Below are 72,089 nucleotides of genomic sequence, written 5' to 3' on the forward strand. Positions count from 1 at the left end.
ATTCAAACCTCAAAAGAGAAAACTTATATAACAAAAAGTATTATAGTAATTGTTCTAGTCCATTTGGACTACTATAACAAAATATCAGAAGACTGTGTCTCATACATACAAAGAAATGTATCTCACACGGTTCTGGAGCATGAAAAACTGAGATCATAGTGTCAGTGTGGGCAGATAAAGGCCTTCTTCCAGCTTGGTGTTTTCTCATTGTATGCTTACATGGTGGAAGGAGGAGGAGGACAGAATTCTCTGAGGTCCATTCTATAAGAGCACTAATCCTATTGGTGGGCTTCACCCCCATGATCTAACCCCCTCTAAGTCCTGTCTCCTAATACCATCAACTTTGGGAGTTAGAATTTCAAAATATGAATTTTGGGGTATATATTAAGACCATAGCATGGGGAGTCTGGGTGGCTCAGTGGGTTAAAGCCTCTGCCTTCAGCTCAGGTCATGCTCCCAGAGTCCTGGAATCGAGCCCCGCATCAGGCTCTCTGCTCAGCAGGGAGCCTGCTTCCCCTCTCTCTCTGCCTGACTCTCTGCCTACTTGTGATCTCTGTCTGTCAAATAAATAAAATCTTAAAAAAAAAAAAGACCATAACAATAATCACCAACTTACATTGACAAAAGCCTGGGGGAATATATGTGAGAATAGATTCTAAGGGTGATATACCAGAAAGAAAGTAAATATAATTCTATATCAGGGTGAATTTATTGATATATTTTTAATGACTTTGGGTTTTTTGGTTTGTTTGGTTTTGGCTCTAAATTAGGCTTTTACTTTTAGAAAGCTAGTTTACCAGCATATCATAGATCAGGGTGAGGACTGAGTAGTGATTGTGGATTTAATGGAAGGGTTCAAACTTCTGATGATGGCTATAATTTTTTGTTCAATTAGATAACTATTTGAATTTGTGAATGACTTATCCTGATTAAAGCTGAAATATTAGAGAAATAAGTCCAAAGATGTAGAATGACAGCAATATGGAACATTTTTTAATGCATAGGAGGGTATTAACAACATTGAAAGGTATTGTAATTGCTGGTCTGAAGTGAAAGTGGGGGATAATTTCATTATAGTGAGTTTCCCCATTTCACCAGAAATGATGGGACCATGGGAAGGCAGAGGTCATGTAATAGCACTTAGCTGACATTGGCAAGATGGGTACAGTTACTTATTAGTTGGTACAGTTAGACTGGATATCAAAATTGTGTGATATGCTTTTGTTCGAAAAAGACATCATGTTGCTCTTTAGGCTAAAATAAGTAGACAATCCATTAAGTTCCTATCTGATCTATATAATTGAAAGAACTCTAGTTTGGGTGAAAGGGAGGATGATATAGCCATCGAATGGTGTTAGACTCTTTATCCAAATAAAGACTTTTGTGAGTTCATAAAGCCAGAACCCATGAAGGAAGTTATCCTTGGGGAAGAGTCATACATTGATATTAATATCTTAATCTCCTTCCAGTTTTCCTGAAAAGATATAAATTCTTTTGTCAGGAAAACTATCCACTGAAGAGGGTAAAATCTGGAACTTTCTGGGATTGTTTCACCTCATCTCTGAGCTAATCTTAATTATAATGATGATAGAATGTTAGGGTACACACTTAGTAGAGTGGAGAATAATGGGGTGGAGAAAGTTTTATTGATAAGTGGTAGTCATGTGTTAGTCTCATTTACATTGATTCTACTGCATGTGAAAAATCATCCTGATATATTGTTAAAACAGATATGCTCAGGACCAAGTAGAAAGCCATGAAGTTCACCTTCATAAACAAATAATAAATCAAAGCATCTTTTGCTGGCAAAACTGCAGTACTTGGTACTACCATCAAATACTTTAAAAAATGATGCAGGAATGGTAATCCATTTCACATATCCATTTAATTCACATATTTGCCTGCCCTACCCCAGGCAAATTTTAGAAGGTAACAGTAGATCCCTATGCTGAATTAGGTGGTCACACCAAATGCAACTGTGTTTTAATTTACGGCCATTTCTTAGACATGAACAGACACTTCTCCAATGAAGACATACAAATGGCTATCAGACACATGAAAAAATATTCATCATCACTAGCCACCAGGGAGATTCAAATTAAAACCACATGGAGATACCACCTTTACACCAGTTAGTATGGCCAAAATTAGTATGACAGGAAACAACGTGTGTTGGAGAGGATGTGGAGAAAGGGGAACCCTCTTAAACTGTTGGTGGGAATGTAAGTTGATGCAGCCACTTTGGAGAACAGTGTGGAGATTCCTTAAGAAATTAAAAACAGAGCTTCCCTATGACCCTGCAATTGTACTACTGGGTATTTACCCCAAAGATACAGATGTAGTGAAAAGAAGGGCCATCTGTACCCCAATGTTTATAGCAGCAATGGCCACAGTCACCAAAGTGTGGAAAGAACCCAGATGCCCTTCAACAGACGAATGGATAAGGAAGATGTGGTCCATATACACTATGGAGTATTATGCCTCCATCAGAAAGGATGAATACCCAACTTTTGTAGCAACATGGACGGGACTGGAAGAGATGATGCTGAGTGAAATAAGTCAAACAGAGAGATTCAATTATCATATGGTTTCACTTATTTGTGGAGCATAAGAAATAACATGGAGGGCATGGGGAGATGGAGAGGAGAAGGGAGTTGAGAGAAATTGGAAGGGGAGATGAACCATGAGAGACTATGGACTCTGAAAAACAATCTGAGGGTTTTGAAGGGGTGGTGAGTGGGAGGTTGGGGAAGCCAGGTGGTGGGTATTAGGGAGGGCACGTATTGCATGGAGCACTGGGTGTGGTACGTAAATAATGAATTCTGTTATGCTGAAAAGAAATAAAAAAAAAACAATATTGGCACTAAATACTAAGTTATTTAACTTTAGATGTGTTTTCGGATTAATAGAATGTAACAGATAGCTTGCATCACCTTGAAATAGTAAAACAGATAAGAAATCAGACCTTCATCCTTGCTTTAGGGGCATCTCTAGCCTTTTGCTATTATTTAGACCATGGGCAAGCAAACCAAAATCTGCAGTACAAGCCCACAGGCTGTTTTTGTACAGCCTTCCATCTAAGAATGATTTTTTCATTTGAAAGTTCAGAAGAGGAAGGAGGAGAAGGTTGAAAGAGTATGGAGGATAGGAGAATGAAGGAAGCATATAATGGTATGTTAAGATATATTTTAAAAAAATGTATCATGGACTCAGAACTTCTCAGGCAAAGTATTTTTTAAAATACACATTAGGAGTAATATACGATTTTATTTACAAGTAGACATATTCCAGTTTTCTCTTGTATATGATAACAAATACCCATCAATCGTATATGCTTTCATGAAGATATTTCTCTACCATTCTGTTCCAAAATACAGGGTATTTTATTTACTTTTTAAATTTAAATTCAATTAGCCAATATATGTACATCATCAGTTTCTGATGTAGTGTTCAATGACTGCATAGAACACCCATAGAACATCATGTGCCATCCTTAATGCATGGTATCTTAACAGTATGTGAAAAAGTAACCAGTTTTCAAAAGAGAGTTAAAATAAGCAAAAGAAATTTAGAAATTGATTGTTCAAAATTATTTCCACAGTTGTTGTTAATGAAGATTATATAAGCTCAATAATTACAAAAATGCTCATCCACCCATTTGGATAACTTAGAATTATTATCATCTCTATTAAAATATTCCAAATAAAAGCTTTCTGTGCACTTTAAAAATGTTTATATAAAAATAAAATTTTAGGCAGCAGATTAACATTAAAGCAGACAGAATTGTAGTAATTCAATATCAAAAACAAATTCAAATAGGACACAAGAATATTGTCACTTTCATTCCTTTTGATGTGAGCAACATGCATTGTGAAGCATTAGTTTTGAACTATGAAGACCCTTCTAAGTACCAAGTTCAGAGAGGCTTAGGATAGACTTTCATATAACTTATCACATAATAAACTGATATTTGCAAATATAATAATATATGTTTTATGAAATTGCATCTTATAGTGGTACCATTAACATAAAAATTAATTTATATTATACAGTAGTGTTATAAAATACATTGATTCTTTTGCCTAATGTCCTTGCTTAATTTCTATTTTTCTATTAACATGTTTATATATTCTGTACTATAGTGAATATATAATTTATAAACAAATATACATTTACTGTGAAATTGGTTTTGTTTGTGGTTTTTTTTTTACTGGTAGAGTATATGATAAAGAATAATAATAATAAGCAAAAAAATTTACAAATTAATTATCTGAAATGACTGCCATGACCTCGATTTCCAGAAACAAAAAAATTCTATATTATTTAAGGATATAGTGGTTAGTGATTCAATATCTCTAAGAGTTATAGGTCAATTCCCATTTTTTATTTTGCCTTGAGTCAGTGACAATTTGAGGGTTTCTAGAAATATGTGTTTTTTTTAGCTAAGTTTTACAAATTTAGGTGGTGCATTAACTCTATATAGAATATGTGTAAAATTGAATCTCTGAATTCCAGAACAGTGGAAAAAAACATGCAAAAATTAAAGTCTAATTTTGTCTTCCTCTTAGAGAACTTTTAGAAGAAATAGATAAAAGCACCAAATAAAAAGGCAAATTATTTTGGCCTAAATAAGGGACAGATAAAGAGAGAGAATTAGGGTTTGGAGATTAGTCAGGCCACCATGAAAATTATAGCAAGAAAACTAGTTATTATTATTTCAAATATAAGCATTGAAGAGTTCTATGAAGCACTCTACACTTTTGCTTTATTTTACTCATAATATCACTAAAGTATCACTCAGTAATATCACTAAAAAGATTCACTTCACTGAGAAAATCTCAATCTTTTTGATCATGTGCTTAAAAGCATCTTGCACTTGTTTGTTTCTCAGTGTATAAATGAAGGGATTCAACATGGGGGTAACAGAGGTACTGAGCAGGGCTATCCCTTTATTTAAAGATACTCTGTCCTTTGCAGAGGGTTTCACATACATGAAAATGCAGCTGCCATATGAAATGGACACAACTACCATGTGAGAAGAACATGTAGAAAAGGCTTTCTTTCTCTGTTGAGAAGAAGGTATCTTCAGTATAGTCCTGATGATGTTTGCGTAGGAGAGAATCACTAATATCAGTGTAACCAGGAGGGTCAAAATGGCTGAGAGAAATGCCATTAAATCTATTACGTTTGTGTCTGTGCAAGAGAGCTGTAATATAGGAGAAAAATCACAGAAGAAATGATCTATAGCGTTGTCTGCACAGAAATCTAGCTGGAGACCCACAAGGAGTGGTGGAACAATTACTATAAAACCAGCCAACCATGAAACAAAGACCAACAAGTTGCAGACTCTGTCACTCATGATGGTGGTGTAATGCAGGGGTTTGCAGATGGCCACATAGCGGTCATAAGACATGGCAGCCAGAAGAAAAAATTCAATTGCACCCAAGACAATAGTAAAAAACAGCTGTGTTGCACAACTATTGTAAGAAATGGACTGTTGCCATACTGGCGAGAAATCTGGGGATGCAGACAGTTGTGAATGAAATTTCTAAAAATGAGAAACTTCGGAGGAAGAAATACATGGGTGTCTTTAGATGAGAGTCCAGTAGGGTGAGGGTGATTATGGTTAGATTCCCACTGACACTCAACACGTAGGTGAAAAGAAGGAGAAGAAAAATGACCACTTGTAATTGTGGATTATCAGTCAGTCCAAGAAGAATAAAAGTTGTTACTGTGCTGTGGTTTTTCATTGCTGACTTCCAAAAAAAATAATTTTAAAAAATAAGAAAAAATGAGAAATAAAGGGTATAATCATGCATGAGATACCTATTTGCTTGAGATTGTCCGTACATGTGTTATTCCTGCCACCCAACCTCCTTCAGTGTTTTGCTAGTCAGCAGCAACAGCCTCTAAAAACTTGCTCATATAATTTGTACTCAAAATTTCACTGAGTGCAACTCTAGGATTTCATTTCTCAAGTGTCATAAATTCAGGCATTCCAAAGGATAATATATGGTATATGAAAGTCATATAAAAATAGAAACAAAGAAAAATCCAGAAAAATTGTCATAATACTTTAACTTGTGTCATCTGTAGTTGCAATTTTTTTTCCAATCTATTTAGTTCAGATTAAGTATTTTACACCATCAGGTAACTCATTCCTCTTTGCTAAACTTATCTCTTTCTCTGTTTATTGCTCCTTATGATAGTATTCTGTAAATTAGATTTCAACTGAGGACTCCCTGCCTTTTAAAAATCATAAACTTGACCTAAATACCTGAGTGGGGATTCAGTACTTTCACCAAACTTCTGTAAACTCTTCAAGATTGAAATCCTCATGACCACTTTAGGTCTGTTTTCCCCTTTTTCCTGAAGACTTGGGTGTACTTTTGTCTCACACACCCTGGTTATTCTCGTTTCTCTGATATGGACCCAAGTAGATAGGAAGTATATCCTCATGCATGATGACTGTGTTGTTTATGTAGCATTCTTTATTTACTTTTGCAGTAACAGAGGAGAGTTCTAGAAAACAAGCCATTTTAGAAAGATGTTATCTACTCATGCCTGGTAGTTTGTTTTAGTTTGTTTTAGTGTCATTGCTCTGCATGGCTCCCCCTGTTACCATGGTAGCCTCTTCTGTCTTACTCATGTCCTTCTCCTTCTCTTCTCTTATCCTCTTGTTTTATGGTTAGCACCTTAAAATTCAGAATTTTATTAGCCTTTTCATTTTTTTCTTACTTTCCATCTTTTTCCAGACCATGCCTACATCCTCATGTTTATCATCTCAAAAGCGTATCACCAAATTTTTCTAAAGCATGACCATATTTTCCTTAAGAAGAATGTCATGTCATACGTTATTTAAACTTTTATATGCATTTTAAAGCTATTACATTTCACACAATCCAGTTCAGGTGTTAAAAAATGTAGAGATATTTCCAATGGCTATAATAATTACAATATGACTAAGATTTTTTTCTTCTTTTACTTCATTCCTTTCTTACATGTTTTCCTTTCTTTTCCCAGACTCCCCAATGTATAATTTTTCTAAAATTGTCTACATTCTGGCTATTTAAGCACAATTTATACTCAGTGATTAAATTTTTGAAATCCAAGTTTGGTCTACTTTCTTTTTTTAAGGTCTGTCTATTTTTTAAGGTCCAAAGCATAAGAAAATGTCAGTCAACAAAGGATGAATTATATAGGGTACCAATTATAAAGTTAGAAGTGAATTCATACATGCATACTCCCAAGCTAAATTTAAATTACAAAACTGCAAAAAAAAAAAATTCCACACACAAAAACTAAAAAACTATTGTAAACTACTTGACATCATTATCTTCTTTTAACTCCAAATCAAATACTTGGCGAATGGCAATAAAATAGTCACTGTTTCTGACCATTTTATACAGGGACTTCTGTAACTACTTCCTCAATTTATCAGTAAGGGAGAAGAGATTCCTTTGGGATATGAAACTGGATATTTTATGAAATGTTTAAATGCTATTGAATTCAATAAGAGGAAATTTCTCCAGTTTAGTACTAATTCATTTTTCCAATGTCATATTTTGCAATATTCATAATGATCCTGTATACCAAAAACATAATGTAATTATAATTATCTGAGGAAAACAACATATTCATTTAATAAAATACATTTCTGAGATTCTTTTGAATGTTAAGAAGGATATCTATTAAAAGCTTGATTCCTATGAAATGAAGGTTCAAAGATTCCTTATTAGGACAAGTCAACTGAGTTGTAAAAAAAAAATAGTTTTAACATCATGGCATATATTTTAATGGCTTACAAATGAATCAACTTTTATGTCCAGGTTCATGCAATTAATATGACTAAAATTTAAAAAAAAATTCCCCAACCTTACTGTCTTTAGTAGCAATTTCATTCCCAACTGGCTTCTTTTGATTGGAGTCCCAGAACAGAGGAAATTTCTGAATGTTGCATATCCATCATATTTTTATATTACTTTAAACTACTTTTAACTTGCATTCTTATCCAAAATACATTAACCCCAACATCTCACACTCAACTGTGTGAGCTCAAAGATTTTATCAGGACAAGAAATTTATCTAATTTCATTTCTTCTTTAAAGAGCCGTATCTCTAATTTATATTAAATTTAGAGAACATTTTCTGTATTATGTATAATATAAATATATTTCTTAAAACAAAAACTTAGAATAGAGTGGTAAAAAAAGATTTCAGTCTCCTTGTTTACTTTGAGATGTTTCTAGCCTACATGAGAAGCACAATTGCTTCTTTTGTAATTTTAGGATTTAATCATTTTTGTGTACTCTGCCATTGATCTCAAGAGGATTAAACGACAAAACAATTTTTAAAAGATAGAAGCATTTCCCAGGATACCATTGTACAATTATGTTAAAAACATGTGAATTATTTATTAAGTGAAGAAAACTCTATAATCCATAACTCAAATGTAAAAACAAGATAAAATCTTTGAGGCAGCTATATGTTGTAAGCCATAAGGAGTTTTTCGAACTTACATCTTACATATCCATAACAAATATAGATTCCACACTAGAAAAAATGAAACTCCACAATTCATATTGTGAAAAGACTTTAAGGGGATTGTTACCAAAAGCTTCAATCCTGATTCAGTAACGGGCTTATATTATACTTACCTAAGTTAAATAGCACAAGGCCTTCTTCTTGAGTGGCAGTTTTAAAGACTTAGTTTTTTTTTTTTAATTTTTTTTAAATTTTTTATTTCTTTTCAGCATAACAGTATTCATTGTTTCTGCACCACACCCATTGCTCCATGCAATCCGTGCCCTCTCTAATACCCACCACCTGGTTCCCCCAACCTCCCACACCCCGCCCCTTCAAAACCCTCAGATTGTTTTTCAAAGCCAAGATATTTCATCATTGACAAAAGAAATATTAAGTATGTGACATTACCATGGCAGCATCAAAATCATAGAGATCTAGATTGAAGGGAAATGATTTCTCAAGACAGATAATAGGAGTCCAAAGTTTACACCTGCTATCTAAGTGTCTACATCCAATCAGCAGAAAATGTGGTTGATTCTACACAAAATTTAATTTCAATTCATTTTACCTATTGTTATCTCTATTGCTAAGTACTTAAACTAATACTGTCTTCTATAAAAGATAAACTTTAAAATTATTGCAATTTTACATATTAGATATTTAAAGATATTTCAATGAAGTAAAAATATATGTACAGAATGTACAATTATCATACTATATAACTTGGTTACTTTTTTTTAAAGATTTTATTTATTTATTTGACAGACAGAGATCACAAGTAGGCAGAGGGGCATACAGAGAGAAAGGAGGAAGCAGGCTTCCCGCAGAGCAGAGAGCCCGATGCGGTGCTCGATCCCAGGACCCCGGGATCATGACCCGAGCTGAAGGCAGAGGCTTCAACCCACTGAGCCACCCAGGTGCCCCATAACTTGATTACTTTTCACAAACTCAACATACCTACATAAGCAGCGCTCAGATAAAGAAATAGAATGTTACCAGTACTAGCGAATCCTCCCTTTTTTTTACTTCTGGTCATTAAAGCTTAGCCACTGTTCTTATTTCCAATGCATCAGATCATTTTTTTTTGCCACATTTAACACAATTTAAATTTATTTCCTGAACATTTCAATCAAACGTGCAGCACAGATGGCAGAAATTTTTTTTTATAATTTTTTTTATTTTTTATAAACATATATTTTTATCCCCAGGGGTACAGGTCTGCGAATCGCCAGGTTTACACACTTCACAACACTCACCATAGCACATACCCTCCCCGATATCCATAACCCCACCTCCCTCTCCCAACCCCCTCCCCCCATCAACCCTCAGTTTGTTTTGTGAGATTAAGAGTCACTTATGGTTTGTCTCCCTCCCAATCCCATCTTGTTTCATTTACTCTTCTCCTACCCCCTCAACCCCCCATGTTGCATCTCCTCTCCCTCATATCAGGGAGATCATATGATAGTTGTCTTTCTCCGATTGACTTATTTCGCTAAGCATGATACCCTCTAGTTCCATCCACGTTGTCGCAAATGGCAAGATTTCATTTCTTTTGATGGCTGCATAGTATTCCATTGTGTATATATACCACATCTTCTTTATCCATTCGTCTACAGAGATTGATTTTTAAGGCTCTGCTCTCTTCAAAATATATCTACAGTCAGCCAGCTGATGGAGGAAGAGAGATTGGTGAATCACCTGGGAGATTTTTATTGCTAATCCTGGAGGTCATTTTCATAATTTCCATTAAGTTTCCATTTATAAGAACCCAGTTATATAGACAAGCCAAAATGCAAAATCTCTAGGATATCTAGTCTCAAATTGTGTCCATCAAGAAATGTTTTGTGATTAGACACAGTGTCTGCTACAGGTGCTAACATTCTAATCCAGTCTACTATTGTCTTCCACCTGGTCTAAATAGTAGCCTCTAATAACCTTCAAAATAATCTTTGCTTCCTTCCCTCATCCAATCTATTTTCTGTAGAGAAGAAAAAAGTATGTTCTCTATCATTTAACTCAGGTTATGCTACTTCTTTACTGAAATTATGTCCTAAAACCTATTGAATTGCAGACAATGAGTGGCCAGGAAGAATCCTTGGGATAGCTCCTCACCACCCATCTTCATCCTCTTCCACTCTTAACCTTCTTTGCTCTTATCAGTTGTAACACTGACTCTCTTTTAATTCCTCAAGCTCTTTTTCACCTCTATCCCTACCTCTGCTCTCACTCTACCTCCAAATTCCAGGCCTCTAATTAAATGTCATTTCCAGAAAAAAGTCATTTTCAAAAAAGACCATATATGAAGAAGTCCTTCCCTTCTTTAGTCTTTATTTCAGTATTTTATTCTTTACAACACTGTCGATACTAATTTTTACATATCTTCCTCCTCTCTCTCACTTTCCCTTTTACTTTCTGTTCTTCTAGATAATCCTCATTTCAGAGAAGGGAGTTGTCTGTTATCTTATTTCATCCCTATATGCTTAGGATCTGGGGGTATCTGGGGTATCCCTCAAACTAACTAGAAATTGAATGTGTTGAATAATGTAAAAATTGAATTTTTTGGATATGCGATTGATTCATGGTTATACTGAAATTTTGTGCATGATGAAATAAGAAATAGATGATGTCATTAAGTAAGTTAATAAGAGAAAGCCTGGGAAATTACAATGGCAGAAATTTGGAGAAAAGAGAGAATAATGATAAGCTATTTTTTTAAATATTAAATTCAGGGTGTCATCTATATAAAAATATTCTGATATAGTTCTTCCCAATTTTTAGGTAAAATAATCTACACTGAAAACTAATAATTCAAACTTATTCAACTCTGGAAACATTTGAAAATAACTTTAAGATAAAATATTTTAGAATGAGAAAAATATCTGTTAAAAGGCAATGAGTTCATAGCAACAATGGCCACGGTCGCCAAACTGTGGAAAGAACCAAGATGCCTTTCAACAGATGAATGGATAAGGAAGATGTGGTCCATATACACTATGGAGTATTACGCCTCCATCAGAAAGGATGAATACGAACTTTTGTATCAACATGGACAGGACTGGAAGAGATTATGCTGAGTGAAATAAGTCAAGCAGAGAGAATCAATTATCATATGGCTTCACTTAAACTTGTGGAGCATAAGATAGCACACGGAGGACATGGGGAGATGGAGAGGAGAAGGGAGTTGAGGGGAATTGGAGGGGGAGATGAACCATGAAAGACTATGGACTCTGAAAAACAATCTGAGGTTTTGAAGGGGCGGGGGTGGGAGGTTGGGGGACCCTGGTGGTGGGTATTATGGAGGGCACGTATTGCATGGAGCACTGGGTGTGGTGCATAAACAATGAATTCTGTTACACTGCAAAGAAATTAAACAACAAAAAAAATCTTTTTCATAAAAAAAGGCAACAAGTTATCAAGCTATGAAAAGACATGAGGGAAATCGTAAATATATATTACTAAGTGAAAGAAGACAGTCTGAAAAGGTACATACTATATGATTCCATCTATACAATATTCTGGGATGGGCAAAATAATGGAAATAGTAAAAAGACCGTGGTTGCCATGGGTTGGGGTAAGGGGTTAGGGATGAATAGATGCAGACAGGATTTGTAGGGCAATGAAAATTCTCTTTGTGATACCATAATGATGGATACACCTCATGCATTTTTCCAAACCCAAAGAGTGTACACACCAGGAGAGAACTGTAATTTAAACTATGGACTCGGTGATTATGATGAGTCAGTGTAAGTTCATGAGTTGTAACGAATGGATCACTCTGGTGGGGATTGTTGATCCTGGAGGAGACTATGCGCGTGTGGGTGGAAATGTTACGGGAAATCCCTACACTTCCCTCTTGATTTTGCTGTGAACCTAAACCTGCTCTAAAATAACAATAATAATAATAGTAAAAGTCTTAACTAAAAGAAAGAAATATGAGAGAAAAAAATCTAAGTTTCATATCACAAAACATAAATAATAATAAATAATAATAAAAATAATAAAATGATCTCCAATTCCTCTTTAGTTCCTAGCCTTGTCTTAAAGAAAGCAATACAAATTATCCCCAAAACTGCTTATTATGACCCTAAGGAATTGTGTGTGTACTAAATGACCTCATTATTGTGTTATTCTTCCTCAGAATATTAACTCAGTAAATTTATTATTTTTTATTAAAGGTATACATATTTGGGATGCCCGGGTGGCTCAGTCAGTTAAATGTCTACCTTCAGGTCAGGTCATGATCCCAGGGTCCTGGGATGGAGTCCATCCCAGGTTCCTGCTCGGAGAGGAACCTGCTTCCCCCTCAGCTTGCCTCTCTCTCTCTTTCTCTCCCTCTCTCTGGCAAATAGATAAATAAAAATTTAAAAAAAAGATATACATATTCGAAATTCAAAAGTCAAGAATCTTAGAATTCTATTAATGAAAATTAGTAGCCTCCTGCCCTCAGGAGGCTTTCATGCACCTTAACTCTTATTCTCCACAGCCCTCAGCTATTAACAGGTTTGTATCCTCTATTTTATACATAACTACTTCTTAATATTTTGAGTTAGAAATTATTTAAATATTTACTGGCTTAAATATGGAAGGTGGGCACTTGAAACTCATACATTTCCCATCCTTCGTACCCACATCCCTTTTTAATATTTAATATAATTTTGAACATAATTTTATTGTAATGACCAGTTGGATTGTTATACTAATTTACATTATTTTGACAGTGTAAAATTTTCTTCCATCTGAGCCAAATCTTGGCCTATATTCTGTTTCTTTATTTAACAATGTTCTGTTTCCACTGGGCTTCATTTTCTCATTAAAATAATTACACAGCAGATGGTAACTACACTTATTGTGGTAAGCATCTGGTAATGCATCTCAGTGTCAAATTACTATGTTGGGCACCTAAAATTAATATAATATTGTACATCAACTATACCTCAATTATTAAAAAATTGCATAACTGTTTTTGTACTCTTCAATATTCTCTGTTCAGGTAGCTTCCTGAAGTGCAGCTATACCCTCAGTAGACTCAAATACATTTAGCAAACTCTATCTTTATTTATTTCTTTTTTTCTCAGTTCTAAGAGTCTCTGAACTCTTTTTTCTTCCAGCATCATCAGAACTCATTGCTTTCAAGGCCTAATGCACAACTATTGTATGAAGATGCTTGTTTCCAATATGACAACATGGAGATTCATTTTACCTTTCTCCTACTCCCAAGTGTGGATAGAGTGCGAGGATATTTAAGTTTCCTTCACATTGCAGTGCCCTCTTTTAAGAAAACAACCCCCAAATTATGAATGCACACTTAATAAATACAGGATTAGGAACAAACATGAGATTTATTTAGGATGAAAACAGTGACAACCAGTCACACATTTAACTAAGCTATTAAAATCATAAAGTCCAGAAAATAACACAATTTGCATTATATGATATAGTTCTGTAATACCCTTTTTCCTTAACATGTTTATTGTATTTTTTATGATATTGCCATAAATGTTTTTAATTGCTCATCTTAAAGTGTACAGTTTAGGGTCATTTAGTCCATTCATACTGTTTTGCAGCCACCACCCAGAGTAAGTTCCAAACATTGCTCACCCAAAAGAAAACTCTGTAGCCATTTAGCAGTCATTACCCATCCCTTCTTTCACAATCCCCTGGCAAATACTAATCTGTTTTCTTTCTCTGTGGATGTCCAATTTTGGATATTTCACATAAGTCGAATCATACCATTTGTGACCTCTTATGTCTGGCTTCTTTCACTTAGGATCATGATATCGAGGTATATCCACATTGAAGCATGTATTAATACTTCACTTTTTTCTCTTTGGATAATATCCCATTATACATATATATCACATTTTCTTCATCCATTCATCTGTCAATGGACATTTCAGTTGTTTCTACCTTTTTACTACTGTGAATAGGGCTGCTATGAACAATAGCATACTTATAAGCATTTATGAGCAAGTTATTTGGGTCAATACCTAGGAATGGTGTTATTGAATCATATGACAATTTTATGTTTAACTTTTTTTAATGGAACCCCGAACTTTCTACAGAGGGTATGTCATTTTACATTCCCACTAACAATGCACTGGGCTTCCAATTTCTTCATATTCACAACTTTTTTTTTTTTGAAATAATGGCCATCCAGCAGTTCCCCAACCCCTGCCCCAGACGGCCATAATTGAAGTATAATTCACCATAGTTTTCATATGCATTTTTTATAATGACTAATGATGTGTAGCATCATTGCATGTCCTTGTTGGCCATTTGGAGAAATGTTTGTTCAAATACTTTGCATATTTTAAAATTGGATTAGTTGGGATTCTTTTTGTGTTTTTATTGTGGCTGACTTATAATAGTTCTTTATATAGTCTGGATACTAGAACCTTATCAGGTAAATGATCTGAAAATATTTTTTCCAGGTTTTTTTTAATACTTCCATGGCAATGTCCTCTGATGCACAAAAACTTTTAATTAATTAAATAGTTTAAAATATTTTCTGATATTTACCCCATATTTAAAATTTTTGATATTTCTAATTCCTCCCTGAAATACCAGTTTTCCAGCTGGATTCAGTTTTCTTCAGCTGAAGAACTTCCTGCAGCATTTCTTGTAGTGCAGATGTGTTACTGAAAAATGCTCATGGTTTTATTTTATCTGAAAATGTCTTCATTTCCCTTTCATGTTGAAGGATAGTTTTACTGTATACAATTCTAAATTGACAATTTTTTTTTTCTCTCTCAGCACTCTAAAGATTCTTCTCTGGTTTCTGGCCTCCCTAGCTTATGAAGAGAAGTCAGAAATTGTTCAAGCCATTGTCCTCCAACATTCATGGTATGTAATGCATTCTTCTTCTCCAGCTACACTTTTTTCTCATTGTCTTTGTTATTTAACAGTTTGATTATAATGTGCGTAGGCATTTTATCATGCTTGGAGCTCGCTTGGTTTCTTGATTTGTAAATTTATGTCACCTTTCAAAGTTATGGACTTTGAAAATTTTGATTCTTCTAAGTGATCATGTGTCCAAGTTGGCAAAATGGAAGGCATTCTATAAATTCTGTAACCCTGACTGTCAATCTTGTCCAATAAAGTTTCCTCTTAAAACTGTCTGTTGATTAAAGCAAGAAAGGAAGCAATAATAAAGAAGGGGAAAGGAAAGTCAGAAAGGATATGATGGAAATAAAGAAGAAAATAGGGAATGAAGAAAGAAGGTGGCCAGAGATAATCTAATTTGGGCCTCAGAATATTGCCATTTATTAAAGACAGAAGCATACTCATAACAATGGATTTGTAATTAATTTTAATAAATGGCAATTAATAGACAGTTGGTTCTACTCAGAAAGAGTTACTTTAGTGGAAAATCCAGTTGAATGTATTTATTCCTTTATTCCTTCTTCAACACTCTTATTTTCTTGATGAAGGTCAGATTTCTGACCTATATCATTTGTGTTTTCCCTAAGAACTTTGTTTAACATTTCTTATGGGACAAGTCTGTTGGCAATGATTTCTGCTTTTATTTCTGTCTTAGTCTATCTAGACTGCTCTCACAAAATACCATAACTCAGTGCCTTGAACAACAGACATTTATTTCTCAGTTTTAGAAGCTAGAAAGTCTAAGATCTGGGTGCCAACAGATTTGGTGTCTAGTAAGAGCTGGCTTCACAGGTTTCATAGACTTGTCTCCAGTCCTCACATGGCAGAAGTGAGTAGGGGAGCTGTCAGGACGTACAGGAGTGCTCGATACATTTCAAGCACACAATAAATAGGTATTTTAGGAAAGAATAAATGAACTAATAAATTAATGAAGATAAAGGGGGTGCCCAGTATGTTAATATAGTATATTTTGTACAGAATCTCCTAAGAACATAGTTGAAGGAGATAGAAAGGAGTCTATATTTTGGTATCTCTTATATAGTAAACAAACCAAAGATCCTCGGAGAAATATTGCCTTTGGAGTTGAATTCCTTGGAGAGATATGCACACAGCTTAGGGCATTCCCTGAAATAAACCGTAATCATCTGATAGGATAACAGTTGTTTAATTTTAGTGCTTGTTGTATTAACTTAAAAGCATTGACTATGAAGAATAAAGGAGATACTTTGTTGTTTAAATTGTTGATTTGAGCTAGAAATAGCTAATCATGAAATGTCCACAAGTATTAAAACTTATTTTAAGAATTACGTATTTCAGTGTGCTGCCTGAGAAGAAGAAAAAAAAAGTAAGCCTAAGTGCTTTATCCTGCAATAGGAATATAAAAAACATGAACATCAACAAACAAAATCCTTTGTCTGTATAATTGTTTTTACACCTTTAAGAATAACAGTTTCTGGGCACTTGCGTGGGTCAGTGGATTAACCCTCTGCCTTCCACTCAGGTCATGGTCTCAGGGTCCTGGGATCGAGCCTCACATCAGGCTCTCTGTTCAACAGGGAGCCTGCCTCCCCCTCTTCCTTTGCTTGCCTCTCTGTCTACTTGTGATGTCTCTCTCTGTCAAATAAATAAATAAATAAATAAATATTTTTAAAAAATAACAGTTTGTAAGTTTTTGTGCTTTGCAGATTGATTTATAACCCATATACTGAAAATAAACATCTCTAAAAATTTGAGTAATTTATTTATATGAATAGATTTAAGTTATTCTGATTTTATCTTAATTATAGAGGATCTTAACTTATTAAATGACATCATTTTTGAATAAAAATGTGTTCTTGATTTCAAAGGTAGGGAAAATTTTCTTGCAACTTTTAACATAAATAAATAAATAAATAAAAGTAATAGGCTTGTTAAACATGTTATAATACACTGTTCCAGTGCATATCTAGGGAATTGGGGAGCAGGAGAAAAACTAGGTCTGATTTGATAAAATTTTTACTTGTGGGGGTGATAGATCTGTTTTTGACCCAAACTACTATAGCCATTATAGTACAACTAGTTGCCTCAGGAATTGTCCCTTAGGTTTGGGAGAACGTGTGTAAGTACTAAGAAGGTATCATTACACTTTTGTACTAATAGCCAGAATCTCTAGAACCTTAAGTATTTCGTGGAGAAAACTGTATTGTATTCTCTCTGATAAATTTTTAGTAATTCATGAGTTTTCATTCGTGTGTACCTTTTTCCCACTGTTTATCTTACCTAAAATACCTTACTCTACTTCCTAATCTATCTCTAGAGCTTAGCTTTGAATCCATCTTTTTTTTTAAGCATCCATTCTTAATCTCTCCCCATAGCAAGAATGAGTTTTATTTACTATTAAGTTTATGGCACATGGTATATTGCTATATTCATGCACAAATTCTGTCTCCTCGATATATTGGGAAACTGCAATAGTTAGAGACATTGACTTATACTTCTTTGATTCCTCAGTATATAATAATGATTCTCCATGGATCTATAAACATTGTTTACATTGTATTTACTATGTAATTTACTATTTACTATGTAAACAATGTTTATAGGTTCATGGAGGATGCAAACTTGTACAGCCACTCTGGAAAACAGTATGGAGGTGCCTCAAAAAGTTAAGAATGGAACTACCCCAACCCGGCAACTGCACTACTAGGTATTTATCCAAAGGATACAAACATAGTGACTCAAATGGGCACAGGCACCCCAATGTTTATAGCAGTAAATATGGAAAGAACCCAAATGTCCATTAATGGATGAACTGTTAAAGAAGATATGAGATACATTGGGGCGCCTGGGTGGCTCAGTGGGTTAAGCCACTGCCTTTGGCTCAGGTCATGATCTCAGGGTCCTGGGATCGAGTCCCACATTGGGCTCTTTGCTCAGTGGGGAGCCTGCTTCCCCCCTCTCTCTCTGCCTTCCTCTCTGCCTACGTGTGATCTGTCTCTGTCAAATAAGTAAATAAAATCTCTTTAAAAAAAAAAAGAAGATATAAAGAAGATATGAGATACACACACACACACACACACACACACACACACACCAGAATATTACTCAGCCAACCATCAAAAAGAATGAAGTTTTGCCATTTGCAATTATGTGGATGGAACTAGAGGGTATGATGTTAAGCAAAATAAGTCAAAGACAAATACCGTATGATTTCATTCATACATGGAGTTTAAGAAACAAAATAGGTGAACATAGAGGAAAGGAAGAAAAAAATAAAATAAGATAAAAACAGAGAGGGAGGCAAACCATAAAAGACACTAACTATAAGGAGCAAACAGTGTTGTTGGAGGCAAGGTGGGCATAGGATAAGGGTAACTAGGTGATGAGCATTAAGGAGGGCAATTGATATAATGAACACTGCGTGTTACATGGAAGTGATTATCACTAAATTCTACTCCTGAAAATAAAAAAAAATTGTTTAATAAGTGTTTCATATTCATAATGAAGTCCATAAAGAAGCATAACTAATAATGAAGTCATCAAACAAGAAATTTGCGCCCAAGGAATGAAATGCTTATACCCAGGAGTTTTCATGACATTTAGTCTAATGAAAGCTTATATAATTTTCAACCATAAAATCAACTCAGGGATAAATCAATAGGCAGGGACATTGAATTGCTTTGGCTTTTGAATTGGCTTGGCTTTTGGCTTCCCATATTATTTGGGGTCAGTCAGTATTACCTGCAAGTGTCTGAACACTTGCCAAGTGACTGATCATCACAGTAAAATTTGCTAGAATTTTTTTTTTTTCTGTTTTCCTCTTCAGCTTTGCTGTAACCCATTTCTACACATCAGGTAAAAAGCCAAGAGCTAAATACCAGTCCCTGTCTCATCTGAAGAAGACTCTAATCTTAATGGTAAGTTTCTCTTTATGGTCTTCCCCTACGGTGCCACCTCTTTTCTACTTCTTTCGTCTTCCTTCTCTTCCTTCCCTATTTCATTTCCCCCTCTCTAAATGCTTATTCACTTTATTTTGCATTTTACTGTGTTACTCTCTTCCTGTTTTGAGAACTATAACCAGAAGAAACACTGAATTTGTTTAATCCTTTTCAAGTTAGTTTTACTATGCAATCAGATAAATTTAATATTGGCATAGGAGATGATAAAAGTGAAGAAATGAAGAGATGGAACGGAGACAAAACCCACCACACTGATTTGTAGGAATAAAAAGTCAGATAGGACCAAGAAAGTGTGTTCTTTAGCTGAGTAGATGTGGCACAGGCCAAACCTGGGAAGAGCTACAGGTGTTATACTGAATTGCTTCCAGGATGATTTTATATCCAAAGCTGGATTTCTATTTCAACCATCTTAAACATTTGTACATCATTTTGTTTCTCTGTTGCACACATGATCAGTTCCTTGAGGCAATGATATTTATATACTCATCGGGCTGAGTAGAAGTACGATGACATTTTAGTCCTTACATACTGAGCAAAGAGGAAATAATTTTTTTCACATGTCTGTTCATTTCTTTACCTTATTACCATAAATGCAAGCCACGCTATAAAGATGATTTATAAGATGGTTTTTTTATTTCATCAGATTTGTAGAAAATATTTGTCTTTCTTCAAAAGCAATGTAACAGCTTTTGTTAGAGTTTATCTTACATTACCAAAAGCAATTACTAATATTTTGACAATGTTATCTTCATATTTTATCTTTGGTACCTGTACATATTTTTTTCTCAATATTTTTACCAGAGCAAAAGTATATCAGGAGGTCAAGATGGAAAACTGTACAACTGTGACAGTATTTATCTTAGCAGGATTGACACAGGTCAATTTGAAGATTGTATTATTTATCTTCCTGCTCCTCACCTACTTGTTAAGCATCTCAGGAAACTTAGTTATCATTACTCTCACTTTGCTGGATTCTCATCTCAAGACCCCTATGTATTTCTTTCTTTGAAATTTTTCTTTCTTAGAAATTTCTTATACAACAGTGTGCATCTCCAAATTGCTTGTGAGCATGGCAACTGGTGACAAGACGATTTCCTATAACTGTTGCACAACTCAGTTGTTTTTTGCTTTCCTTCTCGGTGCATCTGAATTTTATCTCCTGGCTGTCCTGTCCTATAATCATTCTGTTGCCATCTAAAGCCCTTGCATTATACGACCATTATGAACAGCAAAATCTATATCCAGTTAGTCCTTAGCTCTTGGATCACTGGTTTCCTTCCTCCATCTTTCCAGGACTCATTTTAGGCTTAAGCCTGGACTTCTGTGACTCCAATATCATTGATCATTTCTACTGTGACACTGCTCCCCTCTTGCAAATCCCTGCACTGATACGCGTGGGTGGAAATGATGAGTTTCGTCTTAGCTTTGGTGACTCTGCTGGTCACTTCGGCATTAGTGATTCTATCATACACATGCATTGCCTTGACAATTTTAAAAATTCCTTCTGCCACCTAGAGAAAAAAGGCTTTCTCCACATATTCTTCTCACATGATTGTCATCTCCCTCTCATATGGCAGCTGCATCTTCATGTACATTAAACCCTCAGTCAAACAGAGGATATCCTTAATGAAGGTAGCGGCAATGCTCAATACTTGATTGCTCCACTTTTAAACCCCTTCATTTATACTCTAAGGAACCAGCAGGTAAAGCAAGGATTTAAGAACTTGCTACAAAGATTTCTGTTTTTATTCAAATAGAATCATAATGAGATCTATATAAGGAAAGTTAATGAGGAAAATTGCAAAAGAAGTGCTTAGATTGGGTCCCAATTTTACCATTGCACCATCCAAGATATAGTCATATCTGTCCTTTCACTTCTTTCTGAAGTGTCATGATGTTTATATTAGCTCTTGTTTCTCAATAACACCTTCCCTTTAAAAATACTAAAAATATTTTTCTGTTCCACTGTACGAGTTCTCAAATTTGACTTCTTTTTCTTCTTCCATTTAAATGTAGCAAGTATTTGAACGATTATTTTAATCAACTTTATGTATTAGTTCATGGAGACTTAATTATTTCCATATCTGTGTAGTATATTTTGTTTTTATATTTGATTTTCGGTAAAATCTTGATCAGTTCAAAACAATTTTATGATGTCTTCTTTGGGGTTTTACCTTTGCTTGTCTTTTTATGTCCTGATACACATTCTCTATTGTTTTTAAAAAAGGTATTTAAAAGTGAAAAGTTGCAATTAAAATATCACTGTCATTCTTTGTCTTGATATTTAAAAAACCACTATGCACGTATAATAAAAAATTATATGGTGTTATTTTTATTTTATATTTTATGCTGTAAAAGTAAATATGTAAATGTTGATACATGTGTGTCCCAAATCACATAACTTTTTAAAAACAGATTTGTTTATTTATTTGAGAGAGAGAGGGAGAGAGCATGAGTAGGGGGAGAGGCTGAGAGAGAGAAGCAGACTCCATACTGAGAACAGAGCCTGACTCAGGGTTGATCTCTTGTACAACCCTTAGATCATGACCTGAGCCAAAATCAAGAGTCAGAGACTTAACAGACTGAGCAACCCAGGTGCCCATCACATAACGTTGATTAAGAATAAAATGCAGCAAAATTTAGGGAAGATGGTGGGAGAGTAGGGGACCTAGTTTCATCTGGTCTCTTGAATTTAGCATGATACCTATCAAGTGATTCTGAACACACACGCATTTAAGCTAAGATGTAAGAAGATTTATCTGGATCTCTACAAGCAGAAAAATGACTACTTTATGAAAGGTAAGAGGTGTGGAACTTTGAGTCTTTGAGGGAAATATCAGAAAATAAATGGAATGGGGAGGGAGCCTCCATAAGCCAGCCACTGGAAAGTGATCTAACACCGGAGCACAAAATCAGGACCCTTAGAAATCTGCTGCAGTGACAGACATCCCTCTCTGAAAAAGGTACAGAGGGTGAATAGGGTAGAATTCTAGATGGATCATTGTGGTCTCAGGATTCTAAGAAACTCAGAAATTATGGGGGGAGCCTGAACTGATAGAGCACCCAAACAGTGGAGCAGGGAAACAAGTTATGGTCAGTGAGCCCAGAGGGGTTTGGTCATCCTAAAACTTAAGCCAGGTCTGTAGGGAGATGACTCTCTGCCTGAACACCACAAAAAGGTCTAGAAGGTGTGGGGTGATTAACATCCAGGGGAGATACAAAACGGCTTGCACCCATGACAGGGCAATAGCTCTCAGGGCACTGTGACCCCTGAAAGGACAATGGGGCTGCCCCCAGCCTTGACCTGGTTGCTGAGGAAGAGGGCGCACATATAAGCCCATAGCTGCTAGTAATTGCAAAGTCACAAAGTGCAGAGATGCTCACAGATCCCCCCAGGAGAGTTACAGCAGGCACGAATAGTGAGAGTCTGTGGAGTTTGGTACACACAGAAGTGGAGATAGTTAAGCCTCAAGGATTTATTGAAGAAGGGGGACTACATACTTGTGGCTCTGAGCCAGAAATTCCCCCACCGCCATATTTGCTCTGACCCTCTAAAGACAAGTGGAAAAACACCAGGGAACAAAAGCCAAACAGAAAGATGACCAGCTCACATTAAGCCCATCCCCCTGACAAGGGGTAGGGCAACTACACCCAGGCAAAGATGCCTGAGAATCTGAGCTGCAGTCTCCCTCCCCAGAATACAGATTGGAAGAACAAGTGAATCATAAGCTTATTTCCACAGAACTGTAAATATTTTTTGTAATATTTGTAAATATATTTGTAATATTTGTAAATATTTTCCAGGGGAAAATAATATAGAGAGCTCCAGATGTTCTCTCATGACTGGTTTATACTTCAGGCTAAAATTTTACATTTCTTTTTGTTTCTTTTCTTTTTTACCATGTTCCTGTATCAAGAATAGTCATTTCCCAAGTTATGTTTTTAAGTCATTTTAACTTTAATTTTGGTCGTGTGTACACTTTATAGATTTATGCCCCATACTAGCACATTTTTCACTCTATTCAATTTTATCTTGAGATATATATATTCTTCTTTTTAAGGATTTAGATTTTTTAATTTTTTAAATTTTTTATTTTTAAAATTACTTTTCAGTGTACTAGAATTCATTGTTTATGCACCACACCCAGTGCTCTATGCAATATGTGCCCTCCACAATACCCACCACCAGGCTGACCCACCTTCCCACCCCCCACCACTTCAAAACCCTCAGATTGTTTTTCAGAGTCCATAGTCTCTCATGGTTCGCCTCCCCTTCCAATTTCTCTCATCTCCCTTCTCCTCTCCATCTCCCCATGTCTTCCATATTATTTGTTATGCTCCACAAATAAGTGAAACCATATGATAATTGACTCTCTCTGCTTGACTTATTTCACTCGGCATAATCTCTTCTAGTCCCATCCATGTTGCTACAAAAGTTGGGTATTCATCCTTTCTGATGGAGGCATAATACTCCATAGTGTATATGGACCACATCTTCCTTATCCATTTGTCCATTGAAGGGCATCTTGGTTCTATCCACAGTTTGGCGACCGTGGCCATTGCTGCTATAAACATTGGGGTACAGATGGCCCTTCTTTTTGCTACATCTGTATCTTTGGAGTAAATACCCAGTAGTGCAATTGCAGGGTCATAGGGACGCTCTATTTTTAATTTCTTAAGGAATCTCCACACTGTTCTCCAAAGTGGCTGCACCAACTTGCATTCCCACCAACAGTAGAAGAGGGTTCCCCTTTCTCCACATCCTCTCCAACACACGTTGTTTTCTGTCTTGTTAATTTTGGCCAACCTAACTGGTGTAAAGGTGGTATCTCAATGTGGTTTTAAATTCAATCTCCCTGATGGCTAGTGATGATGAATATTATTTCATGTGTCTGATAGCCATTTGTATGTCTTCATTGGAGAAGTGTCTGTTCATGTCTTCTGCCCATTTTTGGACATGATTATCTGTTTTTTGTGTGTTGAGTTTGAGAAGTTCTGTACAGATCCTGGATATCAGCCTTTTGTCTGTACTGTCATTTGCAAATATCTTCTCCCATTCCGTGGGTTGCCTCTTTGTTTTGTTGACTGTTTCCTTTGCTATTCAGAAGCTTTTGGTCTTGATGAAGTCCCAAAATTTCATTTTCACTTTTGTTTCCTTTGCCTTTGGAGACATATCTTGAAAGAAGTCGCTGTGGCTGATTTCGAAGAAGTTACTGCCTATGTTTTCCTCTATGATTCTGATGGATTCCTGTCTCATATTGAGGTCTTTTATCCATTTCGAGTTTATCTTTGTGTATGGTGTAAGAGAATGGTCGAGTTTCATACTTCTACATATAGCTGTCCAATGTATATATAGATATTCTTATTTCTTTGCAAGTTTTAGATGTAGTGTCTTTTAACACACAGAACAAAAATCAAGCAGAAACAGGTAGATCACCCTGCTTTGTCCACCCCAAGAAATTATAATCTCTCCCCACCACACACACTTTTTAATTTTCTTGGATCATCTTGGCTTTGTTTGCATATCTGTGGTAGCTTATCACCACGTCAGATTTCTTCTAAGGTGCATTTTACTTGTGTCATGGTTGATATTTTGGATTCTGTTCATTTGTTCAAACATCCCTTGGCAGAATGACTAGGAGGAGGAACCTTCAACAAAGAAAAGGACCAGAGACATTGTCCTCTGACATAGAACTAATTGATATGGATATAAGCAAGGTGTCAGAGATAGAATTTAGGATAGCAATCATGAAGTCAATAGTTAGGCTTGAAAAAATCATTAGTGACAATATAGAATCTCTGTAGGCAGAAATGAGATTTAATCAGGCCAAACTTAAAATTGCCATGAATGAGATGCACTCTAAACTGGATACTCTAACAGCCAGGGTAAATGAGGCAGAAGATCAAATCAATGATCTATAAGATAAACTGATGGGGGAAAACTGAGCACTTTTCCCCTAAGGTCAAGAAGACAACAAGGATGCCCACTCTCACCACCTTTGTTCAACATAGTACTAGAAGTCCTAGCCTCAGCAATTAAACGATGAAATGAAATAAAAGGCATTCAAATTAGCAAAGAAGAAGTGAAACTCTCTCTCTTCGCAGATGACATGATACTTTATGTGGAAAACCCAAAGGACTCCACCCCCAAATTACTAGAACTCATACAGCAATTCAGCAACGTGGCAGGATACAAAACAATGCACAGAAATCTTTTCTTTTGCTTTTCCATATACTAACAATGTAACTGTAGAAAGAGAAATTAGGGAACCAATTCCATTTACAATAGCAATAGAAACCATGAGATACCAAGGAATAAATCTAACCAAAGAGGTAAAGGATCTGTATTCTAGAAATTACAAAACCCTTATGAAAGAAACTGAGGAAGACACAGAAGGGTGGATAACTATTCCATGCTCATGGATTGGAAGAATAAACATTGTTAAAAAGTCTGTGCTGCCCAGAGCAATCTACATTTTCAGTGCAATCTCTGATATCAAAATACCATCGATGTTTTTAACAGAGCTGGAACAAATAATCTTAAAATTTGTGTGGAATGAGAAAAGATCCTGAGTTGCCAGGGGAATGCTGAAAAAGAAAATCAAAGCTGGGGACATCACAATGCCTGACTTCAGACTATATTACAAAGCTGGGATCATCAAGGCAGCTGGGATCATGACCTGAGCCGAAGGTAGAGGCTTTAACCCACTGAGCCACCCAGGCGCCCCTTTCTCTCTATGTTTCAATAATTTTCTATTCTTTTCCTTTTTTTTTTTCCTTTGGTAAAATGATTTCCATAAATCGTATGTGAGTCCATAAACCACGATTAGCCAATTACTCCATTCTCCAAATACCCCAAATAATCTCTCTAGTGGCCCACTGTAACAGGAAACAAACTGGAAAGGGAAATCCTAGAAGAATAACTTAGCCTGGCCGAGTTGAAACATTAAAAGTCTCCAGAGATTTATTGCCAGAATGCATAAAGAAACTTTTGAAGTTCACTATTTCGATTTTGGTATTGGTTTCAGAGGTGTGTACATGTATCAAATCTCAAGTTATAAACTTTATTGGATGCACTTTATTGTGCATTAAGTTGCATAAAATTGTAAAAATAAATAAAGAAACAAGACAAAGAAAAACAAAACAAAACAGCAACAAAACCTGTAACCCAGCCTGAACTCAACTCAGATTCTAATTAATTTAAGAGACTCAATTATTAGTCCCTCTTATTCCTTTGGATGTCATGATTCCTCTACCTGATTAACTTTTTTTTTCCCTATCTTCTGCAGATTTTCATCTACTTCAGCATAATATTCCTAGATTTTTGGTTGGTTGGTGTGTTGATTTACTTTTGTATTTTAATTAAATCAGGGATTAATGGAATATTATCTGTTTTAAAAATAATTACCTCTGGCAAATAATGTTCAGCTACATATTATTGTTTGATTTTCTTTTGAAATTGAACAACCACCATAATGTGACTTAATGTTTTGGGGACTATGATTGATGTACTACTGATGATGTAGAAAACAAATAATCAAGGGAACTAATGAATCAGTTACCCGTCAATCTAAAAAACTAAAAAAGTATCAAACTTACTCACTTGTTAACATCAGCTATGTGCCTGGCATTTAGGTGTTTTTTCTGATGAAATTATGGCAAGGTGTATATGATTTAACAAGTTCTACATTTTCAATCATCTTTCTCCTCCATGGTTTCCCAGGGCTCTCTTTTAGTATCTCTGCAACTTAGTAGATTTTGCATTACTAGTTGGATGAGTAAAGACTTCAAGAGTACAAACTTAACTATATGCTTTAATGAAAGTTTGTTAATATCTCTAGGACTCAATTTTCTTCATCTACATTGAAGAGATTAAAGTAGAAACATCTGTAGCTTCTTTATTTTTTTTGGCTTCTTTAAATTTTAAAATTCCCCATACTATGAGTCTGGCCCATGCTTCCCGAAAAATTGATATAGACAAGAAATGTTCAGAAAATATCAGCTTGTGATGGACATTCTGCCTGAGGATATTAAATTATCAAAATTTAAAGTTTAGTATGAAATTTAGATAGAATATGATTTAAGCTTACAAAACTATTAACACCGTAGATACCATTAGAATAGCTTTATTCCATATGCTTCTAAAGGAGAACCAGAACAATGACTAGACACAACACTAAATTTGTATGAATTTGCTATAATGGTATAGTGCTAATTAACCTAAATTATAATCATTCCTTTACCTCTTTCCTAGATTTCCTCAAGTTAAAGTGTGTATAATCATTATTAATCATTTTCCTATCAGTTAGAAAACAAACATATATTGATTTTCCCTTCTTCAGAATTTTCTTTATCTCAAACATTGAGTAGCCTAAGTTCTCAGTAACTGATTATTGTGGAAACACTAAATTTAAATCTGAATAATATAACTTGGAAATTAACTTTATGTTAATTCACTAATATATTATTTAAGCTGTTATTAGCAAAGTCAAGTAGATTTCCTCTGGGTGTATATTTGATTATTCAATTACCAAATACAGAGATTGAACACTATATGGCAGTGGATAAGATAAGAAAAGCTCTGTTGTAAAAAACACACTATTAGAAGTCATATTCACAATTTTCCCAAATCTTTTCTTTAAAACTAAGGTACGAATAAAGAAAAGTAGCACAAAAGTGTTAGAGGACACACACACACATATACCTTCTTACAGGCCTGTAAAATTTTAAGAAATAAAGTGATGACACAACAGGTTTCATTAAATAAATAGTTTTACTGTTTTGGTGTTCAGTGAACAGTATTGATAATATATAACAACAAACACTTTAATGTTATAATAATGCACATCTACAGTCTTTCAAACCTTTATTTATTATTTATTATTGTTATGAACCTCAGTTAGTTTCACCTTCTTGAAAACAGTGTTATCTTGCTGACCATATCTTTGAAGGCTATTTTCACTTGCTTGTTCCTTAGGGTATAGATGAAAGGGTTCAACAGAGGGGCAACTGAGGTATTTAAGACAGCCACTCCCTTATTAAAAGTTTCTGCATCCTCAGCAGAAGGATTTATGTACATAAAGATACAACTTCCATAAGAAAGTGAGACCACAATCATGTGAGAGAAACACGTAGAAAAAGCTTTTTTTCTTTGTTGAACAGAAGGCATTCTCAGAATTGTCCTGATTATGTACATGTAGGAAAGAATCACTAATACCAAGGTGAAGAGGAGGGTAATTCCACCAGAGATAAACTCTATCATTTCTATGAAATGTGTGTCTGAACAGGACAGATGCAACAGCACAGTATAGTCACAGCAATAATGATTAATGACATTGGATGCACAGAAAGGCAGCTGGAGAGTCATTATATGTGGCACAATGACAACCAAAAAACCAGAGAACCAGGAACACAGGACAAGTTGAACGCAGAGTCTCCTGCTCATTATAGTTGTATAACGTAGGGGTTTACAAATGGCAACGTAGCGATCATAGGACATGGCAGCTAAAAGATAAAATTCAGTTGCTCCCAGAAGAATAGCAAAAAAGTACTGAGTGAAACAACCAGCAAAGGAGATAGTCTTATCTCCAGTTCCAATATTGACTAGCATTTTTGGGACAAAGACAGAGGTAAAAGATATTTCCAAAACAGAAAAATTCCGGAGGAAGAAATACATAGGAGTCCGGAGTCGATAATCCAGCAGGGTCAGAACGATGATGGTCAAGTTTCCCATGATGCTTAAGACATAAGTTAGCAGCAGAAAAAGGAAAAGCACAGCTTGAAGTTCAGCATCATTTGTCAGTCCAAGGAGAATGAATTCTACCACTGATGTCTGGTTTCTCATCAGTAACTTCAGACAAATTAAGACAGAAAATAATAATGACATGAAGTGATTAACACATTTTCTTATTTTACTTTATAATTAACAAAGGCCTTGCTTCTTAGGAACATTTTCAATTGCTCTCACCATTTTTTCATTAATTTATCTTTTCCTTCCTAATCTTTCTATTTTGTTTTTCCTCAAGTTATTATGAATACATGTGTATACTCTGTATATGTGTATATATATTATGTGTCATATGCATATAGACAAATCTAAAACAAATTTCGAGGGTAGATTTTATTTGACTAAATAGATTTCTCAAATCAGCCTTTTAACTCTCAGTTTATTAGCAAATAAAGTAAATATAAATTAAGGTATGAACTACAGAATTAAAATTGAACTTGGTTGTTTTCTTCTTTTTGTTGTTTTATATTTTTTCTTCTTTCAACTTTTTCATTTAGAATAATAATTCTGTGCACCTACAGAAGCTCTAAGCTTAGAATGATTTCTCTCTTTTTTTGTGATTCTAAAATCTATCTTAGCAATTTTGTGCAGTTGCTACCTTATTGCACTACAATATATGTTATTTAAAGGACACTGACAAGGGGCACCATCTGGTGTTAACTTTAACCGCAGCTTCCTTCTTCTCCCCGCAAGGACCTTAGTCAAGACTTCTCCATCGTGAAGACTGAAACGGTCTGGTGACACTCTGGCAGCAGCCCCATTATTCCATGGAGGTAGTGGAAGGAGCTTAGGCTGCCTTCGATTCTCCCACACTATGCAAACTGCAAATGGTTCTGAAATTAGAACATGTACTGCTATACTAAAAAACTTAGGGACATGGAGAGTCAGCTAGAATAGAGGAAAGGAAAGTCCTAGGTGGATAGGGAAGTAGGGCGGCCCATTGAAGAGCCAAGCTGCTTTGTCCAATACCTGTGTGCTTTAATTAAACAAACTCAGGCTGCCCACACAGTAGACCTGCTCAATTCACCTTCCAAATCAGAACAGGGCTAACAAGCTCAGGCTTGCGTTTTCTACTATGCACAGTAGATGAGCTTCTGCTGGTGAGGAGAAGCTCACAAGCAGGATCTCTACTCCTGCACAATATGATGCAGGCACACAACATGCCCAGCAGCTGAACAGCTGCAAATGCCAGGGCTGCCCAGATAATAGGCATCATGACTTCTAGTAACCTCTTCACAACTAGAGCCCCACATCCCTTAGCATAGAGGTCAGAGGGGTGGGCCAGACTGTCATTACAGCTGCTGGGGGTCTCTCCGCTGCAGCTAAGAGGGACACTCTGGTTTTTGGTCTCTTTGAACCAGTCTGTATTTTCCCAGCCTGACTAGTTGTGAATTCCACAACAGTGCAGCTGTCTCTGTACATAATCAAGAGCCCGGCTAGCAGCATCAGGTTCGGTTCCATTGTAGGTCTTACACACTTTCTGAATGCTGCGATCAGCCTCACCTTCCACCTTTGCTCTGTAAGCACATCCCAAAACCACCACAACAACTTCTGTGACAAAAACCAGGCATAGGATGATGACAAACACGGCAAGTCCACAGTGGCTTTGTCAGATTGTGGCACAGCAGCCAATTAGGTCAATAATGAAAAGCAGGGCTCCTATAGCTATGATCACTACCACAGGGAAGAGAGTATACACATTTTCAAAGAAATGGTCACAGTCATCATAAGTGATAAAGACATAGGCTCCCACATAGCATAAAATGCCACCTGCCCCCCAGAAGATAAGGTTGAGAAACACCAGCACAGTCTTGGAGGAGTGATGCTGCACTGGCCCATGGTGCTGAGGCTGCTGGGGCCCTGCTCTGCCAGAGGGCTGTGCTCACCTAGTGAGGTGGCAATGGCTGGCCCAGGCACCTCCCTGCCCCCAGTACCCTCCTTGCAGTAGCAGAGCCCTGGCTCCAGGCCTGATGATTTTTTCCTTAACTCTTCTTCTTCTTCATCTTTTTTAAAAAAAGATTTTATTTATTTATTTGAGAGTGACAGAGTGAGCAAGTGAGAGAAAGAAAGTAGGAGCAAGAGGAGAGGGAGAAGCAGACTCTCTGCTAAGCAGGGAGCCTGAGGCAGGACTCCATCCCCAGACCCTGGGGTCACCACCTGAGCCGAAGTGAAACGCTTAACCAACTCAGCCACCCAGGCACCCCTTTTCCTTAATTCTTAATGAAGTGTTAGGAATTCACTGGCAAGGCTATGTGCTGTGGTGAGTGCGGTGAATTGTGTAAGACCGATGAAACACAGGCCTGTACCCCTGAAACATTATATGTTAATTAAAAAAATCTAAAAGACAAAAAAAGTGTTAGGAATTCATATTACTTATAGTTCTTTGATCATGGCAAGGGCTCAATAAATGCTATCACCATTTAATGTAGATATGTGGATTAGTACTTGGCAAAACATTAAATCAAAATAATCTCACTGATTGTGCTTTTTTGCTGTATGCAAGAACGGCCCATCCGCAAATTACAGTTCCTTAAATGTCAGCTCAAGCTCAGCTCCGCATACAATTGTATCTAACAATCGGAACCGACCATAATTGGTTCTCCTCTTCTTTCTTATAATTTACCACAACATAACACTTGGTCATAAAGTCAAATTATTTTCCAGTTATATCAAGCATATACACTTTATCTGTCCAGCTTTAACATCAATAAGTTACCCATAAGAATAAGGTACATCTTTTATACAGAGTCCAGAAAATTGTACAGATTTTAACGTAAAATATTTTTTGACTTTTTTTAGAGGCATAGCCCTACTTTATTTAAGGCTATGGTTTCTATGCAAACAAAAGTTCCAATTAAGCTTATCCATACAGCTCTTCAGAATATTCTCTTAATATTTTCCATCATCAGACACAAAGAAATACTACTAAGAATGCTTTTTCTACTCAAAAAATAAAATTCTTTTCATTTTAACTACTATTTTACTACATATGTTAACATATTTTCATATTATACTATGTAATAAGTTAGTAATAGTCATGCATAATATTTTCTTATCAAGGTGAAAGCTCCAGAAGTAATAAGTTAATAATAGCCACACATCATATATTCTTATCAAGGTGAAAACTCCAGAAGTACTTAATACAACAAAAGAGCAGTTTTGCCAACTTAAGAAGACTGATTGTCCAGAATTATATCCAGAAAATTTCAGAGTTCCCTACATAACTTCAATTTGTGCTTTTGTAGATAATTTTTTCTTTTGTTAAATACCTCTATATAAATATATTTTAAAAGCAAAATATGCTATGCACTTATCAGTGTTATTAAAAATTCTGTTCTGTTAATGACAATTAGATTAATGTATTAAGAATGTAAATTTAAGTATTAGCTCAAATAATGGCTAGTTATGTCTGAAAGTATTATCTTGACTACTTCATACTGAGTACAGATAAATAAATGTAGGAAATAAAAAATTATGCACAAATTATGAGCTTTACAATATTTTATATGCAGAAAAATCTTAGGGCATACCTTTCCACTATGACGTAACAGTTCACTAAGTTGAAATATTGCCAAAAGTTGGAATAAATTTGGGGATTTGAATAATTGAGGAATTATGAATAATTGATAATGATATTCTGTTTCTACATGAAAATAGCTAGTGTCAGATAATTTGGAGATATTGTTGTTAGTCTTCCAGTTTGAGATCCTAGGTATTAAGACTGAAAATTGTAACTTAGAAAGTACTCAAGCAATTGCATTCACTAAAGACCATTAAAACCCTGAAATTTCCATTGTTTAAACAATAATTTTTTTTGATAAAATGAAGACTTTGTAAATGATTCCCACATAGTAGAAATATTTATTGTTTAATAAACAAGTCCAAAATGAGATAAAAAACATTTATGTATTAGTAAGTGACATCATCTTCTACTAAATAAAAGATGAACAAAATGAGAACTTTTATGGAAGAAGGAGAATTTATATCAACCAAATGTCTTTCAGCAAAATAAAAAATGATAACCTTTTATAATAAAGATAAGTGCTATTCCCAGAAAAATAATATATATACCATATGTGATCAAATAATAAATGCTTGACCCAAACAGGATATATTTACTCAAAAGATTTACTGCTAGGGAACTGTTTCTTTTCTTAAAAAAAAAAAAAAAAAGGTTTATTTGTACCCAAAAGCTTGTGGAAAACCTTTCCCAATTTTCCCTGGATATCAATACCTTCTCCTAAAGTAAAATCATCTCTACAATGAATTGTATATAACTTTCATATTTAGCCTCTACCTCCTTCTGTGGTGGACCTCTTTGCTAGGTAAAGAAGCATTTAGGAGGAAAGTTGAATTTGTTGTCATTGAATCCATGACAGATGGGAAATGGGCATCACGGAAAAACAGAGGAAAGTGTGATTTGATTTACTTTATGTTCTATTCTGTGAGTGTGGTGTAACATTTTCTGCCTGAAAATAGGTACGTATGCTAAACTGTCATATTGTGAAATTTTTACCTGTATTTGCTTACATCAATCAACATTTTATTTAAAAATAATATGTACACAGTTGTGTCAACAAGCAAACATGAAAGGTAACAGACAAAACAATAGAGTATACATCTGTAGTTCAATGCAGCCATTACCAGCCCTCTCCTACCTCAAACAGGTGAATTGGTTCTGCTTTAGTTTCAAATGAGCTCCTTCCATGGCTAAATCAGAAAATATAAAGGTTTAGGACCCACTGGGAAATGGTCCCTGGGTCATCAGAATTTGTCTGCTTCAAAATATTCAGGAATGCCTGGCTTTCTGTCCCAACAAACATAGGTCAAATTAGCAGGTTAAAAAGAAGAAACAAATGGGCGCCTGGGTGGCTCAGTGGGTTAAAGCCTCTGCCTTTGGATCAGGTCATGATCCCAGGGTCCTGGGATCGAGCCCCACATCGGGCTCTCTGCTCAGCAGGAAGCCTGCTTCCTCCTCTCTCTCTGCCTGCCTCTCTGCCTACTTGTGATCTCTCTCTCTGTCAAATAAATAAATAAAATCTTTTTTTTTAAAAGATTTTATTTATTTATTTGAGAGAGAGACAGTGAGAGAGAGCGTGAGTGAGGAGAAGGTCAGAGGGAGAAGCAGACTCCCCATGGAGCTGGGAGCCCGACGTGGGACTCGATCCCGGGACTCCGGGATCATGACCTGAGCCGAAGGCAGTCGTCCAACCAACTGACCCACCCAGGCGTCCCTAAATAAATAAAATCTTAAAAAAAAAAGAAGAAGAAGAAGAAACAAAGAGCGTATAAGCAGCTTGAAATCCCCTGCCAAGCCTTTCTTGTCATTCCATTGCTCTTAGAATTTATCTACCACTATTTTTCTTACTCATTTTGGTTTATGTGAATGGACCTTTTGCTATTTCTTTGTCACCCCTGCCCACTTAAAGTCAACTCAAAGCCCACTCAAAGTCAATTCCATTCACAACAGTGATCATATGTATTGTATGGAATATACTGAAGAGAAATCAATAACTTGAGAATCATTAAAAACATAAGCCTGTAAATTAAAAAACAAACAAATAAAAGCCCAATCTATAAACAAATGTATAAGAAAAAGGGAAAATGCCAGTTAACATGCAGATTCCTTTACTTCCTTTTGGACCTTTGCTCTCTGTGTTCCCTTGCTAAACACAAGGCATGCTTCTTTTACAACTTAAAGTTAAGCTCCTTTTGCAAACTTGTCCTTGAAAATTCCTACCCCATCTGCTAACCACTTTGCCATTTATAATCCATACATTACTATTTATTGTTGTCAAATTTTTGTTTCATATAATTTTAGAACGTGTTCCTTTATGGATGACCAAATTGAGTCTCGGAGAGTTTCTATCTTGATCAAGGTCAATAGGAAAGTTAATGACAGAGCCAGAAATAGCACCTAGATTTTTATTTTTATTTTCAGATTTCACTAATTTTGCTTTTTCCCATTTTATTGAGATAAAATTGACATATAGCACCATACAAGCTGAAGGTATAAGTATAATGTCTTGACGTATGTATTTACAAAATGATTACCACGTAAGTTTAGTTAATATCCATAACCTCATACAGTTACAAATTTTTTCCCCATGTGATAAGAACTTTTAGGATGTACTCGCTTAGAAACTCTCAAATTGGGACTCCTGGATGGCTCAGTGTGTTAAAGCCTATGCCTTAGTCTTGGGTCATGATCCCAGGGTCCTGGGATTGAGCCCCACATCAGGCTCTCTGCTCAGCAGGAAGCTTGCTTCTCTTCCTCTCTCTCTGCCTGCCTCTCTGCCCAATTGTGATCTCTGTCTGTCAAATAAAGAGATAAAATCTAAAAAAAAAAAAAGAAAAGAAACTCTCAAATTTACTCTACACTGGCATTAACTGTAGTCATGTGTTGTACATTGCATCCACAATACTTATTTATCTTGTAACTGAAAGTTTGTACCTTTTGGCCAACTTTGTGTATTCCCTTCCTGTACACCTTGCCTCTGGTAACCACAAATCTGATCTCTTTTTAAATGAGTGTTTTTTAGATTCCACATATAAGTGAGATCATACATTACTTGCCTGACTTATTTTACTTAGCATAATGTCCTCAGGGTCCATCCATGTTATCATAAATGGCAGGATTTGCTTCTTTTTGATGGCTGAATAGTATTCTATTGCATATATGTATTGTAAATATATTTTACATTGTAAATAATACTGCAATGAACATGAGTGTGCATATATTTCTTTGACATAGTGATTTCATTTCCTTTCCACAGAAGTGGAATTTCTGGGTCATACCATAGTTGTCACTTTATTTTTTTTATTTTTTTGAGGAACCATCATACTACATGTCCCATAGTGGATGTTCCACTTTACATTCCTAGCAAGAGTGCACTACTGTTCCCTTTTTCCACATCTTCCCCACTATTTGTTATCTCTAGTCCCTTTGATGATAGCCATTCACTCCAACAAGTCCAAGGTGATATTAGTGGCTTTGAGCACATTTTCATGTACCTCTTGTGCATTTGAATATATTCTTTGGAAAAATGTCTGTTCAGGCCATCTTCCCATTTTTAAACTGGATTATTTGCAGATTTAAGCTGTTGAGTTGTATGAGTTCTTTATATATCTTGGCTATTAATCCTGTATCAACTTTATAATTTGCAAATATATTCTCCCATTCCATATATTCTCCCATTCCAAACAATTTTGCCGATTGTTTCTTTTGCTGTGCAGAAAATTTTCAGCTTGATGTAGTCCCTCCCACCGGTTTTTGTTTTGTTTTGTTGTTGTTGTTGTTGTTGCTTTTGCTTAAGGTATTATATCCAAAAATCATTGCTAGGACCTATGTCAAGAAGCATTTTCCCTGTTTTTTTTTTCTAGGAGTTTTATGATTTCAGGTCTTACAGTTAAGTCTTTAATCTGATTAAATTTTGTGAGTGGTATAAGATAAAGGTCTAGTTTCATTCTTTTACATGTGAATATCTAATTTTCCTTGCACAATTTATTGAAATGACTGTCTTTTCTCCATTGAGTACTCTTAGCTCCCCCATCAAATATTACTTGATGTCAATGCATTTAGGTTTTAAAAAGTAAGATTACTTTTTTTCCTACCACTTGTTTGAATTTGCTTTATTCACATATGACTTTTGTTCACATTAAAATTTTAAAAATTGAGGGTCCCTGGGTGGCTCAGATGGTTGGATATCTGCCTTTGGCTCAGGTCGTGATCTCCAGGTCCTGGGGTCAAGTCCTGTGTCAGGCTCTGGCTCAGTGGGGAGTCTGCTTCTCCCTCTCCCTCTACCTCTCCCCTTGCTTGTGGTCTCTCTGTCTCTGTCTCTGTAGCTCTCTCAAATGAATAAAAAATATCTTTAAAATTTTTTTAAAAATTGATTAAGAAAATTATCAATTTTTTTCTATCAATCATTCCTCTACAAATTTGTCAATAGTTGTAGATGGAGAAAATGCATCCAACTAATCTGAAAATTAATAATATCATTATAGTTTTTTAAATTTTATTTATTTTTGTGAAAGAGAAAGAGAAAGGGAGAGAGAGAAAGCACAAGCAGGAGCAGAGGGGAGGGACAGAGGAAGGGGCAGACTCTCTGCTCACGAGGGAGCCTGATGCAGGACTCAATTCCAGGATCCTGGGATCATGACCTGAGCTGATATGTCCTTAAGGTAGACGTTTTATTGATTGAGACACCCAGGCACCCATCATTATAGGTTTTTGAGGCCACCTCCAAAGGCCTGTCTCATATTATTTCTGCACCATCTCTAGATGGCCTTAAATCACACATAGAAGGTTATTCCCAACTAATTTATGATGAAGAGGGGTTTCTGTCTCTACATATCAATATATTCCATATCTACATATGCACATGTAATTTTTCTTCTAGATTTAGAATGTTTCTTTCATAATGTTTCCATGCAACCCATTTTGATAGAACTTACAAATTAATTCATTCAAATGGCATTCTTGATTGTTTTTTATCCATTAAACTTCTTCATTAAAACAAAAACAAAGAAAATTTAAAAAAAAACCTGGAACTGACTTTTGATGATTTACACAGGAAAGATTGAAAAGATGTTGAGAAGTATACCACATATAAAATGGGAAGGGAAATGCAAGAATAAGCAGCATTCAGGACCACGGTGAAAATCCAGATTCAGTTGTGTAAACACACTGATGTGGCCACAACAACAACACAGGACACCAGAGCTTAAGCTTGCACTACCAGCACTGGACACTGGGGACCACCACTGCCACTGCAGTTTCCACTGCCCCTAGACACTGAGAGTGGCTGGTTTCATGTGAAACACTGTCCCCATTTCTTTGCATCCATAAATCAGAATTCAAAATCTGATTAGTTAAGTTTAGTGTAGATGCCCACAAACTAGCTCTAAGGGAATCTGGTAAAATACTGTCTGGCCTTCACTTTATCCATGGAAAATGGTTTTGCCTTCCCTAAGACTCAAAATGAGGAGTCCAGAGGCTAAGTGGTCAGTAAATTATCACTGTTCCCTCCTTTTTGAATATAGTGAATTGTGGTAGCACAATGGAAACTCACAGGACTTTGCAACAAGCCTGTAGCACAGATGATGGTTCATGGGGGATAAATAGTTATTGAGAATTGGGTCCTGAATTCAAAACATTGATTATCTGACTACCAAGTATGTAGGTTTCATTCTATAATGAATCAACATTTGAAATATATTTTATTCACTCTACTACCTGAAAATCCACAGCAGTCACTATCAATATTATTTTGTAGTCCAAGATTATAAATGTGTATTATGTGCATTTCATAGCATTGATTTTGGCAATTGAGAATTTTGCTTTATCTCCTCATTATATAATTACATTTTTATTAATTGCTCTTAGGTTTTATCTCCTAACCACAATTAAAACTCTCTTTGGGCAGTGTTATTCCCTGCATGTTAAATATAAATATAAAGCAATGCTATACATTGGACTAGATTCAATAATTTGACCTGATCACCATCAAAATAAACCAGATAGACTTTTTAAGCTACATTGAAATATCAACATGTTAATTGTTTTTCTTGCCTCAGCCCTCATATATGTGACAGGATTGGATAACATGTAAAGTAAGATCTAACCAATTCTTATTTTAGGGGTACCAGGGGTACCAGTTTTGGCCTTTGAAGATATCCCTCGATACTCAAAATTACAGACATTTGTAAGAAATATTTCCAGAAAGTCTTCTAAATAACAATATAGGGGCATATATATGGAAAAAATCTATGAAATTGTAAACTTAAGAAAAATTCCTTTTTTTCATACAACTAAAAAAGACAATCATATCACCATAAAAAAATGATGATAATATTTGTCCAAAGAAAACTCTGGAATTGTTGTTAGTGATAAAAATTTAAGCATTTTGGGGGGTGAACAACTCATTAAATAAGTCCTTTTAATCATCTCTTCAGATATAATAATGACTCTATTAATTATCTTTTGGAACTCTAAAGAAGAAATCAACTTGTAAATTGAGGATGACAAGCTTGGACAAAAAGTCTTTTCAAGGGACGCCTGGGTGGCTCAGTGGCTTAAGGCCTCTGCCTTCAGCTCAGGTCATGATCTCAGGGTCCTGGGATAGAGCCCCACATCGGGCTCTCTGCTCAGCAGGGAGCCTGCTTTCTCCTCTCTCTCTGCCTGCCTCTCTGCCTACTTGTGATCTCTGTCTGTCAAATAAATAAATAAAATCTTAAAAAAAAAAAGTCTCTTCAAGGAGTTTGTGGCTCTTTGACTTAAAGTTATAAATTTATTTATACTTACATTAAATTTATAAAACTATATGAAATATATATGTATAACTATATTAAGAAAACTCTATGAAACATAATGATTATATTATAAATTTCCCAAAGAAGCCATGGATTTTAAATCAGACAAGATATGAAATAAGTGAATACCTTATGGAAATTTTTCTTGCATCTTACAGGAGGAAATTAATTTTACATTTCACTCAAAACATAAAAATGCATAACTAAAGCATACCCTTTCATATATGGGATCTAAACTATATTTTATGTTATTCTAACAATAATACTATCAAACATTCAGGTAGTGTTTATTATGTATCAGGTGTTTCCATAAACTCTTTTCATAAATTACTGTTATTCTATTCTTGATTTTATTATGCTAGCTTATTAAACACATACACATTCACTGCTAAGCCGATTTTACAACCTCACAATCTACTCATGAGTCACAGCCAAATAGTGAAAAACCAGGGACAACTGACTGACTCAGTCATTCAAGCACCTGACTCTTGATTTCTGCTAAGGTCATGATTTTAGGGTAATGGGATTGAGCCCCATGTCAGGCTCCACCCTCAGTGGGAAACCTGCTTGAGAGTTTCTCACTCTCCCTCTATCCCTCCCACTGTGCTTTCTCTATCTTTCAAATAAATAAATAGATCTATTTAAAAAAGAAAAAAAAAGGAAAGAAAACAAAGCCATTGCAATAGTCTTACCAGATGGTCACTGAATTTAGCAACATTAATTTGGAATATGTGAGTTAAGCTTAAACAATTAAAAGGCCATTGAAGGAGAAAGTTTAAAGGTACTGATATTTCCTACCCCAAACTCCCATTATGCTCAATGGATATAAACTTCAGGAAATAATAATTAAAATAAACATCACATATTGCAAATTTGTCATGATTTTAAAATTCTCTGGGATATTGACCAAGAATGATAGAGGCTAGTTGCTGCTTAAAGAAAAATCTATACAATTAAGAAAAATGTTGAATAATGAAGACTTAGAGCAACAGATACTATTGGTATAAAGTGGATATTCAATATATATCTTTATGAGATTGGGAATGTGAAATTTTCCAAAATTACATTTGACTCAAGTTCATTTTGTCTTCTTAGTTGATTTAAGGCATTTATGGCCTTACAGACAATATTCCCATGTATAAATGGTGCTTTATCAGAACAAAAATGTCCTAGAGACTTTTTTAAAAATTAACATATTGAATTTCAAATGTAGAAGGGTCTGAATTTGATTTCCTGTGACTACCTCTTAATAACCATACCTTGTCAAGATTCTTATTTTCAGATCTTAATTCATCTTTTATGAAAAATAAATGTATAATAGGATCTACCTGTTGGGTTGTTGCAAGGACCTTTTTTTTAGGATTTTATTTAAGGATTTTTAAGGATTTTATTTAATTATTTGAGAGAAAGAAAAAGAGCATGAGCATGGGGAGGGCAGAAGGATAGTGAGAAGCAGTCTCCCCAATGAGCAGGGAGCCCAATGCAGGACTTGATCCAACGACTCTGGGATCATGAACTGAACTGAAGGCAGACGTTCAACTGACTAAACCACCTGGACACCCCATGAGGGCATTTATTAATGTTTTGATAAATCATGTGGGCTATTATTAATACTATTCTTGCTTTTACTATAGTGGAAAGCAAGTATTTCTTATTTAAATTATAAGCAACAACAAAATAATAAAAATTAATTAACAAGCCTGGATGGCTCAGTCAGTTGATTGTGAGAGTCTTGGTTTTTGGTTCAGGTCATGATTTCAGGAACATGAGATTGAGCCCCCTGTCAGGCTTTGCACTCAGCATGGAGTCTGCTTGAGATTCTATTTCCTTCCTCCTTCCCCTCTTTCTCTCTCTCAAATAAATAATCTTTAAAAAATAAAATAAAAAATAAGAGAGAAGGACACTACTTAATTCTTAAAGGGACTATCCACCAAAATGATCTAACAATTGTAAATATCTATGCCCCCAATATGGGAGCAGCCAATTACATAAGAAAACTATTAATCAAGATAAAGAATCATATAGATATAAATACATTAATAGTAGGAGATCTTAACATGCCTTTCTCAGTAATAAACAGATCATCCAAGCAGAAAATCAATAAAGAAACAGGAGCATTGAATGACACATTGGACCAGATGGACCTCATAGATATATACAGAACATTCCACCCTAAAACAACAGAATACTCATTCTTTTCAAGTGCACATGGAAACTTTTCCAGAATAGACCACATACTGGGTCACAAATCAGGACTCAACTGATACCAAAAGACTGAGATTATTCCCTGCATATTTTCAGATGACAATGCTTTGAAACTGGAGCTCAATCACAGGAAAAGTTTGGAAGGAACTCGAACACCTGGAAGCTAAAGACCACCTTGCTTAAGAATGCTTGGATCAACCAGGAGATCAAAGAAGAACTGAAACAATTCATGGAAACCAATGAGAATGAAGACTTCAGTCCAAAACCTATGGGATACAGCAAAGGCGGAACTAGGGGAAATACATAGCCATCCAAGCCTCCCTCATAAAAATTGAAAAATCCAGAACACAGCAGCTGTCTCTACACCTTAAAGAACTGGAGAATCAACAACAAATTAAACCAACTCCACACACAAGAAGGGAAATAATCAAGATAAGAGCAGAGATCAATGAGGTAGAAAGTAGAGATACAGTAGAACATATCAATGAAGCTAGAAGCTGGTTTTTTGAAAGAATCAATAAGATCGATAAACCATTGGCCACACTAATCCAAAATAAAAGAGAGAAAACCCAAATTAATAAAATTACGAATGAAAAGGGAGAGATTACAACTAACACTAAGGAAGTAGAATCAATCATCAGAAGTTATTATCAACAGTTATATGCGAATAAGTTAAGCAACCTAGATGAAATGGATGCATTCCTGGAAAACTATAAACTCCCAAAATTGAACCAGGAAGAAATTGACAACCTGAATAGACCGATATCTAGTAATGAGATTGAAGCAGTGATCAAAAACCTCCCAAAAAACAAGAGCCCAGGACCTGATGGATTCCCTGGGGAATTCTACCATAGTTTTAAAGAAGAAATAACACCTATTCTGCTGAAGCTGTTTCCAAAATTTGAAGCAGAAGGAAAACTTCCAGACTCTTTTTATGAAGCCAGCATTACCCTGATCCCCAAACCAGGCAAAGACCCTACCAAAAAGGAGAATTTCAGACCAATATCACTGATGAATATGGATGCTAAGATTCTCAACAAGATCCTAGGAAACAGGATCCAACAGCACATTAAAAAGATTATCCACCATGACCAGGTGGGATTCATCCCTGGGTTACAAGGATGTTTCAACATTCGCAAATCAATCAATGTAATAGAACAAATCAATAAGAGAAGAGAGAAGAACCACAGAGTCCTCTCAATTGATGTAGTAAAAGCATTTGACAAAATCCATCAACCGTTTCTGATGAAAACGCTTCAAAATATAGGGATAGAGGGAACATTCCTGAACTTCATAAAATCTATCTATGATAGACCCACAGCAAATATCATCCTCAATAGGAAAAAGCCCACACCTTTCCTGTTGAGATCAGGAACACGACAAGGATGCCCACTCTCACCACTCTTGTTCAACATAGTATTAGAAGTCCTAGCAACAGCAATCAGACAACAAAGAGAAATAAAAGGTATCCAAATTGGCAATGAAGAAGTCAAACTCTCTCTCTTCGCAGATGACATGATTCTTTATATGGAAAACCCAAAAGACTCCACCCCCAAACTACAGGAACTCATACAGCAATTCAGTAACGTGACAGGATGGAAAGTTAATGTACAGAAGTTAGTGGCATTCTTATACACTAACAATGAAAATACAGAAAGGGAAATTAGAGAATTGATTCCATTTACTATAGCATCAAGAACCATAAGATACCTGGGAATAAATCTAACCAAAAAGTAAATGATCTGTACTCAAGGAACTACAGTACACTCATGAAAGAAATTGAAGAAGACACAAAAAGATGGAAGACTATTCCATGCTCTTGGATCAGAAGAATAAACATTATTAATATGTCTATGCTGCCTAGAGCAATTTATACTTTTAATGCCATTCTGATCAAAATTCCACTGGTATTTTTCAAAGAGCTGGATAAATAATCCTAAAATTTGTATGGAATCAGAAGAGAACCTGAATCCCTAAGGAAATGTTGAAAAAGAAAAACAAAACTGGCGGCATCATGTTACCTGATTTCAAGCCTTACTACAAAGCTGTGATCACCAAGACAGCATGGTACTGGCATAAAAACAGACACATAGACCAGTGGAACAGAGAAGAGAGTCCAGATATGGACCCTCAACTTTATGGTCAAATAATCTTCGACAAAACAGGAAAAACTATCCAGTGGAAAAAAGTCAGTCTCTTCAGCAAATGGTGCTGGGAAAATTGGACAGCTATATGTAGAAGAATGAAACTCGACCATTCTCTTACACTGTACACAAAGATAAACCGAAGTAGATAAAAGATCACAACATGAGACAGGAATCCCTCAGAATCACAGAGGAGAACATAGGCAGTAACCTCTTCGATATCAGCCACAGCAACTTCTTTCAAGATATGTCTCCAAAGGCAAAGGAAACAAAAGCCAAAATAAACTTTTGGGACTTCATCAAGATCAAAAGCTTCTGCACAGCAAAGGAAACAGTCAACAAAACAAAGAGGCAACCCATGGAATTGGAGAAGGTATTTGCAAATGACAGTACAGACAAAAGGCTGATATTCCAGGATCTATAAAGAACTTATGAAACTCAACACACACAAAGTGGATAATCATATAAAAAAATGGGCAGAAGATATGAACAAACACTTCTCCAATGAAGACATAAAAATGGCAATCAGACACATGAAAAAATGTTCATCATCACTAGCCATCAGGGAGATTCAATTAAAACCACATTGAGATACCACCTTACACCAGTTAGAATGGCCAAAATTAGCAAGACAGGAAACAATGTGTGTTGGAGAGGATGTGGAGAAAGGGGAACCCTCTTCCACTGTTGGTGGGAATGCAAGTTGGTTCAGCCACTTTGGAGAACAGTGTGGAGATTCCTTAAGAAATTTAAAATAGAACTTCCCTATGACCCTGCAATTGCACTACTGGGTATTTACTCCAAAGATACAGATGTAGTGAAAATAGGGCCCTCTGTACCCCAATGTTTATAGCAGCAATGGCCACGGTCGCCAAACTGTGGAAAGAACCAAGATGTCCTTCAATGGACGAATGGATAAGGAAGATGTGGTCCATATACACTATGGAGTATTATGCCTCCATCAGAAAGGATGAATACCCAACTTTTGTATCAACATGGACAGGACTAGAAAAGATTATGCTGAGTGAAATAAGTCAAGCAAAGAGAGTCAATTATCATATGGTTTCACTTATTTGTGAAGCATAACAAATGACACGGAGGACATGGGGAGATGGAGAGAAGGGAGTTGGGGGAAAATGGAGGGGGAGATAAACCAGGAGAGACTATGGACCCTGAAAAACAACCTGAGGTTTTCGAAGGGGCAGGGGTTGGGAGATTGGGGGAGCCAGGTGGTGGGTATTATGGAGGGCATGCATGCATGGAGCACTGGGTGTGGTGCAAAAACAATGAATTCTGTTATGCTGAAAAGAAAAAAAAAAAGAAGTGATAGATTTCGGAGAAAGAAGTATATGGGTGTTTGAAGAGCAGGATCCACACTGGTGACTGTGATGATTAGGAAGTTGCCCAACAAAGTGACTGTATAGATGACGAGGAACAAAATAAAGAGGGAAACTTGCATCTCAGAGTTATTTGTAAAACCAAGAAGAATAAATTCAGTGACTCTGGTGTGATTTTCACAAATCACATTTTAGAGTATTTTCTCTGTAAGAATTAAAAAATGTGTATCATAGGATAATGTTTAAATACAGATATAACTTTAAAAATATCAACAAAAGCCATAACTGCATCTCTGTGCTCGCATGTCTCACCATTCTATTTCTTTGAAGCAGAAAGAATGTTTAAAATAAGATAAAATTAAGAAAAAAAATCTATATATTTTATTTTATTTTATTTTATTTTATTTATTTTATTTCTTTTCAGTGTTCCAACATTCATTGTTTATGCACCACACCCAGTGCTCCATGCAATACATGACCTCCATAATACCCACCACCAGGGTCCCCCAACCTACCACCCCCACCTCTTCAAAACCTTAGATTGTTTTTCAGAGTCCATAGTATCTCATGTTCATCTCCCCCTCCATTTTCCCTCAACTCCCTTCTCTCCATCTTCCCATGTCCTCCGTGTTAGAATATATCTTTTTTTAATGGGTTATATACATTTCTATAATATATTTCTAGTCATAATATTTAATGTTTTGTTATTTATTTATTTCTAAAGATTTATTTATTGGATGGAGGGAGAGAGTGAAAGGAGTGGCAGAGGGGGGAGTGGGAAAGAATCTCAAGCAGACTGTGGGGAACACAACATGGGGCTTTATCTCATGACCCTGAGACCATGACCAGGGCCAAAAACAAGAGTTGGGCACTTTACTGACTAGTCACCCAGGTGCCCCTAGACAACTAGATTTTAGGACAAAGTTTAATATCAGAAATAAGGAAGGTCATTTCAAAATGACGGAGATCAATTTATTAAAATGGCATAGAAATTCTCAGATTTTATTCTCTTAATAATAGAGTTTCAAATTATCTGAAACAAAAACTGATAGAATGTAAGCAAAAATGGACAAATACATAATAGGATATTTCAATACTCCTTTCTCAATAACTGGAAGAACAAATAAGCAGAAAATCAGTAAGGATATGGAGGATTTGAACAATGCTATCGACTAATGACTAATGGATAGAACAACTAGGCAGAAGATTAACAAGGAAAATGAGGACTTGTAAACTTATGAAACAGTGAGGTTTAACTGACATCTATAGAATAATCCACCCAATAAGAGAAGAATATTCATTTTAAATGTACATTGAACATTTGTAAAGATAAACTATATTCTGAACCATAAAACAAATCTTAGTGCAAGAACATTCAACTTTCACAAAATGTGCTCTTAAAATTGTGTATTAAAAGAGGGATCTCCAGCAAAGTATCTAGAAACTGAACAGCACACTTAAAAATTACTCATGTTCCAAAAAATAAACCTAAGGGAAATTGTAAATATGGCTTCACTGGTGAATTTTTCTAAACATTCAAAGAATAAATACCAGTCCTTTTCAAAGAGTGCTAAAAATTTGAAGACAGGGACACTTCCAAATTCATTTATATCAGGTCAGTGTTACCCTGATTCCCAAATCAGACATGTTACTACAGCTGGAGAATTTTGGTCTGCATATCAGCCCAGCCAGGATGAAACTCATATTGCTTGAACTTTGCTTCCCTGTCTTCAGCAACTTTCTGATATTTTTCCAATGGTAACTTTGTAGAATTCTGAGCTCCTCTCCTCTAGCCAGTTGCTCTTTATAGAATACATCCTGCCTTTTTATCACTTGATCTTTCTCTTCCAGTTGTTTAGCCAGGTGCTTCCTTGGTTTGTTCTTCTTCACTTGATATCCTTCTGTGAAGAACTGCTCTGGTTAACTGCTCATTGGCAAAAGTCCTTTCAGTTCAGTTCTTTGCCTTGCTTTAGTTGTTCCTGATTTTCTGACTCTTTCTTGGTTTGCTCCAATGCCTGCTCCTCAGTCACTCTTCTTTTCAATTCTTCATCAGAAACTGAGGAACCATAAGCACCAGAATACTGTTGAGACTTTGGACCAGTTGGGAAGGTTTCCTTCATACAATCAATCACATTTTCCAAAAGCCAGATGTCTTTTACCATGGTGATATTCTCATTCTCCTCTACTTGGAAGTGACCTTGTGGGTGCTGGTGATCTCATGGCTCTTGCTTCTGTCCCTGCAGAGACTTAATATGGACCCAAGAGCACTACAGACCCCACCAGAAAAGATCCACATGGACATGTCCAGACTCTTTACAGGGAGAGAGCAAGGCCAAAACCCCAAGAAGAAGCAAGGAGAAGGTGCCTATCCTTAGGATTGTCTTAAATTCTCTTTTTCCTACTTTATTATTAGTGTATAGAAATACAAAGGATTTATATACATTGATTTTGTATCCTGTGACTTTATTGAATTCATTTATCAGTTCTAGTAGTTTTTTGGTGGACTCCTTAGGGTTTTTTATATATATAGTATTATGTCATTTGCAAACAGTTAAAGTTTTACTTATTCCTTACGAATTTGGGTGCCTTTTATTTACTTAGTTTTTCTTGTCTGATTGTTGTGGCTAGAACTTCCAGTACATGTTGAAAAAGGGATGAGAGTGGACATCTTTGACTTCCTGATATTACGGGGAAAGTTCTCAGTTTTTCACCACAGAGTATGATGTTAGCTGTGGATTTTTTCATATACAGCCTTTATTAGGTTGAGGTATGTTCCTTCTAAACCTATTTTGTTGAGGGTTTTATCATGAAAGGATGTTGTACTTTGTCAAATGCTTTTTCTGCATCTACTGAAATGGTCATATGGTTTTTGTCCTTGCTCTAATTGATGTGATGTATCACATCTCTTGATTTGCAAATATTGAACCACACTTACATCCTGAGAATAAATCCTAGTTGATCACAGTGAATGATTTTTAAATGTATTGTTTGATTCGGTGTGCTAATATTTTGTTAAGGATTTAAAATTTTTGATTTTCAATTTATTAATTTTTAATGTAATGTAATGTATTATTGTAATGTATGTAATGTATTATTATATGTATAATGTATTATACATATAATATATATATTTATATAATATAATATTATATATTATAATATAATATAATATAATATAATATATATTATACATATAATATATATACATATAATTATATATATATATAATATATATATATATAATTATAATGTATATTATACATGTAATGTATTATTTGCTTCAGGGGTACAGGTCTGTGAATCATCATTGTTGAGGACTTTTGCATCTATGTATATCAGATATATTGGTTTGTAGTTCTCTTTTCCTGGGGCATTTTTATCTGGTTTTGGAGCCAGAGTAATTCTGGCCTCATAGAATGAATTTGGAAGCTTTCCTTCATCTTATATTTTTTGGAGTGGTTTGAGAAAAATAGGTATATACTGTTCTTTAAATATTTGGTAACATTCACCTGGGAAGCCATCTGGCTCTGGACTTTAGTTTGTTGGGAGTTTTCTGATTACTGATTCAATTTCATTGCTGGTAATTGGTCTGTTCAAATTTTCTATTTCTTCTTGATACAGTTTTGGGAGGTTATATGTTTTTAGGAATTTTTCCATTTCTTCTAGGTTGTCCAGTTTGTTGGCATATAATTTTTCCTACTATTCTCTTATAATTGTATTTCTGTGGTGTTGGTTGTTAATTCTCCTCTTTCATTTCTTCTTCTTATTATTTTTTAAGATTTTACTTACTTATTTGAAAGAAAGAGAAAGAGAGAGCATGCATGAGTGGAGTGAGGGGCAGAGGGAGAAGTCTCAAGAAGACTTTGAGCTGAACATGGAGACTGACACAGGGCTTGATCCCATGACCCTGAAATCATGAACTGAGCTGAAACCAAGAGCTGGATGCCTAACTGACTGAGCCACCCAGGTGCCCCTCCTCTTTCATTTCTGATTTTGTTTGTTTGAGTTCTCTCTGTCTTTTTTTGATGGGTCTGGCTAAAGATTTACCAATTTGCTGATCTTTGAAAAGAACCAGCTTCTGGTTTCATTGACCTGTTTTATTCTTTTCTTAAAATTTTATTTCATTTATTTCCCTTCTAATTTTTACTATTTCTTTTCTTCTACTGGTTTTAGATTTTACTTGTTCTTTCTCCTAGCTCCCTTAGGTGTAAGGTTAGGTTGTTTATTCTAGATTTTTCTTGCTTCTTGAGGTAGTCTGCATTGCTGTAAACTTCCCTCTTCGGACAGCTTTTGCTGCATATCAAAGATTTTGGACTATTGTGTTTTCATTTTCATTTGTCTCCATTATTATTTTTTTAATTTTCTCTTTGATTTCTTGGTTGATCTATTCTTGTTTAATAGCATGTTATTTAACATCTATGTGGGTAAATTTGTGGCTTTCCAGATTTTTTTTTTTTTTTTTTGTGGTTAGTGTCTTCTTTCATGATGTTGTGGTTGAAAAAGATGTGTGGTATGATTTTGATCTTTTTTAATTTGTTGAGACTTATCTTGTGGCTGATGTGTGATCTATTTTGGAGTATGTTCTATATGCTCCAAAAGAATGTATATTCCGCTATTTTAGGGTGGAATATTCTGAATATATCCATTAAATCCATCTGGACCAATATGTCATTTAAAGTCATTTTTGCCTTAAAAATTACCTGTTTAGATGATCTGTCCATTGATGTAAGTAGGATGTAAAAGTCTCCTACTATTATTTTATTACTATCATTTATATCCTTTATGTTTGTTATTAATATTTTATGTATTTGGGTGCTCCCATGTTAGATGCATAAATATTTGCAATTGTTATATTTTCCTGTTGGATTGTCCTATTTATGGTTATGTAGTTTCCTTCTTTGTGTTTTGTTATAGTCTTTGTTTTAAAATCATTTTTTTCTGATATAAGTATTGCTACCCCAGTTTTCTTTTCACTTCCACTGGCATGATAAACACTTTTTCTATCCCCTCATTTTCAATTTGCTTGTTTTTAGGTCTGAAAGAAGTCTCTTGTGGGCAGCATGTAGATGGGTCTTACATTTTTGTCTATTTCATCACTCTGTATCTTTTGATTGGAGTGTTTAGTCTGTTTACAGTCAAAGTAATTATTGATAGGCGTGTACTTATTGCCATTTTGTTACTTGTTTTATGGTTATTTTTGTAGTTCTATGTTCCTTTCTTCTCTTGCTCTCTTCTTTTGGGGTTTGATGGCTTTTTTTTTTTTAAGTCAAATATTTGGATTACTTTCTCTTAATTTTTTACCTATTACTGGTTTTTTGATTTGAAGTTGCCATTAGGTTTATATGCAACATTTTATGTACATAGCAGTCTAATATTAAGTTGATGGTCACTTTAAGTTCTAAAAACACTAAGTTTTTACTCCCCCTGTGCTCCTCTATTTTACATACATGGTGTTATACTTTAAATCCTTTTTTTTTGTGAATCCCTCAACTGATTTTCATAGGTGTACTTAAAATTATTGGTTTTGTACTTCTTATTTTTTTAAATTAAAAAAAAATTAAAATGATTTATTTATTTATTTATTTATTTGAGAGAGAGAGAGAGAATGAGCAGGAGTGGGGGAGAAACAGTGGAAGAGGGACAAGCAGACTCCATGCTGAGTGTGGAGCCCCACATGGGGCTCAATCCCAGAATGCTGAGATCATGACCTGAGGCAAAATCAAGAGTCAGATACTTAATGGACTGGGTCACCCAGGCATCCCTCTTCTTACTTTTGAAAAATTCCTGCTTATCTTTCCTTTTCATTGAAAGAATCCCCTTTCACATTTCTTGTAAGGCTGGTTTCATGGTGATGAATTCCTTGAAGTTTGTTGGGAAGCTCTATTCTCTTCTTGTATTCTGAAAATTAAACTTGCTGGCTAGAGTATTCTTGGTTGCAGGTATTTTTCCTTTTAGTACTTTGAATACATCATGTCATTGCCTTCTAATCTGCCAGGTTTCAGGGGATAGCCTTATGGGATTTCCCTTTTATGTAACTGTTTTCTTTTCTCTTGTTGGTTTTAGAATTCTTTATTTATTTCTACTTTTTGCCATAATTTTACTTAGTACATGTCTTTGTGTGAACTTTTTGTTGATTTTATTGGGTGCTCTCTATGCCTCCTGGATCTGGATTTCTATTTCTTTTCCCAGATATGGGAAGTTTTCATCTTTTTTTCTTCAAATAATATTTTTTTGCCCCCTTTTATCTCCCCTTTCCTTCTGAGATTCCTATAATGAGAATGCTATTATGCTTCATGGTGTTACTGAGTTCTCTTATTCTATTCTCTTTTTTTTAATATTTTATTTATTTATTTGACAGAGAGAGATCACAAGTAGGCAGAGAGGCAAACAGAGCGATAGGGGTAAGCAGGCTCCCTGCTGAGCAGACAGCCTGATGTGGGGCTCAATCCAGGACCGTAGGATCATGACCTGAGCCGAAGGCAGAGGCTTTAACCCACTGAGCCACCCAGGCGCCCCTCTCTTTTTTTTAATTATTCTTATTTCTTTCTCCTATTCAACTTGATCGTTTTCTATTACTCTGTCTTCTAGATTGCTGATTCATCCTTCAGCTTCCTCTTATTTACTATTTATTCCTTCTAGTGTATTTTTTATTTCAGTTATTGAGTTCTTCATCACTACATGGTTCTTTTTAATAGTTTCTCTTTGTTGAGGGTCTCACTGAGGTCCTACACTGTTTTCTCAAGTCCAGTGAGTATCTTTATGACCATTACTTTAAATTCTCTATCAATATATTGCTTATCTCCATTTCATTTAACTCTCTTGCTATGATTTTTCCTGTTCTTTCCTTTGGGACATATTCCTCTCTTTCCTCATTGTGCCTAACTCTCTGTCTGTTTCTCTGTGTTAGGAAATTTAGGTGCATCTCCTGTTCTTAGAAGTAGTGGCTGTATGAAGAAGAGGTCCTGTCATACACTGCAATGCAGTGTCCCCTGTTCACCAGAACCTGGTGCTTTAGGGGTGTCTCCTATGTGTATTGTGTGCACCTATTGTTGTGGCTGAGCCATGTTTGCCTTCAGTTTAGTCATCTTCAATGGCTCACTTTGTCAGTTTGAGGAAGTTTAGTTCCTGTGTTGTTAATGTGCCAGTCTGTGGCTGCCTTGGGCTTCAGTTGGGTCTAATCAGGCATTTGCCAGAGCTGTGGTCACACCAAATGGCAGGGTTTTTTCCATAGCTTATTCCTGAAAGGCCTTCATTTGTGGGCCTGGCCTGCAGTCAGACCAGATATCTGCCCCTAGCCCCGTGCTTGGGTCACAGTTGGACTGGCATATGTGGTTCTCTCTCCCTTGGCCCTGGGTAGGAATCACTTTAGAGTGGTGTTGGCCACTGTTAGGGCTGCTTGCACAGTGTTACACTTGTGGTCCTGCTTTGGATGGACTCCTGCTGAGGGCTGGTCTGCAGGAGAACATGAGGGTGGGGTGCATGGTGTTAGCAAGATTTGTGCCAGTCTGCTGTGGGAGGAGTCCTGGATCTGCTTTGTGGAGTGCCTGTCAAGGTTAGGTTGGAGGGGGCATGTTGCAGGAAAACTTGGGCATGGGACGCACTGTTAGCAAGCTAGGTAGAGAGTGTTTGGACTGGCTTCTGCAGTTGTCTGTGAATGATGGTGGAGGGAAACAGTGCCTGCCCACTCTTTGTTCTTGGAGAAGACTCCTAAAGATCCCTGCCCCTCCAGGGCATGTTCTGAGATTAGTAATTAAATCTCCTTCCCATATTACCAGCGTTTTTCAAACTGTTGCTTTTATATTGTATCTCAGTGGTGCTGTTTTTTTATACTGTTTCTTTAATGGCAGGGAATCAGTTTGCTTTGCCCTGCTGCTCTCCCAGAGCCAAGCCTGCTGATTTTTAAAGTTCCAGGTGGTAAGCTGTATTGATTATAAAAACTCTTAAAGTTATGCCCCTCTGGTTCTCAAAGCCAAATGTTATGGAGATTCATCTTCCCAGTGTGTGTCTCCCCTGCCTGAGATGCCTGGTGTGGGGTCTGCCTTATCCTTTCTATAGGCTTGTTTTGTATGTCTCTCCCTCTTGTAGGCAGTCTTGCAGTCAGTTTTATTCCTGACTGAGTGGCCACCCTTCCCTACCATTTTTGATGTGGCCTCCTCTCTACCATTAGTTGTGGAGGGTCTGTTATGCCAGTCTTCAGGTCATTTTCTGGGTTATTTACACTGATGTGGCTATTATCTAAGTGTATCCTTGGGATGAGGTGTGCTTAGGATTCTCTTACTCTGCCATCCTCCCTGGAAGTCTCTGAATTACATTTTAAGTGGTGTTTGCCTCTTCCTTATTACTATATAGTAGATTATTAGCTTTTCTTTATTCAATTACATATTTTAAAAATCATACATTTTGCAAGATAGTCAACAAAATGTGGCATTTCAATAAGTAATTTAATTTTTACATCATAAATTGTTCATCAAATAATGATATTTTGATTTTGAGTAATTCTATCCAATTATAAAATTATCAACCTCTATTTGTTTAGATTTTATTCCACTTTCTGGATCTAATCATTGAGTATTTTATTTTTTTTATTTTTTTTTTTAAAGATTTTATTTATTTATTTGACAGAGAGAAATCACAAGTAAGCAGAGAGGCAGGCAGAGAGAGAGAGGAGGAAGCAGGCTCCCTGCCGAGCAGAAAGCCCGATGTGGGGCTTGAACCCAGGACCTGGGATCATGACCTGAGCCGAAGGCAGCGGCTTAACCCACTGAGCCACCCAGGCGCCCCATCATTGAGTATTTTAGATAAAATAAAATTTCTTAAGATGTTCCTTGATGTAATTTTGATGATTATGTGTGCAATTCTGAAAAAGCAGTGCCGTATCCTATAGAAATTACAGACCTGGAATGACATGAAACAGGACTGAACCCTGACTCCAACACTTATTAACACTACCTAATAGTCCCACATCTCAGTTTACCAATCTATGAAACAAAGATTAAAAACCAACTCCAGTGGTCTTTGGAAGATTATCCATTGAAATAATATGCATGTGCATGTGTGTGTATTAAAGTAAATTCATAAAAAAAGGAAATTCATAGCTAGATAATATTGTAGCTCATGTAAAGTTAGCCTAAATTGGTCTCTCAGTAAATGACAACTTTTGTTAATTTTTTTCCATATCTTGAAATCAAAATCAAATATAGCAGGGTAGTTAAATCTTGATTTAAAGTTCTTTAAAAATGTATAGCATATTTTACCCATTTGATTCTTTTATGAATTTTTTGACAGAAATTAGCATTTTTCTTTAATAAGTAATAATTTTTTTCAGTAATTCTGATGCTTTCTCATTCAGTATATTTGAAAATAATATATTCAATATCATTTATTTACTAGGTTTTATATATAGTTAAGTATGCATAAAAAGTAGAGTTTGCCTTTCTAGAAGATTTTAGATATACAATATAAACAAAATTTTAGTGAATTAGTACTAAAGAAGAGAGGTCAAAACAGCAGGTAGGATAAAGAGTTTCTCCAGATTTAGTTTGTATGTTTGTGTGGTGGGAGAGGAAGAGATAGCCTGTAAATGAATGACATTCATGCTGAGACCTAAGTGAAAAATAGTGGAAATGGAATGAAAAAATGAGGAAGAGAGACTTGTTTTTTTTTTTTTTCTTTTCTTTTTAACAAAGGCAACTGTAAGTGCCATATTCTAGAGATACCAGTCCAAAAGGATGGTCATTAAGGCCTGGATGCCAGAAAGGCAAGAGAAAACTTACCAATATGAAAATTTACATAGTAGTTTTATGAGCTTTAATTAAAAAAAAAAGAAATTTTAAGAAAAACTGATGTACATTTTGTGGTCTTCTAATCTATATGCCATTTCCTTCATGAAAAAAAAGTAACTATTATTTTAATTATAACTTTTCATTTGGAATTCCTTTTCAATTATCTTAGGCTTCCATGTATATTGATAATTTGTTTTCTAGATTTCTTTTGAAATTCTGTTTTCATGATATAAAAAATTTATTGGTTAATTTAACTACATTTTGAATTTGAATATTTGTACTTTAAACAATTGAATATTTTTCATAATTTTAACAACTTCTTTAATTCCTCAATAGCAATTAACATTTTGACACTGAACTTATCGTATCTTTTTAGAAAATAGCTTTTTCTCACATTTAAAACATATGTATTTTGTATAGCCTGTGAATCTTTTACTTTTAAAATTTCAGCATTTTATGAGAGTGTGTGTGTATTTACAAATAAACTCCAGGATCCTAGATATCAAATTCTACTTCCACTTAAGACACATTTATTTGGAATGTATTTACTCTTATTTTCTTTACTTTTCAATTATATCATATCAGCTTTTGCCAGTGGTGCTTTTTTTTTTCTTTTTCAAGTTTTTATTTAAATTCCAGTTAGTTAACCTACAGTGTGATATTAGTTTCAGGTGTAGAATTTAGTGATTCATCACTTACATATAAAAACCAGTGCTTATCACAAATGTCCTCCTTAATACCCATCACCCATTTAACCCCTTCTCCCACCACCCACTCCCCAGTGCTGCTTTAAAAAAAAAATTACTGAGCTATGTACAATCAGGGATGTTACTAATTAAAAATTTCTACCTAGAGGAGTGCCTTGGTGGCTCAGTTGGTTAAGCCTCTGACTCTTGATCTCAGTTCAGGTCTTGATCTCAAGGTCATGAGTTCAAACCCTGTGTTGGGCTCCATACTGTGCATATGACTACTTAATTTTTTTTTTTTTTTTTGCTTAGAACTTGACCTGCCAACACTAGGTACTCAATAAATTTTATTAGTCAATTAAAATTCAGCAACACTTAGATTAGATGATTAGAGGAGCACTTTAAATCAATTTTTTTTACAAGTCCAAGTAAATATAAAATAAACTATTTATTTCCTTGTTCGGTACTCATTTGTTTTATTTTTCTGTATTGCAATTTTGTTTGTGAGATTAGAAGTAACATCAGGCTTACATTTAATAGAAAATTATTATCATGTCTTCTGATTGGGGTCTTGGGTTTGTTTGCAGGGTGGGGAGTTAAAGGAGTGAACTCAGGTGGTGAAATATATTAATTCCAGAAGAAAAAAATGTTTGAGAAAGTTAACCTAAATAGAGATCATGTTAAAAAGAGACAAAGAGATTAAGAGTTTGATGGTTTATGCTTAGCTTGTTATTTTATTTATGAACTTGAGCATTTGTTTACTTTTTTGAGACTAATGCAATTTTTTTGAAGCACTCACTGAAGCCTTGTCTCACTTGTTTGTTTCTTAGAGTGTAAATGGATGGGTTCAACATGGGAGCTATGGATGACATTAGCACTGCCCTGACCTTATTAATAGTCACCGATTCCTTTGCTGAATGTTTGACATAGATGAAGATACAGCTTCCATAGGTGATGGAAACAACAATCATATGAAAGGAACAAGTAGAAAAAGCTCTTTTCCTTTGTTGGGCAGAGGGGAATTGTAGAATGATCTTGATGATGTGAATGTAAGACAGAAGAACACACAGAAGGGTCAGAATGAAGGTCAGCACAGCACAGAAAACAGCCAACTGCCCTCTGAGCCATGCATCTGAGCATGAAATCTTCAAGACTGGAGATGCATCACAGAAAAAATAATCAATGACATTTGAATCACAGAATTTCAAATTTAGCAACAGAGTAAGTGGTGGGAATATGATCAACAAGCCAGTCATCCAACAGCAGAGGACAAGTCTCTTGCAGACTCTGTTGTTCATGATGGTCACATAATGCAGGGGTTTGCAGATGGCTACATAGCAGTCATAGGACGTTGTAGCCAAGAGAAAAAATTCTGTTACTCCAAAGATGTCAATGAAAAAACTTGAATAACACAAATATTATATGTAATTGACCTTGTCACCTGTTGCTATGTTGTACAAGTATCTAGGGATACATGCAGATGTAAATGAAATTTCTAATAAAGCAAAATTCTGTAGGAAAAAGTACATTGGTGTTTTAAGGTGAGAGTCAACTAAAGTGAGGGATATGATGGTCAGATTCCCAGTTATACTCAACATATAAGGGAGAAATAGAAATATAAAAATTGGAATTGAAGTTGAGGATCATCTGTCAACCCCAATAAGATGAAGGTTGTTACTGTGTGGTTTATCATCACTAACTACTAAATTTTATTCAGTTTGACATAAAATTTAGAGATATCTTATTTGAATAGAGTGTGTCAAAGCTAGATGGCAATAAACAGTGACCACCTGAGATAGCATACAAAGGAACATGTGGTTTCTTCTATAAATTAGTAATTGATATTGCCAATACTCTGGCTACTTAATTGTTTATTTTATTTTATTCTTTTGGAAGTTTTGTGGTAGATTTTTAAACATATTTTTTTTTAAAGATTTTATTTATTTATTTGACAGAGAGAGATCACAAGTAGACGGAGAGGCAGGCAGAGAGAGAGAGAGAGGGAAGCAGGCTTCCTGCTGAGCAGAGAGCCCGATGCGGGACTCGATCCCAGGACCCTGAGATCATGACCTGAGCCAAAGGCAGCGGCTTAACCCACTGAGCCACCCAGGCGCCCAGATTTTTAAACATATTTAAACAAATTATTCTACCATCTCATTTTCTTTTCCCTCACAGCTTTAATCTATACCCAAGAATGGATTTTCTCATGTGATTAGATTGTGATTCAACAAAATTATGATTTCTTCTTATATCTAGCATTTCTTCTTTATTTCAAAGATGAATATCTCAATTTAGTTTGTTTTATGCCTTTTCTTGAAGATTTGGTCATGATAAAATGTAAATCTATAACAGTTGATCTGGAGTGATCTGGACTCCATCAGGCGCTGCTGATCCATCTGTGACTTGTATTTTGCATTGTGGCATGATGACCAAGCATGTGTTTATGTCTTGTTTCATGTTTTAACATGCAACTTCTAAATTGTTGGCTCACTCCTCTGACTCTCTTCTTAAGTTTCTCTGGAGGTATGTAATTTACACTCAGTGTCCACCGGACACGTGATACAGAGAGTATTTTAATGCACAATTTATCTGCTTCATATGAAGAAATGTTGGGACCAATGATACACAGCTGGAAAAAAACCTCACATATTTCAGTCTGTTTAAGTATGGAAAACATTGTAATACCTCATTATCACTAAGTTCAGAATCAAATTAAAATTATTGAATATACTCTCTACACACCTATCTATACTCTCTTTCTTAAAATATAAATACTTTTACATATTCTATTATAAAATATACTTCATTTAATTCTATTTAATTTCAGTCCACTGTATTTATGCAATTCCAGTTTTTAAAATTTAATGTAATTTAATTTTTTTTTGGTGTTCCAAAATTCATTGTTTATGCACCTCACACAGTGCTCCACGCAATACATGCCCTCCTTAATACCCACCACCAGGCTCACCCAACCCCTACTCCCTTCCCCTCCAAAACCCTCAGTTTGTTTCTCAGAGTCCACAGTCTCTCATCATTTGTCTCCCCCTCCAGTTTCCCCCAACTCACTTCTCCTCTCCATCTCCCAATGTCCTCCATGTTATTCTTTATGCTCCACAAATAAGTGAAACCATATGATAATTGACTCTCTCTGCTTGACTTATTTCACTCAGCGTAATCTCCTCCAGTCCCATCCATGTCGATACAAATCTGGGTATTCATCATTTCTGATGCTCTTTATTTTGGCAAATTCTTATTATTTCAAAAATTTGTATGAAAATAGCTAAAGTTTTGAATCAATTTCCAACACACTTTTGTGAATCTTTGTTTTCTACAAAGGTTGAAATGTCTCCAAAAAACAGGTTTTTATGAACATTATTACATGATTTTGTAATAATTCCTGAAAATGAAATTTCAAGGAAAAAGATACTCACTTAGAAATTTTGTATACATTTACAAAGGTATCATCTATAAACTTCATCCCTATCATGGTTTCCTTCAACTCACTATGCCACTTTAATTGAATCTGTGCTAAAATTCCTGTAATGTACTGTGTCTTTTTTCAAGATTATTGACACATATTTTATAAGGGCCGGTGCCATTGGGTATTAATTCACACAATTTACACCACGAAATAGTTAACTGTTTAGTTTACATTTAAACTTTCATTCTTGGCTTCCACAGAGAAAGAATTTTTTTCCCTCTTAAATTTCCATTTATGTCTCTTTAATGCATATTTTGAAACTGAGGCTTAAGAACTCACTAATTTTTGCATTGGCTTAATAGTTGTTCTATAGTTTTTCATTAGCTATCACACTTAGTGTTACTAACATCCTTAAAAACTTTTGGTTTTGAGTATCTCTTATATAAATGGATAGAAGGCAATATGCTTTTCAATTTCCTGGCAAAAATCAATTAGCTTGTGCTATGGCTGGCTCTCATTTGTCCTGTAAAATACTCACTTTCTCCAAGGATGACGGCAGGATCATCTCTCACTGTATGCCCAGTTACTACGACTAAACCCCAAGGTTTACTGTCATCTTCACTGGACTCCAGTGACAATGATTTTTTTGAAGAACTTTGATATTCCTAGGAACTAAAGGGGCACACCATAATAACTACAATAGATAATTTTAATGAAGTGAAAAGATACTCTCAAGCCTGCTTAACTTCCTCAATCTGTTATTCCTCACTCCAGTGGCTCCTAGAGCTTTACATGGTACCATGCTCTTTCTTGTATCCTCTAGGTGGTAACCCTTGTTCCAAAATGTTTTTCATTTATTCCATTCATTAATGCTGTCTTTAAGAGACAAGGTTTAAGGGGTGCCTGGGTGGCTCAGTGGTTTAAAGCCTCTGCTTTCAGCTCAGGTCATGATCTCAGGGTCCTGGGATCAAGCCCTGCATCGGGCTCCCTGCTCAGTGGGGAGCTTGCTTCCTCCTCTCTCTCTGCCTGTTTCTGCCTACTTGTGATCTCTGTCTGTCAAATAAATAAATAAAATCTTAAAAAAAAAGAGAGACAAGGTTTAAGAAAATAGTTTTCATCTTTAAAAGAGTTTTCTATTTTAGGGGCACCTGGGTGGCTCAGTGGGTTAAGCCTCTACCTTTGGCTCAGGTCATGATCTTGGGATCCTGGGATCGAGTCCCTCATTGGGCTATCCGCTCAGCAGAGAGCCTGCTTTCCTCTCTCTCTCTGCCTGCCTCTCTGCTTACTTGTGATCTCTTTCTTTGTCAAATAAATAAATAAAATCTTTTAAAAAATAAAAAAATAAGAGTTTTATATTTTAAAAAGATCTAGGATAACAAACTTTGTCAATATTATGTAAGTTGTTGTATCAGTGATTTTAATGTGATATACATCTTCTCTTTAAAGAGAAAATGAGAGTGTGGCAGAGATAACTTTTCACCGCACATAACTCTACATTATTTTTACGTAAACTGTAAAAAGCAGCATCAAAAAATACATCTCAGAAAGATCTGTGTCTTTATATAATAAATATTTTTTACATCTGATTTTGGTAAATCATGTTACATTTGCTTTTCAGAGAAAAATTAACATGTAAATTTACCAAAGTTGGAAAAAGTTGAAAGTAAAGATAAAAAGTAACATGAAGTGTCCCCTATACTTACCCTTCTGAGGGTTAATTTTACCTTCAGTTAATTACTTAACAATGAGCCCTAAAAGCTAATTTGATGAAGAGGATCTATTAGAAAAGGTTTGTGTGGGATTTACTAGGTTCTCAGTTTATGAATCTACGTACCCTGACTGATACTCTGGGAGAACCTAGAACTCCTTGTATTTTTCATCTTCCACACATTGAGATTTTCAGACCAAGAATTTCAGTCCTCTTTGTGCCTAGGAAGTATTTTCTAGCTCTCTCTTGGTTGAGCATAAAATGTAGTTAAAATATTTCCTCCTCTTGTTTTGAAGTCGCCATTATGACTTCTCTGGAAAGGATAAGAGGCTTTTACACTATTAAGATTTATATTTGATTTATTTGCTAAATTTCAAACTAAATAATAAACAATCTCTTGGTGACCCAGTTTCAAACATCACTAATTAGTTTTTGTAATGAATCTGGGCAAAAATCCTAAAAGATGCTCCAGTGGTGGCAGTGTTCTTAGAGACACAAAGATAAACAATAACAACAGACACAGGTCAAGATGCAACAGTAAAAAACCAGATGGTCAAGAGGCGCCTGGGTGGCTCAGTGGGTTAAAGCCTCTGCTTTCATCTCAGGTCATGATCTCAGGGTCCTGGGATCAAGCCCCGTGTTGGGCTCTCTGCCTGTCAGGGAGCCTGCTTCCTCCTCTCTCTCTCTCTCTCTCTCTCTGCCTGCCTCTGCCTGATTTTGATCTCTGTCAAATAAATGGATAAAATCTTAAAAAACAAAACAAAACAAAAAACCAGATGGTCAAGAAGTAGTCTGCATTTCCTGCCTTTCTTCCCTAAAATATATGGAAGGTGAAAGATCACAACTCTATTCCAGTAATTATTTTTTCTCAATCATTACAAAAGATAAAATAGGAAGACATTAGAAAACTCAAAGCAAATAATTATTTTTTAATATTTTAAGGAAACATATGAACATATATGAATATTTTAAAAAATAAAAATACATTTTTCATCTTCTCCTTTCAGCACTTCCTAAGGTGGGTATATATAGAGTCATATGTAGTTTTTTTAAATTCATGTAAAGATGTATTTTCTTTCCATAATAAACTTATTTGTTTATTAACATAATTATCATATATAGTTATCACATCAAGCTACTATATTTACACAATAAACAGGTTTGGGTATTCACTACTGTTTTTCATTTTCATATTATTTCCTTGGATTAATCCTGTGCACTTAGGAAAAAAAAAACTATAGTTTATGCTCTAGTAATTTCTTGAGATCTGGGTTGTAACGGTAACTTTTCTTTCATCTTACAATAATATGTAACATATCAAAATGTATGCAGTATAATTGCATAGAGGGAAATTTTTATTTAAATATAAAATTTAGAAAATTTAATATATTGAAAAACCAGTGACCTAAACATTCACTTTAAGAGACTATAAGAAGAACAAGCTAAAACAAAATAGAAGGAAGAATAATAAGAGTAAAAATCAGTTCCATAGAGAATAAATATAATATAAAAGAATAAATGCAATTAAAAAATAATTTTTTTAAGAAAGTTAAACTTGTAGGTATAGTCAAGAAGAAGCAAAAGAATAAAAATGGGAAATTATCCAAATGAAAAACAGGAATATCAATACAGATAGAACAAATATTAAAAGAATAATAAAGTATGTCATAAAGAACATTAAGCCAATAAAATAGCTTACCTAAAATAGCATATTAATTTATGTTAAAAACAGGGGCGCCTGGGTGGCTCAGTGGGTTAAGCCTCTGCCTTCGGCTCAGGTTATGATCTCAGGGTCCTGAGATTGAGCCCCGCATCGGGCTCTCTGCTCAGCAGGGAGCCTGCTTCCTCCTCTCTCTCTGCCTGCCTCTCTGCCTGCTTGTGATCTCTCTCTGTCAAATAAATAAATAAAATCTTAAAAAAAAACACAACTAAAAGAATTAGAAAGAAAAAGAAAATATAAAAATATGTCAATGTAAGTGAAAATCATTGAATCCATAATTAATAATCTCACAAAGAAAATTCAGAGCCAAACGGCTTTACTAGTAAATTATTCAAAATATTTAAGGAAAAATTATACTAATTTTATATAAACCAATCCAGAGAAGAGTAAAAGGAAAAATAATTCTCAACTTGGTTATGGGGGCAGAATAACTTTCATGCCAAAATTGGAAACAATTTTGCAAGAAGTTAAATTACAGGTTGATTTTTGTCATAATAATCATAAAAGTCCTTAAATATGAATTACCAAGTTAAACAGAGAGTTAGAAAATGATATGTGTAACCATAAAGTGAGGTTTATTACAGAAATTCTAGGTTGGTTTAACCTTCAAAAATCAATAAATACAATCCACCACGTTAGTAGACTGAAGGAAAAAATATGATAACCTCAGTAATGTAGAAAAAAGCGTTTTATAAACTATAATTACCATTCATTATTAAACATTCTCAGCAAACTAGGATTAGAGACAAAGTTTGTTAGTCTGATAAAGGGAATCTAGAAAACATGTTATTAATTTTTTTAGTGATATGTAATTGACATACAATATACATTTTTCTGTTGTAAATTACAGTGATTCAATATTTTTATACATAGAAAATGATCCTCATGATAAGTTTAGCTATCATCAGGCACTTTACAAAATTATTACACTATTTTTGGCTATATTGCCTGTGTTGTACATTACATCACCATGATTCATTTTATCACTGGAAATTTGTACCTCTTAATTTCCTTTACCTCTTCCACCTGCCACCCAACCCCTAGCTCCTCTGGAAACCATTTCTTCTATCTATGAGTCTGTTTGTATTTTTTTTTTAATATTTTAAAATTTATTTTAGAGAGAGAGGACTGGGGGCAGGGGCAGAAAGAGAGAGAGAGAGAGAGAGTCTCAAGCAGACTCTGTGCTGAGCACAGAGCACAATGTGGGGCTCTGAAATCATGACCTGAGCCAAATCCAAGAGTCATTCAACTGACTGTGCCACCCAGGCACCCCTGTTTTGTTTTTTTGTTCATTTGTTTTCTAGATTCCACATATAAGTGAAATCATATGGTGTTTTTCCTTCTCTTATTTCATGTAGTGTAAAACCCTCCAGGTTCATTCATGTTGTCACAAATGGCAAGATTTCATTCTTTTTTATGGCTGGGTAATAATAGTCCATTACAGATTATTTATATAATACATATAATTATATATTTTATTAAGTTATATAAATATATTAACATGTATATATAATATATTATAAATAATATATCATTTTATACATTATATATATCCTACCTTCTTTATCCATTCATCTATCAGTGAACATATAAGTTGCTTCCATATCTTGGCTATTGTAAATAATGCCGCAGTGAACATAAGGGTGCAGTAATATGTCTCTTCAAATTGGTGTTTTTATTTTCTTCAGATAAATACTCAGACGTGGAATTGTTTAATCATTTGGTATTTCTATTTTTAATTTTTTGAGGAACCTGCATGCTATTTTCTAAAGTGGATGGACCAATTTACATTTCCACCAACAGTAGACAAGAGTTCCCTTTTCTCTATAACCTCACAGATATTTGTTACTTTTTATCCTTTTGATGATAGCCAGTTTGACTGGTATAAGGTAGTATATCATTGTGATTTGGTTTGCCTTTCCCTGATGATCAGTGAAGTTGAGCATGTGCCTGTTGGCCATCTGCACATCTTTGGAAAAATGTCCATTCAAGTTCTCTGTCCATTTTCTGACTGGGTTGTGTATTTTTTTTATATTAATTTGTATAACTTTTTTACATATTTTGGATATCAACCTCTTATCAGATGTATGATTTGTAAGCATCTTCTCCTATTCAGTAGTTTGCCTTTTTGTTTTGTTGATGTATACTTCACTGTGCAGAAGCTTTTCAGTTTGATGCAATCCCATTTGTTATTTTAACTTTTGTTGCCCTTGACTGAGGAGACTGGCTCCCCTCCCCAAAATTGCTGAGACCAATGTCAATGAGCTTATTGCCTTTGTTTTCTTCTAGGAATTTTATGTTTTTAGGTCTTACATTCAAGTCTTAAATCCATTTTACATTTGTTTTTGTATGTGGTGTAAGATAGTGGTCCAATTTTTTTTTTTTTGCACATAGCTGTCCAGTTTTCCCAACACCATTAATGAAGAAATTGTCTTTTCCCCATGGTATATTCTTGCCTCCTTAGTCATAGGTTGATTAACCATTTGTTTGGGTTTATTTCTGGGCTTTCTATTGTATTCCATTGATCTTTTTACCTGTTTTCATTCCAGTGCCACCACCCTATTTTGATAACTATAACTTTGTAATATAATTTGAAATCAAGGCATGTGATATGTACAGGTTTTTGTTTGTTTGTCTGGTTGGTTTTTTGAGGGGGTCAGATTACTTTAGTTGTTTGGGGGCTTTTATGGTTCTATACAAATTTTAGGATTCTTTTTTTTTTAATTTTTTAAAATTTCTTCTCAGTGTACCAGAATTCATTGTTTATGCACCACACCCAGTGCTCCATGGGATACATGCCCTCCATAATACCCACCACCAGGCTCACCCAACTTCCACCCCCGCCCCTTCAAACCCTCAGATTGTTTTCAGTTCTTTGATATAGTTCTGTGAAAAATGTCGTTGGTATTTTAATGGGGATTGCAACGAATCTATAGATTGCTTTGCGTAGTATGGACATTTTAACAATATCATTTTTTCCAATCCATGAGCATCAAATATCTTTCCATTTATTTGTATCTTCAATTTATCCCATCAGTGTTTTATAATTTTCAGAGTACAGATTTTCACCTCCTTGGTTAAATTTATTCCTAAGTATTTTATTCTGAATGCTGAAATCTTTTCTGTTTAGTTGAGGAATATAAAAGGATGTCCACCCCCACCATTTCTATTTATCATTTTACTGGGGGGACCTAGACAGAGCAATAAAGAAAAAAAATATAGTAACCTGTCATTAATTGCATATTATTTGATTGTGTGTTGACATATTTAAAATACACCACATGTAAATCACTAGAATAATCACTAAATTTAAGAATTAGCAATTACTAAATTTGGGAAGATTACTAGATAAAAGTCAATATTAAAAGATAAAAAGTCAATATTAAAAAACAATAGTACCTCTAAAACTAGCAACAATCAATTAGAAAATAAAAATTAGAGAAGTTCATGTAAAATAGCAACATATCAAAGGCTGCGGAATGAATCTATCAAATACCAGTAATATGTCTATCAATATTGTTCAAGGCCTCTATACAGTTAAAATGAAAATATTTTTGAAAGTAATTAAAGACACAAATGAGACTGTTTTAGTGGATTAGAGTTCTTAATGTTATAATGACATTAATTTCTCCCAAATTGGCCAGTTGGTTCAATGCGATCTTAAAATCACTGAAGATAATTTTTTACTTGTAGAAATTGCCAAGGTTTTTAAAGTTTTATGAAAAACAAAGGACTGATAAGAGCAAAGTAAACTTGAGGAAGTAGAAGACAGTTATTTGGATTACACTACTCGATATGAAAACTTATTATAAAGCTACTATAAATAGAATAGTATAGTATTGGTTCAGAGATAAGCATATCAATGGAATTAAATGATGAAACCTCAACAAGATTCACTCACATATCAACTGATGATGACAAAATTGCCACTGAATTCAAGGAGAAAGGGGAATCTTTTCAAGAAATAATTCTGTTATTTTGATATTCACATGGAAAAATAGACCATCGTTCCCTATCTCAAACCATAGAAAAAATCAATTTCACATGGGTCATTAACCTTAGTTTGTAAGAACTGTGAGTGAAACTTATAGAATAGAACATAGTTATCTACCTTCATGATGTTCAGTTAACAAAGATTTTTGAAACAACAAAACCCCCAAAACAAAATAAAAATACAAAGAACCCTCTATCAACAACAGAACTGAAAGGATGGATTGGACTTCATTAAAGTTAAGATCGTTTGTTTTACAAATTTAATATAAACAACATGAACAGGCAAGGCATAGATAAGAGATAACTTCAGTATTTGCCACTGACAAAGGACTGACATATAGAAAATAAATAAAACTCCTAAAAATAAATTCAAACAGAAAGAAATCTAATAGAAAGGACAAATTATTTGAATTATTTTATTCACAAAATAGGATGTCTATATCTGAAAAGCATATAACAGGGCATCCAACATCATCAGACATAATATGGCTACAATTAATAGGTCTGACAAAGTTTCATGTTGGCAAGAATATGAAGCAATTATAATCCATATACATTGCTGATAAGAAGATAAATCAGTACACTATTTTTGAGTGTTGTTTGACAATGTCAACTAAGCTAAACATATGGCTAACAGATAGCCTATCAATCCACTTTTAGCTCTATATTCTACAGATATGAGTGTTTATGTCTGCCAAAAAAGGTGTACAAGAATGTTCTTTGACCTTTATTTATAATAGTCACATATAGAAAACAACCTAAATATTTATTAATAGGAGATGGCTAAATTAATTGTGCTATATTTCTATAATTGACCAGAACTTATAAATTGCTAACACAACAACTTGGACCACTCTACAGACACGATGTCAAACAAATGAAACTAGATCCCAAAGGGTACATTCTGTGTATTTTTATTCATTTGATGGTCATGATTATACAAAACTGAGCTTTGGCATTGTACATTCTGTTTATTCCTATTCATTTGATGGTCGTGATTATACAAAACTGAGCTTTGGCATTGTAAGTCAGCAGAGCAGATGCATTTGGGAGGATATTGATATTGAGTGGTATGAAAGAGATGTCTGGGGTGCTGAAAATATGCTGTATCTGGATCTGTGTGATGGTTACATGAATATCAGTGCTTATGAAAACTCATCAAGCTGTACACAGTGAATTATGTGCTATATTACGTATTATCATCAATGTTTAAAAATTCATTTTTTTAGAGAGTCATACTGAAATATATGTGAAATAATGTATGTATATGTTTCAAATAATCAAGTGGGGGTTGGAAGGAATAGACCTGTTTGTAGATGAAACAAGTTGGCTATAAATTGATACTTGTTGATGTGATTGAGACAGTACTGGGCATTAGGAAATTTTCTCTATGTATGTTGAAGAGAAATGAAGTGTTTAACATACAGCTTGGGGTAGAATAAGCACTCAAAAATATTTGTTGTTGATATTAAGATTTTTTAAAAGATATTTTTAATATTTTGGACATTTAAGGAATTTAGGAGACTAGTTGTAATTACCCTTGGGCTGAAAAAGCCTTAGAACAAGATCTGTTGTCTTAGAACAAGACCTGGAGGACTATAACTTCTCAGTCTGGGGCCTCAGGTAAGCTACTATTGGTGCGCCTGAGCAGTAAGGGACTTCTATTCCTATAACGCGGGCATCCTCTAGCAACTTATCTCAAGACAGGTCGAGGGTTATTATTGCAATCTAAATTCCCAGAAACTGACAATTTCTAATAATTTAGTCATTAAGTCCACTTGTCTCTGGAAACACCCAGTTTGTCAGATCAGGGGCTCTGGACAAGGAGAATATAATTCTTAGCATTGTCTCCTTGAGAGTGAGGGCATCTACTAGACCAATGAAGGAAATGGGAGAAAGTTGGGCAAAGATGAAAAAATGATGTGGAAAAAATGATTCCACCAGAGTCAGAGCTTTTATATGAACTGGAGTTAATGCTGTAGAATAATTGATACAGGGAGTTGCCAAAAAGCTCTGCCTGCATTAGAAGGAGCTTCCCAGGGTTCCTGAACTCGTTGCACTCAGCCGTCCTTCCTGCCTACCCAATGCCAAGGAGTATTGCTCTAAAAAAACCACATTGCTTACATATTCAGATTCCCATTTTTTATCTTAATTTATATATATTTCAAAGTTCAACACTTTTTAAAGGAAAACAGAGTTATGTTATGCTAGTGGTCACTACATTTATATTTTCTTTCGGAAGTTCTTTTCATTCTTAACCCACAGATTATTTTCATTTATACATTATTAATCTTACATTAAAAAGATGTACTGCATTTTTTAAAAAAGATTTTATTTATTTGACATAGTGAGAGACACAAGCAGGCAGAGCAGCAGAGGGAGAGGGAGAATCAGGCTCACCACTGAGCAGAGAGCCCGACGCAGGGTTTGATCCCAGGACTCTGGGATCATGACCTGAGCCGAAGGCCGTCAATTAACCGACTGAGCCACCCAGGCGCCCCAAGATGTACTGAATTTTATAGATTAAGCCTATGTGAGCGTTTTTTTAATATTAGGGTTAATAATTTTAAATGTTACTTATACTGATTTCATTCCATGTAGGTTTTGCTTGAGAAGTCTCTTGAAAATATCTTTTTTGCTGAAAGTGTTTCTTTGGTGAGGTTTTCTTAAGTCAGATATAGAATTTTGGGTCTAATAAACAGAATGAGTCCACTACTAACCAGCACTGCTTAAATATCTGAAGCATTCCAATAGAAAGGTGATGTTAAGCCACGTATTTAATTCAGACATTTCTATAGCCATAATATAAATTAAAAATAAATCAATTTAAATGGTATATTTTATGTAATCGAGTACATCAAAATATTATTTCACAATCAAGGTCCCTGAAATGTCATTATAATTTTGTTTTACTTCCTTGTTTCTCAAGGTGTCAATGAAGGAGTCCAAGAAGTAGTTCTGAACATAGCAAGTAGGGAGCCCTGTTATGCCCTTATTAACAGCCACTGTTTCCATGGCTGATAGTGTACTATAGATGAAAGCACTGCTTCCATAGATTTCCTTTGAGTTGTAGTCATTTCTGCACCTAATTTAGATACATTTCATGTTTTTACTTGTTTTCTCTTTTTTACGTGTTTCTCAATAACCAATGCATATAATTTTAAAGGTATAGATACAAATACAGATGCAGATATATAACCATTGTCTTTAGAATTTTACTTCTCTTTTAAGAAGAATTGTTAGCACTTTTACTTCAAATTAACCTGCTAGTCAGTGATGTGTTGAGTATTCAAAATTGTAAGAGCTTACATTTTATAATTCAGCTTTGGCATTAAGAGGCAAACATTTGTCATAGCTTCCTTTTTTTTACTTTAAGATATTTTTGTTGTTTATAATTGTGAAAAGTGAAATAAAATGGAGTCATTGATGTCAAGGGGTTCTAAATCTAGGATGCCATTAAGGAGGTGGGCTGTATGCTTGTCCTCATAAGGTAGAACCATGAACTTCTGAACTGGGCCTAATCCCAAATACCTCAAGGACTCTGCAGGAATATTTACAACTTGCTACAGTAATGGACATTTGCTTAGTGATGGCCTTAGCAACCAGTTATGTTTAGCCAAGATTAGTTTTATGCTGCTAACACCAATCAAAGTTCTTGTAGACAACTTATATAAGCATTCCCTTTTTGTCTTTAAAACCCCTGGATTTTGCTTCCTAGTAGGACATTGCTGCCCAACTCTGGTACCTGAATTATAATTCTTTGATCCCAAATACACACTTTTGCTTGACTTTTGCTTCCTGACAATTGTAGGTTGACAGTGATGTTCATATTTTATTTAATGCACTAGTCACATATCCTTTCTAAAGTGTAAGGCATTTAAGGGCAAGAAACCTGTAGGTTTTCTATTCTATCTCCAGTGCCTGAAATGGTCCGTGGAATCAAAAATGCTCTTAAAAGCAGGAACTGGAAAATGCAATACACAATTACTCTATCCAAAATACACAATTAACTCATTGGTTCTGCTTATTTTGTCTTGTTTTGTTTGCAGTTTTGTAAAGGCTTGTTAAGATGTGAAGCTTTCTTTTGTTTCCTAGAAATGTATCACATTTTCTTTTTCAGAGAGCTTCGCTTGGGTGGCTCAGTTGGTTGGGGGTCTGCCTTGGGCTCAGGTCATGATAGTCCTGGGATCAAGCCCCTAGTCAGGCTCACTGCTCAGCAGGGAGTCTGCTTCTCCCTCTCCTCTCCCTCTACCCCTCCCCTGACTTGTGAGCTCTCTCTCTCTCTCTCTCTCTTAAAAAAATAAATAAAAAAAAAATTTTTAAAGAAAGTTTTCTGAAATAGACTCTTTGCTAGAAAAGAATGACTTAAAAATCTAAAGATACATGCTTAGGAACTAAAGATATTTTTATGAAAATGTGGTTCCCTACTTTAGCAAATTCTATTACTTTGTTGAGAATAATGCAATTCTTTTGATTGAGTCTTTGACAGCTTGTTTTACTTGCTTGTTTCTCAAGGTATAAATGAAGGGGTTCAGCATAGGAGCAATGGATGTAGTAAGGACTGCCACACCCTTATCAATGGCCACTGATTCCTTTGCTGAAGGCTTAACATAGATGAAAATACAGCTTCCATAGGTGATGGAGACTACAATCACATGGGAAGAACATGTAGAAAATGCCTTTTTTCTTGCTGGGGAGAAGAGAATCATAGAATAGCCTTGATGATGTATATGAAGGATAGAAGTACACATAGGAGGGTCATAATGAAGGTCAACACAGAACAGGCTATGACCATCTACTCTATAAGCCATGTTTCTGAGCATGATATTTTTAGGAGGGGGGAATGCATCACATGCATCACAGAAAAAATGGTCAATAACATTAGAGTCACAGAATTCCAGATTTAGGCCCAGGCTAAGTGGTGGGAGAGTGATCAAGAAGCCAGCTGTCCAGCACCCAAGGATGAGTCTTCTACAGACCCTCTTGTTCATGATGGTCACATAATGCAGGAGTTTGCAGATGGCAACATATCGATCATAGGAAATAGTGGCCAGGAGAAAAAAATTCCGTTACACCAAAAATATAATTTAAAAAAATCTGAAGGGCACAATTGTCATATGTGATTGTCTTGTCATCTGTTGATATGTTGTACAAATATCTAGGAATATAAGCAGAGGTAAATGAGATCTCTAAGAAGGAGAAATTTTGTAGGAAAATGTACATGGCATTCTGAAGGTGAGAATCTATGAAGGTAAGGGAGATGATTGTCAGGTTCCCAGTTATACTCAACATATAGGTGAGAAATAGAAAGATGAAAACCATAATCTTCAGTTGTGTATCATTGGTCAGTCCCAACAGAATAAAAGTTGTTATTGTGTGGTTTCTCATCATTGACTTCTGACTTCAATTCAATCTGCATTTAGGATTCAGGTATATTTGATATACATGCAGTGGTAATTAATGGAGAAAAAACTAAGCAAACAATCACATACATTTATAAGATTTTTGTTTACAAATATTTTCAATATACTGGTATTCTAGGTTCTACAATTGGGTGTTGTTTTGGTAAATTCAGGAGATATTTTAAAAAATCAGAAAAACCTGTATCATAGTCCAAAATATTATGGGTGCTTCCTTCTCATTACATTT

General features: G+C 35.1%; 1 protein-coding gene and 6 pseudogenes across 1 annotated transcript; 1 reads left to right on the forward strand and 6 right to left on the reverse strand.

Moving 5' to 3' along the window:
• Nucleotides 1-4,819: 4,819 nt before the first annotated feature.
• On the reverse strand, nt 4,820-5,750 carry LOC125106734 (olfactory receptor 6C74-like; annotated as a pseudogene).
• Nucleotides 5,751-20,172: 14,422 nt separating this feature from the next.
• LOC125106413 (olfactory receptor 6C76-like) lies at nt 20,173-21,103 on the forward strand (annotated as a pseudogene).
• Nucleotides 21,104-28,251: 7,148 nt separating this feature from the next.
• LOC125107654 (olfactory receptor 2AP1-like) lies at nt 28,252-29,190 on the reverse strand. Its single transcript, XM_047742960.1, has one exon. The coding sequence runs from the start codon at nt 29,188-29,190 to the stop codon at nt 28,252-28,254; it is 939 nt and encodes a 312-aa protein (XP_047598916.1).
• Nucleotides 29,191-30,151: 961 nt separating this feature from the next.
• Nucleotides 30,152-30,972, reverse strand: LOC125106879 (tetraspanin-3-like; annotated as a pseudogene).
• Nucleotides 30,973-46,781: 15,809 nt separating this feature from the next.
• LOC125106880 (MICOS complex subunit MIC19-like) lies at nt 46,782-49,851 on the reverse strand (annotated as a pseudogene).
• A 6,505-nt stretch (nt 49,852-56,356) lies between these two features.
• On the reverse strand, nt 56,357-57,291 carry LOC125107695 (olfactory receptor 6C2-like; annotated as a pseudogene).
• A 13,591-nt stretch (nt 57,292-70,882) lies between these two features.
• LOC125106346 (olfactory receptor 6C2-like) lies at nt 70,883-71,828 on the reverse strand (annotated as a pseudogene).
• Between the last annotated feature and the right edge of the window lie 261 nt (nt 71,829-72,089).

This window comes from Lutra lutra, chromosome 8 (assembly GCF_902655055.1).
Source record: "Lutra lutra chromosome 8, mLutLut1.2, whole genome shotgun sequence".
NCBI lineage: Eukaryota > Metazoa > Chordata > Mammalia > Carnivora > Mustelidae > Lutra > Lutra lutra.

What these genes read in the sequence shown, in the direction of transcription:
- LOC125107654 (XM_047742960.1), bottom strand. Translation starts at nt 29,190, where the DNA reads ATGAGAAACCAGACATCAGTGGTAGAATTCATTCTCCTTGGACTGACA.